Consider the following 63,411-nt stretch of genomic DNA (forward strand, 5'->3'; position numbering starts at 1 on the left):
TGCTTTTGGATAAAGTGTCAACTCCTTAACATATCTAATTTTGCTTCTACCCTCCAACCAGCTTATCTTTCATTCTTGTGTCCCCATCCTCCTCTCTCAGTCTAATTTTAGGCTGTTTGGTAATTACTGATTAATTTGTAAGTCTCCATTTTCAGGTTCAGCTAAGCCTGAGATCCTGTGGTTTTAGGCTACAGAATAAAGAAAGAATAACTTGAAATCAATGTGTTAATTCAATAGTCATCAAGTTCCTTGGGCTATACAGTAGGCACCTTTGCTGAGCACTTTCCAGGAGCCATTGGGTACTGGGACCATGAAGCTGAACAAGGTGCTCTCAAGCTCGTGGGAGATACAAATATATAACCAAAAAATTTCAATTCACTGTCCTAACTACAAAAGAGGTATACAAAATAAAGGTAAGCTCCACAGGTGGGAAGAAGGGATAAATTTTGCCTTGGTAAGTGGTGGTGTAGACAGAGAAAAAGGTTAGGGTGAGGCAGAGGAAGTTTTTTTTAATAGCAGGTAAATTGAATTGGTGTTTGTACAGAGTGCAGGATGGGCTCTATTGATTAGATTTTTAAAAGAATAATGTATTCTGATATAGGAAAAGGACAGACTCCACTATTAAAGTCGGTTGAGATTGCACGTGAATAACTAAGTTGACTTAATCATTACAGGTAACTTAGAACAAAACAACTGGGTTCTTCATGGTTAATGGAGAGGAATTGACTGGCAGGAGTACAGCTTATATTTCCTGAATGTCTTGTTAGACCATGTTTCTCAATTTTACTTCAATCACAGGTATGGATGAGAAATTGTTTACTTAGCAACAAGGATGGAAAAACAGGCATACACTCAAGAGATATTTAGATATTCACACATGTTTTCAACATTTATCAAGCCTTACAATGAAAGTTATAGTCTTCATTTTCAAAGAACTTTAGGAAGACATCAAAAGGAGTGTTCTGATCAAAGATAGATGAGCCAAGCATCATAGTGACATTGAATGTCAGAATCGGAAAAGGTCTTATACATTATCTATTCCATTGCTCTCAATTTACAAACTGAAATCCAGAAAGACAAAACAACATGCCAAAGTCTTCCTGCTAACTATGGAATCTCTAGACTTAAATACAGTACTTCAGAGTCTTAGATATTGAATAGGAAAAAAAGTTGCAAAGGAATATATTATCTTTCTACCATTTTGAGAGTTTTCAAAGCATTGTTGGAGGGTTAATCTCATGTGCCTTAATTTAATTTTGCCTAGATGTGTGGTCCTGCCTGATGGATTAGTCCTTGTCACGGAGGGCAACATTAGATTCTCACATGCCAAAGAAAAATCTGCTATTGGAAGTCAGAGGAGAGAGAGATTGCTTTGGGCCAATGTAGTTTAGGAATAAAGAATTGGGGTCCACTCTTCAATGACGAATGGAGGGAAAATAGGGTAACCATTTTTGGAGAGAAATGGTGGGAAAAGCAAAGGCAAAATAAAACAGGAGGAGTGAGTCCACAGCGTTGGAGTCGGGGAGAAACCTGGTTAGGATGCCTGGTTTAGAGGAGGGGGTGTAGAGGAGGGGGAAAAGCACCTCTTGGAATTCTCTTTCAGTTCTGTAATTCAGGGATCTTTTCTGTCTTGATTACCATTTTACCTTCCTTCTGGGAGGGAGCCAGAAAGAAAGAGGTATCCTTTAACTAATAACTATAACAAGTAATCCCCAAGAAGTGCTTCTTAGTGGAGGAAGGTGTTGAGGTAATCCAGCCTGCAATTAAACTGCCTCAGGCTGGGAGGAAGTACACTGTCACCAGAGAAATTCCAAGGGAGTTTTAGCCCTCACCTGCTGGAGCTGACTTCCTTCATGTGACTTGTTGCTACTGCTGCTGCTAAGTCGCTTCAGTCGTGTCCGACTCTGTGTGACCCCATAGACGGCAGCCCACCAGGCTCCCCCATCCCTGGGATTCTCAAGGCAAGAACACTGGAGTGGGCTGTCATTTCCTTCTCCAATGCGTGAAAGTGAAAAGGGAAAGGGAAGTCGCTCAGTTGTGTCCAACTCTTAGCGACCCCATGGACTGCAGCCTACCAGGCTCCTCTGCCCGTGGGATTTTCCAGGCAAGAGTACTGGAGTTATATATACATAATTGGAAGCCCCTTAGCTTGAGACAGACTCCTAGGAGATTGCAGACAGCAGCCCTTCCTGAACTCAGGTAAGAGAGCGCCCTCTCTCTACACAATTCACATGGTTCTAGAGATAAGTCCAGTTTTCCCAGTCATCTACCCAGGTGTGTCCAAGGCCATGTCCAAAGGAGTCCTTTTCATTAGGACAAAATATCTTGGAGGATAGAGAGTTGTCAGGTTTATCTTTGTACTCCAGTACCTAGTATGACATTCAAGATAGTGGGTACCTAATACATGCTGATCAATTTACCACACACCTACTATGTTCAAGGCAACCAACATCATTCTCTATTTGAATGATTTGATCCAAATCTTTTTGAAAAGAACTGATCACTCACTGCTGCTGCTGCTAAGTCACTTTAGTCGTTTCCGACTCTTTGCGACCCCATAGACGGCAGCCCACCAGGCTCCCCCGTCCCTGGGATTCTCCAGGCAAGAACACTGGAGTGGGTTGCCATTTCCTTCTCCAGTGCATGAAAGTGAAAAGTGAAAGTGAAGACGCTCAGTCATGTCCAACCCTCAGCGACCCCATGGACCACAGCCTACCAGGCTCCTCCGTCCATGGGATTTTTCAGGCAAGAGTACTGGAGTAGGGTGTGATCCACAAATCATGCATCATTTGTTTAAAAGTCTAAACAAGTTTCTGGGGTAAATGGAATTATCACCATTTTGGGGCTAAGAAAAGAAAACTTAAAGAGGTGTGTCAACTAGTCCAAGGTCACATAGATGGAGAGTAAGTAACTCCCAGATTTACCTGTGACATTTCCAGTGAAAGTCCAATATCCTGGACCTCCCTCAGTCTTGGGAAAACTGGGATAACCTACATTGATGGAGATTTGTAGAGCACACATTTGGACTGTTTTCTAACCCAGAGTTCTCTCTGATACTTTGGGGTTTAGTTTGCTTATCCCCTTTTCCTGTATGTGGCAGTATCCCAAGTGAACATGAAGTAAATTATACCAAGCCTATTGCTTGGCACATAGGAGAATATCAGCAAGCAATCATGATTATTATTGCTGTGCCAAGCCACACTGGAGCCTAAGGTAAAGGGTAAAGATGTACACGCCTATACATATGCTTTTATTATTTTGTGTATGTTATTTTTTCAAGATATTAAGGTAGTGGAAAATTCTTGAAAATTTGAAAAGTAATTGTATTACAACTCACATTATTTTTAAGCTTAAATATGTTATTTATGTTCCAAACACAATTTATTATAATTTTACTTTTCTGGTTTTAAGGGAAGAAACTCATCATTGATATTTTCATCATATATTTCTGGGAAAAATTAATCACTATCGGTACACAGAAACATAGACACAGATATAGATACATAGATAGGTATAGATGGATGATAAATATATATAAATGGCTCGATAGATCATATATAGATAGATATGAGTGCTTCCCTGTTTAGCTCAGCTGGTAAAGAATTTGTTTGCAATGCAGGAGACCCCGGTTCAATTCCTGGGTCGGGAAGATCCCCTGGAGATGGGGTAGGCTATACCCTCTCCAGGATTCTTGAGCTTCACTGGTGGCTCAGTCAGTAAAGAATCTGCCTGTGATGCAGGAGGCCTCGGTTTGATCCCTGGGTTGGAAAGATGCCCTGGAGGAGGGCATGGCAACCCACTGCAGTATTTTTGCCTGGAGAATCCCCATGGACAGAGGAGCCTGGTGAGCTACAGTCCATGGGGCTGCAAAGAGTCAGACATGCCTGAGAGACTAAGCACAGCAAAGACAGGTATCAGTACTCATCTTCCTTATTGTCCTGGATTCCACCATGGCTCGGCATGGCACTGTCAGATTCTGTCTTTATTTAAATTGTCAGTCTTTGCTCACCATGGATTTTTTGTTGTTGTTGTTAATTTTGCTACTGCATTAAAACATTCTTTATCTTGATTAAAGAGACTTTTGCCCCCTCAAGTTTTGTGCCTGAGATGAGTGCTTCACTCTCCTCTTCCTAATCTCAGCCCATTATTATTTTATCTTAACACTCAGCAAGTACTATAAAATGCCCTCTTATAGAGCAAGCTTTGCCCCAAGAAGAAATGAGTTCCTTCCCGCCTTTTTCCTCTTTCTCTTGGGAATGCTTTCTTGATCTTGAACCTGAATTACAAGGTTAGGAAAGCTTATACTCTTGGATGAGGCCCAGGTGTGCCTGACTACAGTCTTCCTGCAGAGGGCACAGTGGAGTCCAGCCACCCCCAGAGGGTGGAGAGGTGTTAGGTGGAATTAGGTTGATTGCCCAACAGAACTTGTCTTTCCCTGGCAGGATTATTATGAAATCATTGACTTTCTACCTGGCTTCTGGGCTGAAATAAGTCTACCGTCCCCAAACAATCAACTTGATCTCAGACAAATGTCAAGTAGAGCTAAGTTCCTCTGCCCTGGGGACGGCCATGAAAATCCAGACAGTTTCCCTCAAATGCTTTTGGTGGCTCAGGAACAGCTTCTGTGTGGTTGTTTTCCTCCAGCTCCTCTGTAGGTCTAAGGGGAGGAGAAGGGTGAGTTACACTGGCATTCTGGAAAGGAAAACTATATACGTCAAATCGCCAAAACATGTTTTGACATTATCCCTGAGATGTCGTCCTGTGTCTACTCACTGCAAGTGCCTGCTGCCCCAGGCTTTACCTGCTGGGCAATGACGATGGGGCTGGGAGGGGAACAAAATAAAGGAACCAGGACCTGTAGCACCAACCCACAGGCAGGCTCTGAACAGGCACCTGAAGGCGTCTCTTCTGGGAGGCTCACAGTCTTTCTTAGTAAGTTGAATGAATGGACCAGACCATCTGAAGTCAGAGGAAGCTATTAAGTTTCTTGAGGGGCATGGGGGATGGGAGAGAGAAGTCCTTAGTGGTGGCATTGGCTTATTAAGGGATGGGATGGGGAAATCGGTAAGTCATGCTCTTCCCTTTGAATTCTTAGCTCCTGTGGTCTCCAGATTCTGGCACAAGATGAGAGGTTCTGGTCTTCCCCTCTGCCTTCTTTCTGCTGTGTTTTATCTCTTCTGGACACCTTCTGCTGGGCTGAAAACACTGCATTTGGGAAGCTGTGTGATCACCACAAATCTTCAGGGAATTCGAAGTGGATTTTCAGAGATTCGGGACAGTGTGGTATGTGAGGGAGGCACCCCACCTTTCATCTTGTGACTGCTTCCCCACTTTTCTACTTATCTGTCCTCCATCAGGGTGGTCACAAAAAGAAGCAGGTTGGGGGCTCCTTACCAGGAGGATATGTTGCCAGGAAGTATCTATAGTTCATAATGTAAAAGTGTTTTTGGAGAGGGATTCTGCCCACTGGGCCATGGCACGGAGCGGATGGGAGATCTTGATGTCTAGGATCCTGGTGGGAGTCACTGACCTGTACTTTCTTACCTTGCCCTTTTCTGTTTAGCAAGCCAAAGATGAAATCATTGACGTCAGAATCTTGAGGAAGACTCAGTCTTTGCAAGGCACAAAGGTATGTGTTTGGTCCCTATGAATTCTGGGAGGAAATATGAACTGGGGGCATCTTCATCGACCTTGTCCCTGGACACCCTGCCCTCACCAATACACCAGTCTTCTTTGTAGCCTGCAGATCAGTGCTGCCTCCTCCATCATATACTGAGACTTTACCTGGACAGGGTATTCAAAAACTATCAACCCCCTGACCACCATATCTTCCGGAAGGTCAGCCGTCTTGCCAACTCTCTTCTCACCATCAAGAAGGACCTCCGGCTGTGTGTGAGTATGGGTCTTGGGTAAAAGGATCCACCTCAGCACATAACTTAGCAATCAGGCTCATCTTAGACCCATTTAATGGATGGAAAAACTGAGTTCGAGAGTTCTAAATTAATCTGTGTTGAGCTATGTGACTAGGTAATAAGAACTCAGTTATATTGACTTTTGGATACATGCTCTATGCAAAATGTCTAAAGAACTATAAAGTGCTGGCTCTTTGATGTCACCAACAATCATCACTATATGTGAATGAAATCATGGTTCTTCTGTGAGTTATCCTATGGTGTTTTAGGGCATCCTGAGCCCAGGCAGCTAATCAGCAGACCACCAGACTCAACCTCAAGATAGGACCTCAGAACCCAATTCGCTCTTCCCATGACGCTCTCTGGGAGGGAAATAGATTAGAACAGGGGTGCAGGCCAGAAGGGACACAGCGCTCACAAACTCCTTCAGTGCTGCCTGTTTCTGAACAGAAGCAACGAGCTCTATATTTGAGCGTAAAACGCTGGCTTCCTTTTCTAGCTGATGTACACTTTAGTGATCCCAAATAAAGAAGTATGAAAAGATTTCTACAGGTGGAAAGAACAGAACTCCTACCTACTTCATGTCAATGGCAGAAGATTGCAATCTTTAATAACATCTATCATTCTTTGGTATTCTTTTCAGCATGCCCATATGTCATGCCCTTGTGGGGAAGAAGCAAAGGAGAAATACAGCCAGATTCTGAGTCACTTCGAAGAGGTATATGCAATTTTGGCCTTGGTTGGGATGAGTGTGTTTTCAGAAATGATATCATAGATGGGTGGGATGGACATTCATACTCAAAGAAATCCTAGTGGCCCTCTGAGGGCACATGGACTATCCATCTGCTTTAATGGGTATCCCAGGGGATATCCATGCAGGCTTTAGAAGGGTGCTGTCTCTGGAAGACGCTCTGGGAATCAAGAAGGAATAGCTGTGATTTCATCAAGTCACCCCGGAGACATCTGGACCTTTCAGTTTCACAGATTAGAGGCATTAATTTTCCACATTCACACACACACGTGTGCATGCTAAGTTGCTTCAGTCGTGTCCGACTCTTTGCGACCCTGTGGACTGTAGCCCACCAGGCTCCTCTGTCCATGGGATTCTCCAGGCAAGAATACCTGAGTGGGTTGCCAAGCCCTTCTCTAGGCGGTCTTCCTGACCCAGGGATGGAACCCTCATCTCCTGCGTCTCTTGCATTGCAGGCAGAATCTTTACTACTGGGCCACGGGGGAAGCCTTCACACACATATACATCCCTTCAGAAACAGTCATTCACCATTTCACACATGACTTTGCCATGCTCTTTCTCACCTCAAAGCCTTCGCATCTCTGTCAGGAAGACTGGAGTTTGTTTGCTGCACACTCTACTCATCCTTTAGGACTCAGCCTAGGTATCACCTACTCATCCTTTAGGACTCAGCCTAAGTATCACCTACTCATCCTTTAAGACTCAGCCTAGGTATCACCTCCAGGAAGGCACTGGCTACTTCTCTGAGAGTTAAGTGCCTCCCTGTCGTCCTGAGGGGACCCCGGCAGTTATTCACCACACTGCATTTTAATTGCCTGCTTCTGCTTGTCTCCTTTACATGACTGTGAATTCCCTGTGGGTAGTGATGGTGCCATTTATCCCTGAATCCCTAGCCAGTCCAGTGCTTAGCACAGTAAATATTTGTTCAGTGGGAGGATGCACAGTAGGCAATCCCTAAACACACACACACACAGAAACACATATCTTTCTTTTAAAAGCAGCTTTACTCTCTGTGATTCAAGAGGCTGGGGTTGTAGTCCCAATTCTGCTGCTCTTCTGGGCCTTAGTTTCCCTATATAAGACTAGTGTGACTGCTGCTGCTGCTAAGTCGCTTCAGTCGTGTCTGACTCTTAGCGACCCCATAGACGGCAGCCCACCAGGCTCCGCTGTCCACGGCATTTTCCAGGCAAGAGTACTGGAGTGGGTTGCCATTGCCTTCTCCGCTAGTGTGACTAGACTCCGTGATTTTCCCTCTTGTGAGATCTTGGTTCCATAATGTCTTTCAAGCTCTTCATTTTGAAAATATGCTCCATTTATAATCCCTGACAGACCTACCAGTGAAAGGAGAGGATTGAACTTGGAGCCCATGTTGTCTCTATGAGTTACTCACCTCTTTACTTTGTGTCTTCCAGCTTCCGCCTCAGGCAGTGGTGGTGAAGGCTTTGGGGGAGCTAGATATTCTCTTGCAATGGATGGAAGAGGCAGACTAGGATGAAAGTGATGCTGCTGAGAGTATTCTGGGCTCAGCCCTCAGGACCCATGGAAGTACGACCCCGAACCACTGTCTCTTTGTTGTGTAATTTAGTGCTGGTGACCATGTCCATTATTTATTTATTATTTGTTTCCTTATTGTGGTTATTAGTGTTTCTACTCTTAATTAAAGAAACACAATGCCAGAGAATGTTCAAACTCCTGCACAATTGCACTCATCTCACATGTTAACAAAGTAATGCTCAAAATTCTCCAGTCTTCAACAGTACATGAACCAAGAACTTCCAGATGTTCAAGCTGGATTTAGTAAAGGCAGAGGAACCATAGATCAAATTGCCAACATCCTCTGGATCATCGAAAAAGCAAGAGAGTTTCAGAGAAGCATTTACTTCTGCTTTATTGACTACACCAAAGCCTTTGACCGTGTAGATCACAACAAACTGTGAAAAATTCTTAAAGAGATGGGAATACCAGACCATCTTACCTGCCTCCTGAGAAATCTGTATGCAGGCCAAGAAGCAACAGTTAGAACTGGACATGGAACAACAGACTGGTTCCAAATAGGAAAGAAGTATGTCAAGGTTGTATATTGTCATCCTGTTTATTTAACTTATTTGTAGAGTTTATCATGCGAAATGCCAGGCTGGCTGAACCACAAGCTGGAATCAAGACTGCCAGGAGAAATATCAATAACCTCAGATATGCAGATGACACCACCCTTATGGCAGAAAGTGAAGAAGAACTAAAGGGCCTCTTGATGAAAGTGCAAGAGGAGAGTGAAAACGTTGGCTTAAAACTCAACATTCAGAAAACTAAGATCATGGCATCTGGTGCCATCACTTAATGGCAAATAGATGGGGAAACAATGGAAACAGCAAGAGACTTTATTTTTGGGGCTCTGCAGATGGTGACTGCAGCCTTGAAATTAAAAGACAGTTACTTCTTGGAAGAAAAGCTATGACCAACCTAGACAGCATATTAAAAAGCAGAGACATTACTTTGCCAACAAAGTCTACATAGTCAAAACTATGGCTTTTCCAGTAGTCATGTATGGATGTGAGAGTTGGACTATAAAGAAAGCTGAGCACCGAAGAATTGATGCTTTTGAACTGTGGTGTTGGAGAAGACTTTTGAAAGTCCTTTGGACTGCAAGGAGATCCAACCAGTCTATCCTACAGGAAATCAGTCCTGAATATTCATTGGAAGGACTGATCCTGAAGCTGAAACTCCAGTACTTTGGCCACCTGATGGGAAGAACTGACTCATCTAAAAAGACCCTGATGCTGGGAAAGATTGAAGGCAGAAAGGAGAAGGGGATGGCAGAGAATGAGATGGTTGGATGGCATCACTGACTTGATGGGCATGAGTTTGAGCAAGCTCAGGGAATCGATGATGGACAGGGAAGCCTGGCATGCTGCAGTCCATGGGCTCGCAGAGAGTTGGACAGGACTGTTTAGTCAGAGTGACTAAACAGAACTGAACTCTTAATCTGGATCATGGTTTTATAAGATTTTAGTAAGATCTTTTCTACTGTTGGTTGTATTTATTAGTTAATGTATTTATTTATTTTTCTATTTAACTTATTTATTTTTTTATTTGAAAATGAGACTTTTTAAAAACAACTCACAGATTATATTTATAAGCTGACTAGAGCAGGTTTTTCATAGAGTGAACAAACTCTCTAAGTTCTAGAGGAGTGGCTAGAATTTTATTAAATTAAGGATATATTTACTGACCACCAGTGTTCTGTGAGATATTTAAAACTGAACTAATGGCTACTAAGTGTGGGTTGTGGAAGAAGGAATTTTGATGTAAGATTATAGGCTTGTGTTACAATTAGTGACCACCCCACTCAACTCCTAGACCCCAGACTTGTGTCTCTTCCAGCTATGGAAGCCTATGTGGCCAGGATATATTTTTACAAATAAAGTTTTCTTTGTATAATATCTGCTTGGAGTTTGAGAATGCATCCGGAGTGGAAACAATGGTTTCCACTGGGATTGAGCTTGATTGGGATGAGTTTCTAAAGGGATGAGCTTGAGTCTTATATGACCTAGGGACCTTGTACTCCTTTGGGGCAGGAAGTTGCCAGTAGGAACCTAGGCCTTCTCTCTGCTGCCAAACACACCTCCACCCCACCGCTGCCACACCCACCCCAGAGCTGTGGGTCTGCCAAATCACCCACAGCTCTGATTCCTCCACACGAAGGGGCTGTGTGGGGATGAGGGGCATCAGCCCTCCCTGCTTCTTTCTCCCTGGCACTGAGCAGTCTTCTCTGTGCTCCTGCTTTCTCCCTCATTTCAGGCTCTCATACTTTTGTGTCAGAGGTCTTACTTGCAACACAAATTACCATGAGCAGGAGGTTCTATTATAAGGGTTAAGAAGACATAGGTGCAAAGTGTCCTGCCTAGGGAGGTGCGTACGCCCTCTTTGAAGGCCTTTCCATTTTGGATTCTGGCCAGCGCCACAGTCTAGGTTATTCTTGGATCAAGTCTTTGTGTTTGGAACCAACTACTAAGTTGGTGTTCTCGGTCTAGGCCCCTTTCATGCTGAGCTTCCCTGGGCTAGAAGGAGCCAAAACTCTGGCCTGGGCTGCTTGCCTCCTCCCTGTCCAGCTCAATCTGAGCTGCATCTCAGCTTAGCAGTTTACCTTGCTCAGTTTCAGAAACAGCAGACTAAATGCTTCTATAGTGAGCTTTGCTGTCTCTGCTCCCAACCCTTATCCCAGGTCCTGATGAAACTTAAAGAACTTTACTTTTCCTCATTATTAAGTGACAACTACCCAGTGGAGAAAATTTGGAAAATACAAAGAAGTATAGAAAAGAAAATTAAAATCACTCATAATCTTATCACCCACAGATAACAAGTCTGAAATATTTAGGTATGTTTTTTCTACATCTTTTTTTTATTGGATTCAAGTCATGATTCACCTCTCATTACCTGAGTGGTTTGGGCTGTAAAACTTAACCTTCTTGGAATTTAATTTCTTCTTCTGGAAAACAACGTTTCAGGGTGATGGAAGAAATGGTTCTTTACATTCCTTTAAAACAGGGCATTTTCTGCTTTTATATTCCTCATTATGATCACCCTTCTCCTATCAGAATTTCTTGTTGCCCCTCCCCTGGTTTCCCTGACCAGTCTGACAAACAACTCAGCTTTGGCTCTCAAGGAATAGTTGAGAAGGAGAATTCACTGAACTCAGTGTAAAATGAGAACCAATACCTCCAAGAGAGGGCTTCCCTGGTGGCTCAGACAGTAAAGAGTCTGCTTGCAGTGTTGGAGACCCAGGTTCAATTCCTGAGTCAGGAAGATCCCCTGGAGGAGGAAATTGCAAACCACTCCAGTATTCTTGAGTGGAGAATCCCATGGATGGAGGAGCCTGGTGGGCTCCAAACAGCTGGACACAACTGAGTGACTAACACTACTACCTCCAAGAGATATGTGATGGCAAAGAGGAGGCTAGTTTTATCTGCCAAGTGTGAGTCTTTCAGATGGGCATGTCTCAGGTTGACCTACAGAGCTGAGGATGAAGTTCCTCCATTTGTTTCTTGAGAAGCGTTTCTGATTCTTCTGAAAGTCTGGGCCATGGGAAGCCTTGGTCTTTTGGAATTCCATGTTACCATGTGACCACTCCTTACCTGTCTATTCCTCTCCCCTGTAGGACCCATTTCCTCCTCTAAGTTATTTTTCTCGTCTCCGCTTGACCTATCACAGTACCAACAATGGGGAATACAGCAGTGGAGAGTCAAGTTAGTTTGGGGACATGAAGGTGGGCCTTTAAGGGACAGACTCTAAAGAATAGTTTGCAATTGTCACTTTCAATTCATTAAATTAAAATTAAACAATGAAAATCACTGCTGTCATTTATTAAGTACTTATGTGCCAGTCACTGTACTGGAAACTTCACATACATTATCTTATTTAATCCTTAAACCTGTGAGATACATTATTATTACCAGTTTGCAAGTGAAAACGTGTTCAAAGGTGATAAGCAATTTGTGTACGGGCAGAACAAAGAGTTGAACGCAGACACCCTGATACCATAGCCCTATATGGCTTCCCACTCTATAAGCCACTTCTTTCCCAAGAGTGGCATCTTGTGTTCAGAAGCTCAGTAGTGAAGAATAATAAGTTTGGGCTTCATAGAGATATGAGTGAAAATCCTGACTCAGAAACTCACTATCTTGGACAAGTGACATAGCTATCCTTAGTATTATCCTTAGTTTCTTTATCTGAAAAGTAGGATTATACTACTTACCATGCTGGGTTGATGCGAAGAATAAACAATAACTTGTACAAGCACATCTTAAGTATCAGGTACTGTTCTAAGTGTGTTACAAGTGTCCATTCATTTAATTCGCACAAGAGCATGATGAGATAGGTGCTGCTGTTATTCCCATTTTATGGATGAAGAAACTAAAGACCAGAAAGGTAAAATCTCTTGTTCAAGTTGTTCAAGTTCACAGCAAATATTTCTGAAGGTAAAATATGAAGACAGATGGCAGCCTAGTGAACCATGCATTTAACCACTTCGCTTTGCTAGCTGGTTGGAATGCCCAGTACTTTGAGAGCTCTTGGTCAGTAGAGGCTCTGGCTGTAGCAGTAGCTCTGCCTGGAGACGAAAGTGATGAGCCTTCCTTCCAAGCTATTAACTCCCTGGTGCCACTTACCTCTATAACATCTTTATTGAACTTCATTTTTCTAGTCATCTGAACCTTGTCTCCTCAATAAGCAGAATAAGTTCCTTTGGAAATGATAGGATTGACCTGTCCGCTCTGATTACTTTAAGATCTTAGACCTTGGATTAAGAACCTTAGAACCACTCTACTTTTCTGGGCCTCAGTTTCTGCTGAGAGAGTGCATATAAAGATGGACAATGGCTACACTCTGTATAAAAGTAGAACTCTGATCCATAGTCTGCAGCACCCAGCCCAGGAAACCAACCCATTATCTGCAGTAAGCAGCCCACGGAGCTGGTCTGCTATCTGTAAGTTAGATTGGTATGAAATCAGACCAGAGTCTCTAGCAACCAGCCCATGAAGGCAAACCATAACTCTTGTAGCCATTGGATTCAAATGGCCAGGACTTGATTAAAAACTGGCAACTTCCTCAATTTTTGTCCCTGTTTCTAACCAAGCATGAACCGGAAAAAGCCAAATAATGTGTCCTTAACCAATCACATAGGATGTTCTGCCTCTAGTTAGCCTACTGATGGCCCCTCGTGTCAACAACCTCCAGTTAAGGCATATCTGACAAGTTCCTTGTTTTCTCCTGTAACGATTTCCCACTTCTGCAGGCTTTTGTCGTTCAGTTGCTCAGTTGTGTCCAACTCTTAGAGTCTCTGCAGAAATGTGTCGTGGTGGCTGACTCTCTTTCTATAACAAGCTCTGAATAAATAGCTTTGCTTGATCTCTTTTGGTTGGTCTTCATTTACTCCACACTGCAAAATTAAATGAAAGAGTTAGGACAGATGATTCTGAATTCTAGAAACTGGATGTGCTAAATCTATCTCAGAAGATCCGATCTAGCTGCTGCTGCCTTTATGACTGGAAGGGGTTTGTATGGTTCCTGTGTCACCAGCTTTGGATTCAGAATTTGAGGTGAGCATATCAATTGGAAATAACCAGGTGATGTCAGTGAAACTGGACAAGGCTTCCCTCTGATGGAGGGGTGGGCTCAGAAGGCAGAGGATCTCCTAAAGCTACGAATGAGATCCAGCTGCAGGGTGGCTCAAAGAATAAAAAAGTCTGCTGAACCTTTCATTTCTACCATGCCCTAGGATTGCCCCAACTTCTTATTTTCAAGGACTCAGGTCTTCTCCAACATAGTCCAGTGTAACTTTGTCTACCTGTTTCTCTTCCATACAGATGGAGAATGAATGGACCATTTCCCTGCAGGACTCTTAAGTTCCTGCAGGACAGGACTGTGTTAAAAAAGCCTACTTTATTTCAGCACAGTATAAAATTACATTATTGATGAGGACTAAATTCAAAAGCAGGCGAATGGAATGTGTCTTTAAAAGTTAAAAAAAAAAAAAAGAAACTACTGTTCTATGTTTGAGGCCCTCAGCCAATTTTTTCATGAATTAACAGCTTTGGCTTTTGCTAGAAAATAGATAACCCACCCTGCAGATTGGGCCTTGTCAACAGGAGGCAGCAGAAAAACAACTGGTAAAAGAATGAACTAACAGAGCCACTCCTGATTCACTGCAAGACTGGGAGGAAAGCAGGTGACAGACACTCTGGTTCAGCCCAGCTGTCAGGAGCACAATGAGTCAGTTGCTTAACAGGAAGAAGGCAGGACTCAGAGGCCTGGAGGCAGGAAGCTGTGGATTACAACCAGAGTGCTAATACCTTTCAAAGTACATTCTTTGAACATTAGAGATAGGAGAGGACTTACAAATTACTTTACAGGGTAGCTGGGGTTCAGAGAGGAAAGTGACTTGCCTAAGGTTACACAGAGAGTTATGGCAGAGTTGACATTAAAGCTCAGGTCCCTGTACTTCCAGGACCACTACATCTCAATTTGGTTTAAGAAGAAATAAAAATAACCCAGATTGGAAATGAAGTCAGTCTTTATGCATAGATTACAGGCCCATCTAGGGAGAAATATCCAATGGACTTACAACAAGCTAGTAGAATAAAAAAGTTTTGTTTGATAGCAGGATACAAGGATACAAGATCAGTTGTATTCCCATATACCAGCAACAATCAACTGGAACTTGAAATTCTTAAAAAGTACTACTTACAATAGCATCAAAAAGTAGGAAATCCTTGAGGATAAATCAAGAACAAAATATGTAGAAGGGCACCAAACTTCCCGTGCCTGCAGAGAGCTGTGGTACAGACGGGCTGAGAGGAGAGTGGCTGCCAACAGAGGGCGCAGGGCGGACGCACGGCCCACGCAGTCGTGGTGGAAGATCCGCTTCCAACGGGTGGTGGCCCTCATCAAGGCCGGCAAGACTGACAAGGCTTCGGCCTTGGTCTCTGCCCCGGTGCCCACCCCGGACGCTGAGATCCTGCTGACCCTGGCTGGGGAGAAGCCCTTGGGAGGAGGGCCCCCTCATCATCCCTACAAGACGCGGGGGCTCTGTCCATGGGCATGGACTTGCCGCTCATGGGCCTGGTGTTCGCCTCCGTCCACATCTACAGATCCTTCTTTCTCATTCAGCTGGCCCGAGACAATTTTTTCCACTGTGGGGTCTTCTAGGAGTCCTACCTGTCCTTCCGGGTCCGCACTCGCATGGAGCTAGAGGAGGACGGAAGATCTAACTGGAGGAGAGGAACTGCGAGGGCATCAACGTGCTCATGCCCTGGTTTGGGGACATCCTCCACGATTCCAGCAAGGCTCACTGTCTATCACGACTTCTCCCTGGACAGGAGCCACTTCATTGTTCAACACCACCAACCTGCTGCCCCCTCACAACTTCTGGGAGTTCCTGGTGAGGACGTGCAGAGGGGCACCAACTTCCCGCAGACATACGTCACCCCAGAGGAGATAGTGGTCAAGGAGCACGTCAGCGACAGGAGGCCTCGGCCTTCTTCGCCTCCCACCTGTTTGTAGCGGGAAGGACACCTACCGCCGGTGGCGCCGGGTCACCCGGAAGCGGAAGTACAAACGAGGGGCCAACAACAGCAATGGCCACCCGCCATTTTGAGAGCTCCTGGGTCCGGAGACGCCAGGGTGAGGGTGGTGGGAAACCTGCCCAGGGCTCCAGGCTTGCCCCGACCCTCTCTCATTTTCTCTGGAGGCCGCTCCCTGGCTCTCCTTCCATTCACTTAGCTCATGCTTTGGACACCTTTCCCTAGATGGGACATGTGTCCCCTTTCTCTCCAGCCCTGCTCACCTCCCTGTACCACAGCTGTGACGTCTCAAGGCCACCATCTCTGCCGACTTCTCAGGCCTGGGGGGTGGGTGGGGCGCCCAAGATGGTTCTGTGACCCTCATGAGGTCAGGTGACTGGGGTCCTGAGTGGCAGCCAAAGGAGAAGGATTGGCTGGAAGGACCAGGCCTGGCCGGGTGTTGGGGTGAGGAGAGGGAGTGGGTTCAGGGATGTCTGCACAGCTGGCAGAGTCCTGAAAGGCACCTTGCCAAACACACTTCCTTGCCAGTGCTGACTCCCGGGCCTGAGCTGAGGATGGAGGAAATGTGCTCAGGAATGGCGCCCCCCACCCCCTCCTCCAGAGCCCAGGGATGGTGGCTGTCCTGGGGATCTCTCCAGGACTCATGTCAGTGCCTTCAGCCACCAGTGGGAGCCTGAGTTTGGAGGGGTGGGATGAGTCTGTCAAGCACAATCAACTTCCCAGTGGAACCAAAGAAGGAAGGAGTCGGGGCTGGAAGGGCAGGAGCTCAAGGAGGATCCCCTAAGCCACAGTCACAGAGGAACATCTTGGGGTGGAGCGGTTCTCTTTTCATCCTGTCTACTGGCAGCTGGGCGAGATGAGCAGTGAGAAGAGAGCGGTGTGTAGGTCCTGCTGAGGGGGTGGGGCTCCCTGCTTTCCAGCTCAGGGCTGTTTTGGAAGATACCTGGGGGAAGGAGAGGAACAGCCATCTGGTACTTGTGCACCCAGCCTCTTCTTTGTTCTAAAATTCCGTCCCCCTCTGCTTTGGGCAATGCAGCATTATTTTCCTTTTCCCTCTCACTTTTGCATATTTTTACTGGTCATTTCACATGTTAACCATTCTCAGTCCTGAGCCGTGAGGAGGAGGGCTCCCATTTCTCCTGTCAGACTTAAGTGCTCTCTGGAGATGAAACTTAAATGTTTTGTATATTTTCTCAATCAGATCTCTTTTCATAAGTGTTTGTAGAACCTTTGACTTCTGGAAAAAAAAAAAAAAAGATGTAAAAGAGCTCTATACTGAAAACTGTAAATCATTGCTGGCGAAATGAAAGATTATCTAAATAATGGAGGAATTTCCCTGATGGGCCACACACCCAGTGCAGGGTGCCTGGGATGGATCACTGGATCCCACATGCTGCAAGGAAGATTGAAGATTCCCTGTGCCACAACTAAGAGACCTGGCACAAGCAAATAAAGAAATATTTAAATATTTAAAAATAAGAAATAATGGAGAGATATACCATATTCTTAGGTCTTGATAATTATTAAGATGCTAATTCTCCCCAAATTGATCTATATATTCAATGCAATCAGTATAAAAATTTCAGTAGCCTTTTTTTAAGGTAGAAACTGACAAGTTCACTTTAAAATTCATATTAAAATACAACAAACTTAATCAAAATAACTGAAAAAGAACAAAATTGGAGGATTAATATTATTATATTTGAAGACATATAAAGCCGTGGCAGGGCTTCCCTGGTGGCTCAGAGGTTAAAGCGTCTGCCTGGAATGTGGGAGACCCAGGTTCGATCCCTGGGTCGGGAAGATCCCCTGGAGAAGGAAATGGCAACCCACTCCAGTACTCTTGCCTGGAGAATCCCATGGAGGGAGGAGCCTGGTAAGTTACAGTCCATGGGTTCGCAAAGAGTCAGACACTACTGAGCGACTTCACTTTAATTTTCAAAGCCATGGCAATCAAGAGAGTGTGGTTCTGGTATAAAAATAGATGAATAGAGTGTAGAATGAAAAGTTCCGAAAAAGACCTGCACATCTGATTTTCAACAACAGTGCAGAGGCAATTTAGTGGAGATAGAATGATCTTTCAAGAAATGGTGGTAAAATAATTGGATATTGTATAGAAAAAAATCAACTTGGACCTATATTTTACATATACAAGTTAACTCAAAATGGATCATCAATCTAAATGTACAATCTACAATTTTAAAACTTCTCAAAGAAGACCTGAGGGAAAAACCTTCATAATTTTGAGTTAGCCAAAAAGATTTCCTAAATACAAAACCAAAAGCAGAATCCATAAAAAACCAAATTGGAAGGTTAGACTTCATTAAAGTTAAACACTTCTGCCCTTTGAAAGATGCTTAAGAAAATGAAAAGATAGCCCATAGTCTGGGAGTAAATATTTGCAAATCCCTGTATATAATAAAGAATGTGTGACCAGAAAATATAGAGAATACTCAAAACTCAATTATAAGGAAGCAACCCAATTAAAAACTGAGCACAAAATTTGAACAGACACAAAAGAAGATAAATATATGTAGAAAAGAAGCACATGAAAAGATGCTTAACATTGTCTTTCATTAAGTAAATACAAATTAAAACCACAGTGAGATACCACAACATACTTATTAGAACGGTTAAAAAAAAATTGACCATATCAGGTGGTAGGGGAAGGTGTGGAGAAACTCAAACTTACATGGTCTGTTGGGAGTGTAAAATGATACAACCACGTTGAAAATAGTTTGGCAGTTTCTCAAAAAACTGAAGAAACAGCTGCCATATGACCCAGTTATTCCGTTCCTAGGTATTTATCCAAGAGAAAAGAAAACATATGTTCATGAAAAGACTTGCACATAAACATTTTATGAAAGGTTTATTTTTATTAGCCCCAAATTTGAAACAACTAAATGTCTACCAACAAGTGAATGGTTAAACTATAATGAATATGTTCATTATCTTGGTGATGATTTCCAGTTGTATACATATGCCAAAGCTTATCAAATTGTACATTTTAAATATGTGCAGTTTATTGCTTGCCAATTGTGTATCAGTAAAATTCTTCAAAAACAGTTCAATTCGAGGTAATTCCTCTTTCTAGGCCTCGTGGAGATTGTTGTTGTTGCTGTTTAGTCACTGAGTCCCCCATGGACTGTATGTAGCCCACCAGGCTCCTCTGTCCATAGAGTTTCCCAGGCAAGAATACTAGAGTGGGTTGCCATTTCCTTCTCCAGGGGATCGTCCCAGATCAGGGATTGAACATTGGCAGGAGGATTCATTACCACTGAAGTACCAGGGAAGCTTTTGTGCAGGTTAGGGGCATTTAAAGAGAGTGAGATTGTGAGGACAAGTCATTGCCAGCAATATAAGACTTAATGACAAGGAAAGACCTCCATGTAGAAAGATGAGGGGAGGCTTTCTGAAGGAGGGATCCTTGAGTTAGACTGTGAAGGATTAGCGGGGATGTCAACAAGTAGCCTAAAAAGACAAAGGACCTTGATGTCCTGCTCCCCCAGGGAAGTGGTTCCGCCTGTGCTAATATCAATATTCTGTCACACGTATAGCATATAGCAGTTCAAAACACTCTTATTTAATGTATGTTATTTACTTATTTATGTCCCATTTTCTATCAAAGTTATTGAGAGTGACTTATGAGAATACATGTAATACAACAAGATTTAAGGAAGCTAGATGAAACAGAACACAGATAATACAATGATGTTGAGCTAAGATTATTCTGCAAAGGACATGCCATGAGGTTCTGAGTCATAACTCGCTAGAAGGATCAAAATTCAGCTCTGAGCTTTACCGAGGCTGGAACAAAGCGGGAAACATGATTACTACAAAATTCTCTAAGCACTTTGCCTGGGTTATCTTTTTCGATCTTCATGGACATGCCTAGTAGGTGTATCTCTCCTGCCAGTGGCAAAAGATGGTGGTTTTTCTGAAGCTGTTGAGGAGCTGGTGAATACGTGGAAGAATCTTCCTGTTTGTCTGTTCTGCCTGAAGGAGAAAATTGCTACTGGCTTTTAGATGTGTGGCTTCCCTTGTAGCTCAGTTGGTAAAGAATCTGCCTGCAGTGCAGAAGACCTAGGTTTGATCCCTGGGTTGGGAAGATCCCCTGGAGAAGGAAATGGCAACTCACTCCAGTATCCTTGCCTGGAAAATCTCATGGACAGAGGAGCCTGGTGGGCTGCAGTCCATGGGATTGCAAAGAGTTGGGCATGACTGAATGATGAACACAATGAGAAGAATTCAAGAAAAGGTGCAAAAATCAGGAAATTAAAAAAAAAAAAAAACAAAACCCACCCACTCCACCCCACGCCCCAAGCTGAAGGTTTTGAAGAGGTAACAAGACAGGCAAAATTCCAGGGCCAAGATTTAGGAGAGGGAAATCCAGTGAAATGAGCTCAGCACTGGGGACTGCTTGGTGGTGGTTCAGTCACTCAGTTGTGTCCGACTCTTGTAACCCCATGGACTGTAGCCCGCCAGGCTCCTCTGTCCATGGGATTCTCCAGGCAACAATACTGGAGTGGGTTGCCATTTCCTTCTCCAAGGGATCTTCCTGATCCAGGAATAGAACCTGGGTCTCCTGCACTGCAGGCAGATTCTTTATTGACTGAGCTATGAGGGAAGCCCTTTCCTTGGTGAAGGTCATCTAAATTTAGAAAAGTTGATAAGGTACAGATGAACCTATTTGCAAAGTGGAAATAGAGATAGAGACATAGAGAACAAACATATGGAGACCAAGTGGGGAAATGGGTGGGATAAACTGGGAGGCTGGGATTGATACATAAACACTGCTATGTATAAAACAGGTAACTAAAGAGAACCTACCGTATAGCACAGAGCTCTACTCAGTGCTCTGTATACGTATAGCTGATTCACTTTGCTGAACAGCAGAAACTAACACAACATTGTAAAGCAACTAAACTCCGATTATAAAAAAAAGGTGACGGAAGATCGGGAGACAGATGTGCTCAATTTGCCACAAATTTACAGGATGGGGGGAACAGCAGTACATGCTCCTAGTCTGCTGATGAAGGAGGGCCCCTAGAACCTCCTGGCCAAGCTTCCAGCTGAGACCCCCAAGTGCTATCCTCTAGGGGTAACCCATGGTAATCCCTTAACAGGGACAGAAAATCAACTTTGAATCACCTCATTCTATGATTGGATTAAGTTAATGTGGAATTGCCAATCCCTTCCAGAAGCAAATATAAATACTCCTCAGAGGACACCAATATCCTAAACTTCAAATTATCTTTATAACATTTCAAATATGATGTCTGGAAACACAGAATAAGTAAAACCATAGGGACAGAAAAAACAGCTGTTTCTAGGGACTAAGGGGGAATGGAGTAGGGTGTGATGCCAATGGGTATGAGGTTTCTTTGTGGGGTAATGAAAAAGTTTAGAAATTAGATAATGGTGCCGGTTGCTTTATTACAATATTGGTGATTATAGTCCCTCTTCTGTACATTAAATCCCCAGGACTTAGTAATATTTTATAACTGGAAGTTTGTACCTCATAATCCCCTTCATCTACTCCTTCCATCCCTGTACTATCATTTCAAAACAACTTCACAGATTCCCTAAACAGACTGATAAAAACGGGGGATTGGCCATAGTATATTGTGGTGTACTGTTTCCATATTGGGTACTCTTATGAGCACTTAGCATTTTTCCTAAACAGAAGTTACTATAGTTACAGAGTAAAAAATGTTTGTAGCCATATCAGGCTCTTTTCAATAATAAAAAAGCATTGTGTGTCATGGTAATATATAAAAATAATATTAGTAATGTTTTAATAATAGTTAACTCTTTCTCTTGCTTCCTGATGGGTCAGGCTGACTTCTATGTGCTTTGCATGTATTTTTCTCATTTAATCCTCACAAATACCTATGAGATGATTTGTATTGTTATTCTTACTCTACTGATGAGGGAACTGAAGCATATAAGAATCAAGAAACTCACCCATGATTGCATAGCTACTAAGTCTCAGAGCCAAGGGTCCACAGGAAGTGTGCCTTCACGGTTGCATGCTTTCCAGTGCACAGCACTGCCTCTGGTACACCTGGCTTGGAGTCAGAGACCTGGGAGTCCAGACTAGGTAGTTCCATTTTCTAGCTCTGAGCTTAAGCAGATCACCATTTAGATTTCCTCTTTCCTTGGTGTCCTAGTTGTTAAAATGGAGATAATGATGTATGCTTTATTTCACAGGGCTTTTGTGAATATCAAATTGTGGAAGTATTTAGTAAAGTATTATGCCATATGCTGGCTTACTGGCCTAGCGTTGAGACCTAACCATTACCAGCCCCTCTCCCACCCCTAAGAAATGATGACCTCCAGGCCCATGATACTGAAGTTGCCCAAATCAACCACTCTTGAGGTATGTGGGCATCCTAGAGCCAAGAAAGTCTCTGAGTGTAAATTGGAAAAGTTGCTCCACTGAACTCTGTAATACTTTGGACTCAGAGACCTTATTAGGGGTGAATGTGACCTTGCAACATTTTTTGACTGGAGTGAATTGGCACCGAAAACCTGGTGAGGAAAGTCCCATTCTCACTGTCCCTGGGGTGGCACTTGGAGCTTGCTGTCATTGGCTCAGCCAGCCCTGATGGCAGGGATCGTTCATGGACAAAGCTATGAGATACATCCCTTTAGAACTTCTCAAAATACACTAGAGAGTGGAGCTCTGCAAGAGCCAGCTAGCTTTGTATCAGCACTGGGGACCACACACTTTGAGATTTTTAATTTCTAATTTTTCTTCCCAGGTTAATGAAATATGGACATTCAGATTCTGATATTCCAGGTTATTTTTATTCTTATTTTATTGTGGGAAGGCAGAATTCACTCAATCGGAATTACCTGATTAGATCCATTTGTTCCACTTTCTTGTGGAGCTCTCTCTCTGGTCTGGGAAGACAGGTGGTGACTTTTCAAGGCAGGGATTAGTCTACAGAGGGAGCTAGTGAATTTGTCCTTCATTTCATGAGTAGTGTATTTTCTGAGAGGACACTGTTTGGAAGTTAAAGTCAGAGTCTGAATGGAGAGAGCCCTACTCACTGTTGCTGGAAGCAGCTTCTACTCTTCACCACTTTGGATGATTCCCTGGATTTGACCCTTTACCTCTGGGCAAAGGAGATAAGGAACCAAAAACCAGTTTATTTCGGTTTAAGAGCCCAAGTCATTTTGCATTTCTAGTACCTTATGTAAGGCTTTTCAGGGACACGATCTCTACTTTCTCACGTTCTGGGACAAGTTTAGACCTGCTGGGCCTTAGCCTGCCTTTCTTTGCCAGTTTTAAAATCTATGTAGTGAGTATGTGTGGTGTGTGTTTCTGTTAGCTTGTTCAAAGCTTTTTACTGGCACCTTTGAATAGCAGAGTCCCTCTATCACCCCTGCCCAGGGCACAGGGCTCTCTCTCCCAGACAGGCTCTCAGACTTCCGTCCCTGCTCCATTCCAGAGGTGTGGCCCCTTCTGTGACTCCTGAATGACTGGGCCGCCAATTCCTGGATCCCAAAGTGGTCAGCCTCATGCCGTAACATGACCTCATCCCGCTGAATGCATAGTTTATATTGTGTGCAAGGGGAAAGCAGTACTTTCCAACAAAGAAGAATTTTGAGACTCTCTGTGACTTATAATGAGTTGTCTAAATAGCATGTAGAATAGCAGTTTTGCCTATAGCAGAATCTACATTCATTTTCTGAGTGCGGAAAGAGACTTGAAATGTGTTTAAATCCCTCTCCCCTCTAACATTCCTTCTATATTAGGTGAGGCTACATTATGCTGCAGCAGCAGACAATACCTTAGTCTTTCTCAGTGGCTTGTTATGACAAAACTTATTTCTCAGTTATAATACATGGCTGATACATATTCGCTTGGCCATCTGCTCATCATGGCTACTCAGGAACCCAGGTGGAGGAAACACTTCCATCCCATAACGCTGCCATCCCGACAGAAGAGAGGTAGGAGCAGGCATGGAGAACTGTGCCCTGTGCTTTAAATGCTTCCACCTGAAAAGACATTTGATTCTTTCACTTATATTTCACTGGTCAAAATAGTCCAATGGCCATGCCAAGCTTCCATGGGGCAGGGAAGTGCAATTTTCCTGTCTTCTGAGAAGAGGGGAACTGTAACTACAATGTCTCCCATACTTCCCAGTGGGCATCCCACCTAGGATCAGTTCAGTTCAGTTCAGTTGCTCAGTTGTGTCCGACTCTTTGCGACGCCATGGACTGCAGCATGCCAGGCCCCCCTGTCCATCACCAACTCCCGGAGTTTACTCAAGCTCATCTCCATTGAGTTGGTGATGACATCCAACCATCTCATCTTCTGTTGTCCCCTTCTCCGCCTGCCTTCAATCTTTCCCAGCATCAGGGTCTTTTCCAAGGAGTCAGTTCTTTGCATCAGGGGGCCAAAGTATTGGAGTTTCAGCTTCAGCATCAGTCCTTCCAATGAATATTCAGGACCGATTTCCTTTAGGATGGACTGGTTGGATCTCCTTGCAGTCCAAGGAGTCTTCTCAAGAGTCTTCTCCAACTCCACAGTTCAAAAGCATCAATTCTTAAGCTCTCAGCTTTCTCTCACATCCATACATGATTACTCAAAAAACCATAGCTTTGACTAGACAGACCTTTGTTGGCAAAGTTATGTCTCTGCTTTTTAATATGCTGTCTAGTTTGGTTATAACTTTTCTTCCAAGGAGTAAGTGTCTTTTACTCCTTTTACCTTTTTCCAATTCTCTATTCTTGTGATGGGATTAACCCACAAAAATGCAAACTCCATATCATTCTGAATACTTTTCCTATCAAGCATCTTACTCACTACGTGCTGATTTTTTTCAGTAACCTACTCTGCTGTGCTGGGCAGCATGAGGAAGAGAAGACATCTGTTCCTTTGTCCTCCCAAGGCCCTAGATTGAGGGATTTGGGGGTGGGTATACAGAGGGGGCAATGGCACCCCACTCCAGTACTCTTGCCTGGAAAATCTCATGGACGGAGGAGCCTGGTAGGCTGCAGTCCATGGGGCCACTAAGAGTCGGCCACAACTGAGCAGCTTCATTTTCCCTTTCACTTTCATGCATTGGAGAAGGAAATGGCAACCCACCCCAATGTTCTTGCCTGGAGAATCCCAGGGACGGGGGAGCCTGGTGTGCTGTTGTCTGTGGGGTCGCACAGAGTCGGACACGACTGAAGCGACTTAGCAGCAGCAGCAGCATACAGAGGGGTAGAGGGAGAGGAAGCCGAAGGGAAGGGAGGAGAGGGATAGGGACAAGGGAAGGCGAAAGACGAGATTCAGTGCCACAAAAGAAATTCAAATCCCTGTGGTGTTCAAGGCTGGCAAAAATTCCTTGCAGCTTTTAGAATAGCTTCAAGAAGGAGACCTTGAAAGACAGGTAAAATTTTAATGCAAATCTCTCTCTCTCAAATGGTAGGTGTGTGTTGATTTCTTTCTACATCAATTATGCAAAATCCTTTAAAGATAAAAATAAAACTCTATCCAGCCTGCAATTGTACTGCTTCAAAATAAATATCTTTAGCAGGATATGTGTGTGTGTGTGTGTGTGTGTGTGTATGCACACACATTTTATAGTATGTATATGCACATATGTAAACACATGTATACATATATATGCAACTTGTCTTTGACAGTCAATGGCATATCACTGCATCTTTTTATGTCCAAGCAATACTCTTGCCTGGAAAATCCCATGGACGGAGGAGCCTGGTGGGCTGCAGTCCGTGGGGTCGCTCAGAGTCGGACATGACTGAGCGACTTCACTTTCACTTTTCACTTTCATGCATTGGAGAAGGAAATGGCAACCCACTCCAGTGTTCTTGCCTGGAGGATTCCAGGGACAGGGCTGCCATCTATGGGGTCGCACAGAGTTGGTTAGTGTTTGGCACATGATAAGGACATCCCAGATTCCATAACAGTGGGGCAGAGGCAGAAAATGGAGGTGAGCAGCCCAGTTTGGCTGGAGCATGGTGAGCGGAGGTGTGGGAAGAGATAAAGTTGGAAAGGTGAGTAGCCAGATGTTTGAGAATGGGCACTTCCATGCCAGGAATTTCAGTGATTTTTTGTGGGCAATGGTGAAACTAGTGATTTATTCAAATTTTAAATATGTTTTTTAAAAAACTTACACTTGAATTAGACTTGTATAACCTTGGAAAACACAGATAAGCTCTAGAAAAGGAAAATACCCATTATCTCAGTACTCAAATGTAATCCTTGTTAACATTTTGGTATTATATTTCTAGATCATTTTCAACATGTACATATGCTTATTTTATTTTTTTTACAAAAATGGGACCATACTGCATATTTCATCTGTAACTTGGTTTTTAAGTCTGCTGCTGCTGCTGCTAAGTCGCTTCAGTCGTGTCCGACTCTGTGTGACCACTGAGATGGCAGCCCACCAGGCTCCCCCATCCCTGGGATTCTCCAGGCAAGAACACTGGAGTGGGTTGCCACTTCCTTCTCCAATGCATGAAAGTGAAAAGTGAAAGTGAAGTTGCTCAGTCGTGTCCGACTCTGTGTGACCACTGAGATGGCAGCCCACCAGGCTCCCCCATCCCTGGGATTCTCCAGGCAAGAACACTGGAGTGGGTTGCCACTTCCTTCTCCAATGCATGAAAGTGAAAAGTGAAAGTGAAGTTGCTCAGTCGTGTCCGACTCTTAGCGACCCCATGGACTGCAGCCCACCAGGCTCCTCCATCCATGGGATTTTCCAGGCAAGAGTACTGGAGTGGGGTGCCATTGCGTTTAAGTCTAAACTGTTATAAAAGAGTTTTTTTTTTTTTTTAACGGATGTAAAGACAAATTACATTTGGTGGTTGAATCGCATTCTATTACATGGACTTATGCATAGAATAGTATCAGTTGAGGAGTATAAAAATCAATTTAGGTTATCCTCCCCCTTAAATGTATTCCATTACCTGGTTTTGAAATTAAGAATTGGGTCAAGAACAAACTAAAATGTTGAAGGCTCTGTGCTAGGCACTGATGCATACAGAAATGGAAAAAAAGAGTAATGGGCTGGGAGAAATCAAAGATAATTTTTAAGGTTAAGGAGTAGTATGATCAGAGTTGTGCATTTAGAAGGATCTTATGAAGCAGTGGGCATTCTGCTTAAAGAGGGATGGGACTGGGAGAGAGTCTGTAAAACAGATGAAATAGGAATCATTCCCCCTTTGGCAGAACGGGGCAGGTGGCACAGAGAAAGTGTATTTAAGGCAGCAGTTTGGAAGCTCGAGGATGGGACCGAGTTTCTTATTCGCAGACCCAGGACTCTCTCCTGTGCTGGCCTAAGCACAGATTCTGTTTCCCTGGGATTCTACAAGCAGCTGAGTGGTTATAGTATCATTTCATGAGTTTTTACTCTCATACTAGGGGCACATGCAAAGCTGGCCCAGATATTTAATCAGACCATGGGACGCAAAGCAGTGTCTCACAGCCCAGTGATTGTTGCCTGAACAAATTGGTGAACATTTGGCAAAGACTTTATGTACTGGGCTTCCCTTGTGGCTCAGCGGGTAAAGAATCCACCTGCAATGTGGGATACCTGGGTCCAGTCCCTGGGTTGGGAATATCCCCTGGAGAAGGGAACGGCTACCCACTCCAGTATTATGGCCTGGAGAATTCCCTGGACTCTATAGTCCATGGGGTTGCAGAGTCAGACACGACTGAGCAACTTTGACTTTGACTTTCACTTTATGTCTACAGTCTGGGAGGCTACTGGGTCCTGTAAGCAGTTAGATTTGGGGATCAGTCATATGAAATGCACTTATTCAACAAACGCTTACTGAGCACCCGCCATGTGCCAGGTTCTGAGGGCCCTTCTGAGATGAAGGAAAGTCAGTGCTGGTGCCTAGGGAGTTCACAGCTTGGTGGACAAGACCACCAGGGCACAAGGAAGGATCACATAGATGCCATCAAAGATGAGCACAGGAGTGGAGTGATCGCTGCTGTCTAGGACTCTAAAAAGTTCCTTGTGAGTCTAGAGAATGAATTTGCATAGGAGGAAGGTAGGGGGGCTATTTCAGGAATATTGATGGTGATAAACTGCTGAATATGAAAGATATCTCATTTCAACCAAAGTCTTTTCCTTCTTTTCCTCCTTCTCCTCCTTTCTCTTTCTTTCTTTCTCTTTCCTTCTTTCCTTCCCCCTCCCCTCAGTCCCTCCCTCCTTACTTGCCTTCCTTCCTTACCCTACAAAATATATATCTGTTAGAAAAAGCAACTTTGGATATATGAGAGACACCGTGACACAGGGGAAATGGACCACAATTCTTAACCTGAATCTACTCAGGAGACTCTGGAACTATCATTTTTTCCAACCCTGTTGACTGCCATATGTGTATTTAAAACATTCATGCCCTTGAGACTCAAAGTTGGTGCTCTGCAGGCTGTGAGAAGGTACAGGAACCTGACTTCTGGGACGCAATTGCAGTTTTCAGAGTTGGATGTCTCTTATTACTCTCTTTCTTACGATTGGCTAAAGCCTTTGCTTGGAAAACTGAGACCCAAGTCCTTCGCCCAACCTCTCCCTTCCTGTTACAGCTCTTGGGCCTCAGTAGCACCTTAGGTTCCTTTACACATCCTGCAACTATATTTAAACTGCTATTGCCCGTGGATTTCCACGAATCATCAAGCAAAACAGCAATCAAGGATCCTTCCAGCAACTTCTAGAACCTTCTTCTCCTTGGTTCCCTATAGCAGTTATATGGCCATAGAATTAGCGGAGGTCACAGAGGTCTCCAAAGATGTCCTCCTTTATTTTTGCTGGCAAATTCCTACTCGGGCTTCAAGCCTCAGATCAAATGTCACCTCCACTAGGAAGTTTCTTAACCCTTCCAGCAACATCCAAGATACATCTTATTAAGGCCTCACCTAGATGTTTTCCTTGGCTCCATCCTTCTGTTACTGGTGTCAACACATTCCCATGACTTGGTGTTGCAATTTATCTGTTTGCAAGTGTATTCACTCTATTGACTCATTAGAACTGAGAACAATAAGTGAGTCTTAATTATTTTTTTAAACAGCTTTAATGAGATATATTTCACACACCACAGAGTTCACTGCTTAAAGTGTACAGTTCAATGGGTTTTAGTATACTCACAGAGTGCATCATTATAATTTAATTTTAGAACATTTTCTTTACCCCCCAAGGAAACTTTGTATTCATCTTCAGTCACTCCCAATTCCTTCCATCCACCTAATTCCCAACTCTAAGCCCTAGGGAGCCAGTACTCTATTTTCTGTCTCTATAACCTGTCTTTTCTGGACAGGTTATAACATTTATGTAAATGTTATCATAGTCATTCATTTTTGTATAGCCTTTTCTGACACTCAGTAGGTGCTTAGGAAGAGCTTATTCAGTAAGTGTGTGAATACATGCAAGATTAAGAAGTTGATGAAGGGTGGAACAGACGAAAGAATACTGACTGAGAGCCAGGAGACCTGTACTCCAGTTATGATTCGGTTATTTATTTATGTGATGTAGGGAAAATTATTTGACCTTTCTGGATCTCAGTTTTCTAATCTTCAAAGGACAGTTAACAATATCTGTCCTCCTTCTAACATTTTTGTTATAGTGAATAGCAAATGAGAGATTTCACTTAGAGGCATTTTGTACATCTGAGCATGCTGTAGAGCTGCAAGACTGATCTGTGTTAATAATAAATTATTAACTATACCAGTGATGGAGGACAAGATAGAATGGCAAAGTGCCAGTTTAGGGGGGCCAACCAATGGACACCCACCTCTCATCTCCACTCCTAGAATGACAGCAGCTGAAGCAGGGAGAAGAACCGACAAAAGCCCAGAAATCTCACATCTGTCAGTGCACGTGTTCCCAGCCAAATAGCGAGATAACAATCTATTTTAGAGTGAAGATTAAATCAGTTCACTGGAAGAAAAATGGTGATGTAACTTTCCTTTATCTCTGGTGCTCAGGAAACCCTACTTCATATTCTCATCACTTCTTTCCTGCAGGGCATTTCTGTCAATCACAACCGGGCGAGGGGGATATTCAGGTTTAGAGTGAGATCTTTACTGCCTCACCGGGGAGTGGAGAAGGGATCCTTCTCCATCTGGTTCAGCCCTTTCCTCTCTCTATAGGTTTAGGAGAATCTGTAGGGGATGTGGGGTGGGAGTAGAGTTAGGTGGAAAATTCAGACTGCAGACATGACATGACATACACGACAAGCATACGTGCATATGTGGCATGAGTGGCCTGAGAGTCATAGAATAAACACCCTCAATCCGATAAAGGGTATCTAGGGGGAAGTGGCCTTGTAAATCAAAGTTTATCCACAGAGGACCTCTTCTCCCACCCAGTATTATCGCGAAGGAAATTTTCCAAGTTTCCAGAGAGCAAGGGGATGAGAGATATTAGGAGAGCTTCTGGTCTTCGTCTTGCCTAGCATGGAGTTGGGATGAACATACACAGATCTGGACTAGGAGACCAGCCCCACTTTCTCCAGTTTCTCCAAGTCTGAGACTTGGAGCTTGCCTGGGATTGGGGGCGGGGGTGGTGGTGGCAGTGAGCCAGCGCGCCAGGCCTCGCCCTCTGCTCCCACCCGGGGCCTTCGGGCCCCGTCTGCCGAGTTGCCACCTTATTTTCCTTCCCCTCTCCTGACCGTCTCAACAGTCCACTGCTTCTCTGGCCACAGCCCTTCTTCCCCGAAGGGTACGCTTCTGACCCTTCTCTATGTCAGCTCTATGTCAGCTCTTTCCCCTGCAGACGCTGCTCTCCCCTAGTCCAGGATTTCTGGGCCTCAGTGCTCTGGGCATTTAAGGGGCTGTCACCTGGTTCTTTGTGGGGAGGGGCTGTTCCATGCACTGCAGGATGTGTGGCAGCGTCCCTTGGCCCATGCCACTACCCATCAGTAGCACCCCACTTCCCACCGCCCCCCCCATTCCCCGTTATAACAACCTACAATGTCTCGAGACATTGTTAACTATTCCCCTGGGTCAAAATTGCCCCGTGGAGAACCACTGCTCTAATTCCTTCTGCTTCACTTGTAGCTCCTGTTTGTTAAGCATTTACCATGTGGAAGATACCAGATACTTCCTGGGTTTTATGTAAACACTTCTCAAATTTTAACATACCTAAGAATCATCTTGGGAGTTTTTAAAGTGCACTTTCTGGTTCAGTAGTTTTGGGGGAAAGGTCTGAGATCTTGCATTTCTAAGGAACTCCTAGATACTGCTGTTCTGCTGGAGCACAGACCACACTTTGAGCAGCAAGGCTTTATGTCACTGTCCTTGGGGCCTGTGGGGATTCGGTTTTATAGGTGAGGCAGCTGAAACTCAGAGGGCTCCTGGGCTCATTATGTTTTGGACCCAGGTCTGCCTGCAGGCAAGGTGTGAACTCATAACCAGCGATCTCAGTTGACCTGGGGCCAAGGTCCTTGAGTTCTCTCCATGCCCTCCCTTCCCGGGGAATCATGCCCTCCTGGGGATAAGCTCAGCCAAGCCGGAGACTCAGGCACGTGTTTGCCTGGAATCTCTGTGTTACGTTACTCCTTCCTTAGACAGAAAGAGCTGCTCATAACCCCAGGTGGCTATTCGGGAGCCTGCCTCGCTGTCTCCATGACCTCATGCCTCTGTCCTGGCCTGCCTTGCTAACACCTCCTGCTTTCCTGCATAACCGTAGACAGTTGTCTAGGATTGCAGATGCCCTTGGGCTCACTTTTGCTCTCAGCTTCCAGCTTTAGCTGTCTAGACTCTCTAGTCCTGTTTGCCCTCCCCCTCATCTATTGTCTCAATATTCTTTAGTTTGTCTTCTCTGTCTCATCAAAGCCTCTTGGCATCTTCTTCTCATGGTAGTTAGAGATTATTAGTAGTGACCTAGATCCTGAAAGGAAAAGGGGGTTGTGATGTGGGCCCCTGCCTAGGCCTAGAGGACAAGACTCCAGCCTTCTGGGAGCAAAGGCCTCAAGCATGGTCTTTAATACGGCAGTGGCAGCTGGCCAGCCTGCTGGCTGGGGATTGCAGCACGTATTTGACTTACTGAAGAAAACAAACAGCACTGTGTCTGTGATAGAGAGAAGAGAGATTAAGGGTCCGCCAACTGGAGAGAGACTGGAAAGGGCTGCTCAGTGGTGAAGAATCCACCTGCCAAGCAGAAGACATGGGTTCAATCCCTGGGTGGGGAAGATCCCCTGGATGAGGAAATGGTTACCCACTCCAGTATTCTTGCCTGGAGAATCCCACGGACAAAGGAGCCTGGAGGGCTGCAGTCCATGGGGCTGCAAAGAATTGGACACAATTTAGTGATTAAACAGCAGCAGCAGCAGCTCCTCCTAGTGTCCCCTGTCCTTTTTTCTCCAAGGAGAACTAGAGGAAGTCATCCTGCCCCTCACATCACATTTCTATTCCCATGATTTTGCCTGGATCCAGGTTTAAAGAAACTCTTAGAATGTTCACGCAAGAAGGTAATTCAGAACAGGGCTCAGCAAGCCCTCTCTGCAAAGGGTCAGATATTAATAGTAAATACTGGTGACTTTGTGGGCCACATGGCTTCAGTCACAGCTACTCATCCCCGTAACACAGAAGCAGCAAACCACATATGAACAAATGGGTGTGACTGCGTCCCAGTAAAGATTTCTTTATGGACATTAAAATTTTAATTCACCCACATTCATGTGTCCCAAAATGCATGTTCTTTTAATTTTTTTTCAATCATTAAAAAATACAAGAACTGTCTTCAGTCACCAGGCTGAGCCATTCTCATCTTATTCTCGGCCAGTAGTTGGCCATTTCCTCATTCAGAGTCCAGTGTTTCTCAAACTGTGTTTCCCAGAGTCATGGTCTAATACTTGTGGGAAAGACTGGGTTAAGGAGTGTTAAGCCCACACCAGGCTTCTGGCTCCTACAGGGCACAAAGGTTTCCAAGAGGGGCAAGCACGTGCCAGCCTTCTCTAATTTACTGAGAGTGAAATCCTTAGTGCACAGAGAGTCTTGCAGATAAGCATCCCTCAGGACCAGGTTCTGGGGAACATGCATTGGAAACACCACTCCAGTCTGCCCCTCACCTACACCCTACACCTGAAGGCTGAGCGTCCTACTAGGAGGACACCCGGCCAGGTCTCTTGATGGCACTGATGCTCCCGTGGCGATGGGATAGAGCTTTTGTTTGCTCGCTTGCTTGTTTTAACTTTATGGATGTAGAAACTGAGGTTCGAGGTAGCTAGATGACCTGCCCCTGTCACGCTGCCAGTGGCAGAGCTGGAACTCAGACCCAGCGCTCACCGCACCCAGGGGCTGCTTCCCCCATGGCCCCACTGTCTAGAGTGAAGGTTGACTAGCAGTGACGTCATTCTCTGGGAAAGCATGACCGGTTTCCCTTTCTCCACCTCCCTCTGCCTCCCCCGCTCCTCCCCCACAGCCCCCATGTATATGAAGCTCCACAAAGCCTGGCTTGCCTGCACACCTTTACTTTGGAAACAACTTCCACAGCTGGAACAAGAGCCTTCCATCCACTGTTACACCCCTGGTTGGTGCATGGTGTGTGTGTGTGGACGCCTGCCCAACTTTCTTCCTCTACGACAGGAACCAGCCACCACCAACCAGCAAGCCCTCAAGCATCCCTTCCAGGGCCCAAGGTGAGTGATGGGAGATTCCCGAGTACTTGGCTTTGAAGCCTTAGACCGACTGCCGCCCGACTGAGCATAGGGGCTGGGGGGACACAGAGGCGAACTTTGTCAGCGTTTATGTAAAGGGTGAGATACGCCATGAGGAGGAGCTGCTCTCTTGGGTTTAACATCGGAAGAGTTTAGGCTGGAGGAGAGGAAGGCTAGGAGGATTATGAAGCCCACAGGTGAATTTGCAAGAGGCTGAAGAGCCGGTGGCATTGGAAAGAAGGGACCAGGAAGACTCTGAGGGAGAGGCTGGAGCTCAGAGCTGCATGACAGGACAACGCATGCTGGCCCCAGGCCTGCTCCTCTGGCTCGCGAGTTGGCAGGCACTGGGGAGACAGACCTTCTCCTGGCTTCCCGCCCAGCTGAGGGGTGGAAGACCAAGCGTCCTCAGGTGCGAGACCAGGGCCTGGAGTAAGCAAGGGCGGGACCGAGCTCTGAGGAAAGAAGCAAGAAGAGAAGCAAAGGGCCAAGGAGTCATGGAGAAGCAATCTCTGCATACAGTTATGACAGACAGACAAGGGGATTCCCTGCCTCTAGCTTGCGGCTCTTCACACAGTCATGCAGTGGAAGGCTTTAGAGGTGATTCATGTGAGTCCTCCTGATCCCTCCTCTTGTTCAGTCACCTGAAACATTACTTCCCAGCGTCAAGAGTGAGTCGGTCAGCTGAGGTGGCAGAGTGAGTGTGCGTACCAGCTCGCCCGTCCCTGTGGGCCAGGATTAAACCCGCAGCGCCTCTGGATGGTGATGGGAGTCAGAGGTGGCCTTCTCCGGGGGGAGGGAAGAAAGACCTGCCCATGTGTGTCCAGTGACTTGAGGGCAGAACTCAGATCGGCGAATGTGTTCTGCCGAGTCTGAGATCCTTGTGTGTGTTCTTTGGCACATTATAACTCCCCGTTTCTTCACTTTTCTTGGTCAAATTCTGACTGGTGGGTGGGCTGTTGGCTAGAGAGGACTGTAACGGAGCAGGGAAGGTGGGGCAGGGCGTGTGTGTGTGTGTGTGTGTGTGTGTGTGTGTGTGTGATGCAGAGGGGAGTGCTGAGGGAGGAGGTAGCAGGGATAGCCAGACCACTGGGAGTAAGACTGAGGGGCAGAAAGGCCCTCGGGGCCGAAAAACCGTTGCCTCGCCCAGGGCACCCTGGCAAGGCCACACGTTTGAACTGTTCTAACACCAGGAACGCACCCTGGTTTCAGGTTTTGCATCTGTGTGTCCCCAAGGCTGGCTGCGGCAGAGGCAAGGAGCCTTACTCCAGGGGGACCACGCCTGAGGCTGAGGGCCTTGCTCACAGGGCTGCCTCCTTACCCCAGCAGGATGCTCCCTCACAGGGGTGCCCCCTTCCCCCAGCAGGATCCTCCCTCACAGGAGTGCCCCCTTCCCCCAGCAGGATCCTCCCTTACAGGGGTGCTCCCTTCCCCCAGCAGGATCCTCCTGGACCTTCTTTGCTGCAGATGAACTCTTCTATGCACGTGGCTGCTCTTCCCTGCTTGAGTCTGATGCTGCTTCTCTGGAGCCCGGGGCCTTGGGTCCGGGGCCAAGAGTTCCAGTTTGGGCCCTGCCGGGTAGAAGGAGTAGTTCTCCAGAAACTGTGGCAGGCCTTCTGGGCCATGAAGGACATTGTGGTGAGTGAAGTGTTGTTCTGGACCCAGCCATGGAGGGAGGTGATTCTGGGCAAAGGAAAATATTTGATGATTATGGAGCCCTTTGCAGCTTGCTAATCATGTTCCTACCTAGGAGCTTAGTGAAGTCAGAGATATTGTGGGTCCACATTTCCTTCTGCACTCGATGAAACTGAGGCTCAGAAAGATGTGGCCAATCCATAGGAAAAGAAACACAGCCCATGAGGAATAAGAAGGAAGCCTGATTCATTTGCACTTCATCTCTGTCCCAGGGTTACATAAGCCTTCACCCACGGGAAGTCACGGGGAATCCTTTGAGACCCACCAGAGTTTTCACCTACTGCTTTGCCAGCTCCTCCTAGTTTGTTCCCACCTGCTGAGGCCTTGACTCAAGATTGAAAGAATGTTTAATTCTGAGTTGGGAAAGAACGGTTAATGCATCCTGTGACACGTACTCCTTAAAGGACAATCCAGACGCAAGGCAGAATGAAGGAGCTTGACAAGGCAGTCTGGGGAGAGAGGAGGGTGCTGGACTGGGACAGGACACCTCTGTGTGATCTTGACCTTGAAACCAATCCATACAGCAGCCTTCCCCCACTCCTATGCTATCAGTTTCCTTATTTGCACAATGAGGAGGTAGGACAAAGAATCAAGGATTCTTTGGCTGGAAACCCAAGAAGTGGCGGGCTGCAGGGGAAGCCTTGAGGTGCAGCCTCCCCGACTCTCCATGGAAGGTGGGGGTAACATCCTAGTGTAAGAATCCTAGTAGTTCTTAAAATGGGCATATTTCTTCATGCTTCAAGTGACCAAAGGAATCAAAGGACCAAGTCTTTTATCAAAGCTCTGAGAACGCCTAAGATTCCATCTGCCCCCGGGAGGCCAGGATTCATGATTTTCTGAAGCTGAAACCTTGTACCTCCCTGCCAGGAGCCAGCTCAGCATGGCCCTCCCTGGGTCCCCCCTGTGGCTTCTGAGGTCACGCAGACTAGATAGACTGAAGGGTCTGGGCAAGCAGCATGTACTTGCAAGGTTGGCTTCTATGTTGACCTCCAACCTGGAGACATCTGTCCTTTCTGTTCCCCAAGCAAGCTCAAGATAACATCATGAGTGTCCGGCTGCTGCGGAAAGAGGTTCTGCAGAACGTCTCGGTAATCAGACGTGGGGGAAGGGTGTTGTCTCCTCTGGGTGGCTGGTCTCCTGAGGGTGAGGCTGAGGGGTGCTCCAGGGGAGGCTGATAGAAGACTTCACTTCTGTCCCGGGCTGCGCCTGCACAGGTCAGGGCTGGGTGGTGAGCTGGAGGAGGAACACCTGGGCTGGTCTCCTCAGTACCCAGGGTATGTGAATACAGGACCTGAGGAGAGGGCGGGGACTGAGGCTTGTAAATATCTGTCTCCATTTAGCCAGTCTCCATCAATCTGGATTTCTCTTCTGCTCTCACTGGCCCAGAGCCGTCTGCCTGGGCCTCTTCCATGCCCCCACTTTCTTCTCACCCATCTAGGCAGTGAGTAAAAACCACCAAGCTCTGACCCCTGAGGGATGCCAAGCTCCCTTCTGTGGCGCCTCAGGGGCCCAGGGTGCAATTCCTGCCTTCATGGACACTAGTTTTCTCTCTCTTCATTTCTCCTTCTAAACCTTTTCCCTGCCAAAGCTCAGCTAACCAAGAGGTGGTGCTTTTCAAGGCCCATCACTGCCCAGAGCTATTAGAGAGGTCATGGGCTGGAGAAGAAAGAAATCTAACCACATGGGAGGCGGGAGTCCTGGGCGCCAGGCCTGGGCCTGCCACTCACTGGCTGTGGGACCCCGGATGAGCCCTTCCTTTCTAGGCCTGTGGGTCCTCTGGTCAAACAAAGATGTCCAAAGGGGCTCTGAAGCGTAAGACCCAACGCTTCAGAGCCCCATCTCCTGGAGGATCCCTGCCTCCACTTGTGCTTATCTTGCCCTGTGCACCACGTGGGTGGTTCATCAGGGTCAGAGTGGGCAGAGGCCTGGGCTTGGCAGTGACCCTGCCACCCCCTAGGAGACTGAGAGCTGCCACCTCATCCATGCCCTGCTGAGGTTCTACGTGAACACTGTCTTCAAAAACTACCATGACAAGGCTGTTGAATTCGGGATCCTGAAGCCATTCTCTACTCTGGCCAACAACTTCTTTGTCCTCGTGTCAAAACTGCAAGCCAGTGTGAGTAGAACAAAGTTGGGACAGAGGTCCACAGGAGATGCTGTGTTTTCAGAAGACTCCTCTTCCCTTATCTGGCCCTGGCTTTTATTCCGTGACAGGGAGCTGCAGGTGTCATGGAACGGGTCACAGGCTCTGGACACCAGCAGTGCTGGGTTAAGTCCAAGTCTAACAGACTGGGTGTCCATTTGCAAAGTGGTCAATCTCTCTCTCTCTCTCTTTTTTTTTTTTTTGTGCAAATAATCAATCTTATTTATTTAAAACACCTTTGAGAGAGAAATTGGGAGACCAAAACAAAACAAAAACAAAACCCCGAAAGTGGTCAATCGCTTTGGGCTTTGGTTTTCTTATCTATAAAGTGCTGATAATCACCTCTACCTGGCAAGACTACTGTGAGTATGAAAGGAGGCAGTCTCTGCTGCACGGTGGGAGGTCAGCATTGGCTGCCTTGGGGATGTGAGATTTGGAGCTGCCCTCTTAGGCCTTGGGAGTCTTTCTGGCATTACTAGGAAAGAGTGGGAGAAGGCACCTCTGCTCCTACCTGACACTTGGCACGATTTTCTTTCTCTGTTATCCAGCAGGAAAAGATGTTTTCCACCCGTAAGAGTGCACGCAGGCGATTTTTGCTGTTCTACCAAGCATTTAAACAGGTAATCAAGGCTGGGAACTGAGAGTTGCCCATCTGGAAGCAGACTACCCTGAACTGTCGCACGAGGGTGCCTTAGGGACCTGGTGTAGAATTCAATGTAGGGGACTCCATCCAGCTCGCCCTGAGCCACCTGACTTAGCAGGAGCATAGCTATACTGTAGCTGCGTTAGTTACCATACACTTTGCATAAACACTGCAAGTGACATGGCCAATTTTTCTGCCAGTTTTCAAGTTAAAATGCTATTCTATTTCCCTACAAGATGATTTCACTACCAAGGACATTCCAAAGTGAGAGCTTTATGGGTACCTGAGGTGGGCAATTGGTGAGTCAAAAGTGAGGGAGAAAGAAGGGAGAATCCCCAACCCCAACACAAGTCTGCAGTATTTTCCAGGATGCTCAAAAGGTCGAGTTTGTGAAAAAAGAATTATGTCGTCTTTTCCTAAACTAAGACAACAAAGAAAATTCCAGTTTCATCCCCAGCTCCCTCCCCAAGACAATCCAATTTCGATCATTTTTTGAGGAATAGATATTCCAGTTTATAAACAAATGGTGAAGAGCAATAACATACTAGGGAAAGGGACCACCCAGGTCTCAATTTCCTCATCTGCACAGTGGTCTCAGGTGGATGGAATCCACCCTGCACAGGGATTCTGATGCTTATTGTCAGGGACTCATGATGTTTTCCCCTTGCTCCTTATCTGCGGCCACTCACCAACCCATCTGTCCTTGCCTCCAAAGCAGACAGCGCACACAGAGAACTGATGGGTGGTGACTTTGTCAGAGGCCATCCTAAAGGGGTCACAGCCCGTGATCTACAGTCGCACCAGGTTCAGGGGTCAGAAGGAAACCTGTTCCTGTGGCTAACACGGCAGGTCTTCAACTTTCCTTTCCCTTTAGTTGGACAGAGAAGCAGCTGTGACCAAAGCCTTTGGAGAAATGGACATTCTCTTGAGCTGGATGGAGAAATTCTACCAGCTCTGAAGGCCTAGACCAGGATACCCTCCTTCTCCGTGTCATTTCAGACGAAGGTCCCTTCCCGTGATGTCCTCTGGGCACTTCACACTCTTGACCATGGGTCCTGTTCTTGGCCCCAGCTTACAACTTCATTCTTTAAGTGACCATAACAACAGTCATGGAAGGTTCCCTTGGATGCTGTGAATAATCTACAAAGCAGATTCCTATATTTATTACAACTCCATTTAATTCCCATCAGTGTTTTAACTGATGCCATATTTATTTGTCAGACTGAAACTTCTATTTCAGTGAAGTTTCAGTGAAACTGTCTTTTGGAGTTGCCCTCTTCACGTTTCTCTGTTTCCCCCCACAATCCTCGCCACTGTGTGGGGTTAGTGGATGGGAATGCTCAGGAAATGCTTAATAAATGGGATTTTTAAAACCTGTCTTTGAATTGCTGAGGAACAATGAGGGATGCTGGGATATGGAGTTGAGCCTCAGGGCATGGAAATCACATGGTCACGACATCTGCAGGAACAGAGCGCTGGGTGAGGTGAGAGCACTGGTTGGAATGTAAATGGTGAAAGACAGAGCACAGAGGGTGCCCAGCACAAAGCAGACTCCCCGTCAGCACCACCTCTCACCTCTCCCGTCAGCCCTTCCCACCCGCTCCCACCAGCCCCGTCCCTCAGGTGCTCTTTCTGATCCTGCTCATCCGCCTTTGTCGCCTGCCTTGGGGGCTGGAGTCAGGCTGACACTGTGGCTGGTGTCCTCATGCCTGGATGCACAGTCCCACCTGTGAGGGCACTCCCTGCTCATAAGGCAGGGACCTCGGGAGCCTCTGCTTTCTAGCATGGACCAGTGCCCCGTGAGGCTGACTTGTGTGTCTGGGAAAGGCCTTCTTAAAAGCAAGACTGGGCATTCTCTCGTCTCCAGCTCTGGTTGAACTTTGTAGTTGATTTCAATCCAAAGATACAATGTCTGCCTAACTCTACCCTCCTTCAGAACACTTAGGAGGATGAATAGGATGTGGGCAGTCTCTTCTTCCACGATGTCAGTGCTCTTGCAGAACAATGGGCCCGCCAGGAACCCCAGATCACTGTCCTTCCCCACCTGGCCATAAGCCACTTGGACTGGAACAGACTGTATTTCTGAAAGCAGAGAGTTGTAATGGCTTTGGATAGCTCAAATAGACCACGGCTAAGATAGTATTAGGCTATAGAAGAAGGATAAATAGATAACAAAAGCTATTCTATTTCTTAAAGAGAGAAAATGCTGGAGTCAGGGTACTTACGTGGATCAAGGGAGGAAGACCTAAAGAGGGTATCCATGTGTGTGACTAACAAGGATGGTTCTGAAAATTTACAACCCTTCATCACATCCAAATAAACTGCTGTCACCACAGGACTCCAGACAAACAGAAGATCACTAGTAAGTGCTAGCCCTAAGACTGGGGCAGAGAGGTTCCCAGGGGTGCTTCATACCAAGGTCCCTTCCTAGCTCAGGGCTGAAGCGTGTCTTCACAGGGCAGTCCAGGTACCTTCTGCTGGTGGGGAACTCAAGCTCGAGAAGGGCTTTCAAAGCAACAGCTATGCCTCCACTCCAGTCCAAGGCCATGTGGTCTACAGCCAGGGGAGTAAGGACCCTGTGATCAAAAAGACTCTGCAAGTCCATAGCCTGTCACATGGCTTGGAGAGGAGGCAGGTGGCAACAGGGCAAATGCCCTGCATTCCCAGAGGCCACCTGAAAACCACGGGGTTCAAAAGTGTGTAAGGAGAGCTGGAGGAGGGGAGACTGATCAGTGCTCGAGGCAAACAGGCAGGGACGAGACTTGAGGTGGGGAGGTAACAAGGGTTCTGAAACAGATGGAGTGGGTGTTGGGAGCCAGCAGACAGGCAAGACTCATTGACACCAAGGTCTGGGCTCAGGGGCACAGCTGGAGAGGTGAGTCAGGCAGGCAACGTTGACGTAGTCATCGGAATCAGTGTCCTCCACCTTGGCAGCAGGTTGGTGGCAGAAGCTTACATATTCACAGTCGATCTTCAGAGATGGGACATGGAGCCAGGGAATTTCAGGTACCTGGAAATGACCAAAGGATCATCCCTGGGTTTGGGTAGGGTGACTGTAGTATCCACAGTGGGCAATGGTGGGGTGGGGCTTGGGGTGTGCGTGGTTGCTGTCCTCCAGAAGGCAAAACACAGAGGTGGTTGAGCTCCATCAGGCGGCTCAGCCCTGGGGATTTTCAGGGTGGTGCCTCACGCTCTACATAACTGGAAAACACTTAGATCTAATACGGCAGGAAGTGTTTTAAATGGGGCTCAGACAAAAATCATGTGACTAAGCATGGGTCTGAAGGAGAACCAGCCACCAGAGGAGTTCCCCCTCTGGATTAGATGATGTGACTTGTGGAATAAATATGCATCTTCTCAGGGAATTATTCAGAAGGAGGATGAGTCATCCTCTGCACCTCCATAGGGCTTTCATTCCCTGGAGAGGCTGTGACGTGACGGGACAGTGCATTCCAGGAAGGAGTGGGCGATTGAAGGGGAGGAAGGTAGCAAGCTGTGTGGAGCTCCACTTCCCCGGAAAGAAACTTCAGGATCATCTGCCTTCGGGATGGATCAGTTCTCGGACGGCAGGGCTATGGCATGACCCCAGTGTGGCATAACTATTGTGACATCCACCCAGGAAGGCTGCAGCAGGGAGAGTCACATATTTTTAACACAACCACTGAGAACTAGAAGCTCAGCCCCCTGAACAGAGCAGGCACTGAGTAAGTGCTCACTGAAAGGAGCTGTTCCTTTCTGTACTTTACCAGAGAGGGAATGGGCAGCAGCTTGCTTCAAAAATGTATCTCCCACTGCCTGTTACGGTTCATCATTTGAGACTAATCTGACTTAACCATTTTTAAAAAGTTGCTCCCTGTGAAGGCTTAAACTACTCAGTCATTTATCAGAGGCACCTTGTTGTGAATTTGTTTTATCAAGATTTTTTTTAATCCCTGATAGCAGGAGTGTGAATTTCAAGCAGGAAGGAAGGGTAAAATTTAAGCAAGGTACAGGTACCTAGATAGCATATTAAAAGCAGAGTCATTACTTTGCCAACAAAGGTCCGTCTAGTCAAGGCTATGGTTTTTCCAGTGGTCATGTATGGATGTGAGAGTTGGACTGTGAAGAAAACTGAGCGTTGAAGAATTGATGCTTCTGAACTGTGGTTTTGGAGAAGACTCTTGAGAGTCTCTTGGACTGCAAGGAGCTCCAACCAGTCCATTCTAAAGGAGATCAGTCCTGGGTGTTCTTTGGAAAGACTGATGCCAAAGCTGAAACTCCAATACTTTGGCCACCTCATGCGAAGAGTTGACTCACTGGAAAAGACTGTGATGCTGGGAGGGATTGGGGGCAGGAGGAGAAGGGGACAACAGAGGATGAGATGGCTGGATGGCATCACCGACTCGATGGACATGAGTTTGGGTGAACTCCGGGAGTTGGCGATGGACAAGGAGGCCTGGCGTGCTGCAACTGATGGGGTCGCAAAGAGCTGGACACGACTGAGCGACTGAACTGAACTGAACTGACAGGCCCACATGAGGCCATGTGTGGTCACAGAACAGTTTCAGAGAAAAGGACTCAATGGATATGACTTTGAGCAAATTCCTGGAGATAGTAAAGGACAGGGAAGACTGGCATGCTGTAGTGCATAGGGTCACAAAGAGTCAGATGTGACTTAGCGAGTGAGCAACAAAGGGTAGAGTTGATGGGCACTACTGGGCCTACCTACGCTACTGAGAACCCCTCCAGCAGGGCTGAGCAAGGGCAAGCTCCAGAAGCTGGGCCTGATGGGGGCAGAGCTGTTGCCTGTTCCCAGGCATCACTCTCCCCTTTTAAGCAAGACCCACAGGGATACAGTTCTCAGCCTCCCCTGAAGGCAGGTGTGACCATGTGATTAAGCTGTGCCCAGTGGTTCTCTGATGCGTCAAACTTCAGGCTCCTGGTCTTAAAAAAGCAACTTTCTCCCTCCCATGTGCGGATGCATACATGGTGTTAGTGATTGAGCATCAACCATGGATGAGGAAAGACTCCAGGGGATGGTGGAGCAAAAGTTAGAAGGCATCTGCAGCCCTGGATGACCCCATGGCTCAGGCCACCTCCTCCTGGCTCCCTGTCTTCACTTTCAAGGAAAACAGGCTTCCATCTTGCAAGCCCTGGGGTTTAGCGTTTGCTGCATCAGCTTAGCCTACACCCTAATTAAATCAGGGACATTTGCCACACTTAGTTTTCCTGGTTCCGGAAGCAATAATGTTTCTGCTACTGTGGATGCTTTAGAGAATAAAATGTTCTCTTCTTAATTGGGGAAGACAAAGAAGGATGAATAGCTTAACATTTTTTCATACACCTGCCAATGCTCATCAATGGAAAGATGAGAGAGAGAAAAAAAAGATGAGTTCCCTACTCCACACCTAGATTTAAAGAGGAATCTTTCTCACTCAAAGTGTTGAATCTTATCTGTACAGTCCATGGAATTCTCTAGGCCAGAATACTGGAGTGGGTAGCCTTTCCCTTCTCCAGGGGATCTTCCCAGCCAGGGGATTGAACCCAGGTCTTCTGCATTGAAGGCAGATTCTTTACCAGCTGAACCACCAGGGAAGCCCATCTATGTCTCTGCTGCTGCTGCTGCTAAGTCACTTCAGTCGTGACTTCCCCGTCCCTGGGATTCTCCAGGCAAGAACACTGGAGTGGGTTGCCATTTCCTTCTCCAATGCATGAAAATAAAAAGTAAAAGTGAAGTCGCTCAGTCGTGTCCGACTCTCAGCGACCCCATGGACTGCAGCCTTCCAGGCCTCCGTCCCTGGGATTCTTCAGGCAAGAACACTGGAGTGGGCTGCCATTTCCTTCTCCAATGCATGAAAATAAAAAGTGAAAGTGAAGACGCTCAGTCATGTCTGACTGTTAGCGACCCCATGGACTGCAGCCTACCAGGCTCCTCCATCCATGAATTTTCCAGGCAAGAGTACTGGAGTGGGGTGCCATTGGCCAGGCTTAATTGCCTTCAGTAAACAATCTCCTCTTATCTTAGAGGGCTTACTATCAAGTACTTCCTCAGATGAAACCGGGTAACCCTCTTAAGAGCTACTGGAAACGGAATCTCTTACACAGCAAAGCCCTTCCCAGTCGACATCTAGCATCCTCTTCTTAAGCTCCCATTTATCCCATGAGGAATGCTTGGCCAGAAGCCAAGTAACTAAGTCTACCACAATTGTTGGGTAGCCGTCTACGTGCACCGTCCAAGGAGGAAACGGATACTCACTCTCGGACGCAGGGACCGGCAGCGGCTGGGAAAGCCCGCGCCCTCCCGAGAAGCCGAACCTCCGCAAACGGCGCGCGGGGCCACGCCCAGGTCTGGGGCCACCCTTTCGAGCCGCAGCTGCCAATCAGAGGCGGGGCGGGACTTACCTGCAGTGGGGCGGGGCTTACCCGCGGCGGGCGGGGCTTACCTGCGGCTGGGCGGAGGCTGCGGGCGCTCCGGGGACTGGGGGCGATGCGGCCCCTCCACCTGATGGGGAAGGGGAGGGCGGCATGAAGGCGGGGCCCAGGGCTCACCCCCGACCCCCAGCTCTGCGGGAAGCCCCCGGGCGGTGGACCCTGCCCGGCTGTGCGCGGCTGTCCTGGAGGCGCGGGTCTCCAGGCTCTCGCTGTGCGTCGCGCGGTTTCTGCGGCTCCAGCTCGTGCGCCGGCCCCGGCCCGGCCCCCACCTCCTCCACCCCGCTCCCACTCCCCCAACCCCCACCACCCTGCTCCCATCCCACCCCAGGTCAGAGCACCACAAGATCCCACAGATATTGCCAGATATTACATTATGCGGTGTCACGCATAATGAAGTTTATGCTCCATTCACAAAATCTAGCTCTTCTATCAATGACTAGGAAACCAAGAAGGTCTTTTTGACATAAAACATAAAGCAAAGGACAAATTCACTCAAATGAGCAATTCACTGCCTTTCTTTGAGCCTCCATTTCTTTATCTAGAAAATGAAGCCGCAGTTTCTGCGGCTCCAGCTCGCGCGCCAGCCCCGCCCCCGCCTCCACCTCGTCCCCCAGGACCCCCCACCCCACCCCCACCCCCACGCCTCCAGCCCCACGCCTCCAGCCCCGCCCCCCACCCCGCCTCGTTCCTCCCGCACCCCACCCTCCCCACCCCTCCAGCCCCATCCCGCCCCCAACCCCTCTCGTCCCCGCACCTCCCAGACCCGCCTCGCGCCCCCACAAGCCGACCTTCTCGCCGCTGCCTGCCTGCACGCCCAGCCTTGCCCTCCTCCCGCCTGCCAGCCGGCTCACCAGCCGCGTCCACGCTGCGGGGCCTCCGAGGGCAGGCGCTGTAGATATTGCTCGGGGTGCGCGGCCGCCGGGACACGCGCGGCCTCCGGGACAGGGCCCGCTGGGAGGCGTCCAGCGTGCGCATCCTCACGGCCAGTCGGCGGACCCGCCTGGAGAGAGCTTCTCGACCAAGCCGCAGGGACAGAAGGAGGAAGGAGGGTGTCAGAAGCCCGCACTCGCCCAGTCTTACAGAAAACTAAAGACGGCCCCCTCCCCGCCGTTTGGCAGCGTCTGACCTGAGGGTGCTCCGCTCGAAAGTGGCACAGGCTGGCCCTCCACTTCAGGGTTCGGGCCGCGCCCCTCACCGTCCCCATGTCCAGACCACCGAGTCCCATCCCAAGTCCCCTCAAACTCAGTCTGCTCATCCAAAGTCCTGAGTGTCCCTGGGGGATCAGAGGGAGCTGGATTCTCTGGGAGCTCCGTCACTGGGCCTGACCCACTCACCTTTCCGTCTTTGAATGATCCTTTTCGCCAGCAGCCCCAGAAGCGCCAGGAGTATGAGACCCAGGATGGTGGGGATCAGGACGAAGACACCTTGGTCTTCCATCCCAGATGCAGCGCCCGGGCCCTGGTTGGAGGCTCTGAGCAGGGGAGGAGCGGGGAGAGGAAGGAGAGGTAAGAAACGGAGGGGGACTTAAGGCAGCACCCCAAGGGCCAACTTTTGAAGGCAGTTCACAGGTTTGTCCCTTGGATAACAGAATTCTCAACCCACCCACCTCCCCCACCCCCACCCTTGTCACAAAAGGGCCTGTCTATGGAGTCAGGAAACCTGGATTAAATTTCAAGTTTAGCTTTTTCCTGGCTGTGTGATCTTGAATCAGTTTCCTAACTTCTCTGAGCCTCATTTCCCAGTAAATGGTTACAGTAAAACCTGTTTCACAGAACAGTTTGAGGATGAAATAAAATAGTGGCTATAAAGACCTTAATGTAGCTGACCCAAGCAGCAATCAACAAAGGTCAGTTCCACTTCCAGCTCTCTGCACCTCAGTTTCTTCACAAGATGATTGCAGATTTTAAATGAGTTAGTTTCTGATAACTATGGAAGAGAGGATGGTGCTCCCTTTGCTAGAAAGTCTTCCCTCCATTTTCTCTACATGTTGAAATCTTGCTTTCCTTATCCATTACATAAGTCCTCATTTTCTTCTCCAGTCGTGGTAAACTAGAATCAACTGTTTCCCTGTGTCACCACTTCCTCTGTTCATACCAGTTACAACACTTACCACAGTCAAGACTAGTATTCGTAAAATAACACCTAGATATCATGTTTTTAAACTTTTCTACATCTTCAGGACATAGCACAATGCCTGGCATGTAGTGGGGATTTAAAAACATGTTGGTTGAGTTAATTGAATTCTTCTCCACTAGTAGGCTGTTATGGTTTAATAGACTAGGAATCAGAAGCCCTGGTTCTGTTTGTAACCACTTTGCTCTCATGGGCTCAATTTCCTAATTGTAAGGCCCAAATGATGTCAGAAATGCCTTTCTTCGCTCACGTTTGCCTTTGCTTGTGTGTGTGCCTAATTGCTCAGTTGAGTCTGAGTCTTTGCAACCCTATGGACTCTTTGCAACCCTACGGACTGTAGCCTACCAGGCGCCTCTGTCCATGGGATTTTCTAGGCAAGAATACTGGAGCAGGTTCCCATTTTGTCCTCCAGGGGATCTTCCTGACTCAGGAATAGAACCTGCATCTCCTGTCTCCTACATTGGCTGGCCAATTCTTTAGCACTGAGCCACCTGGGAAGCCAGGTTAGTTTCTGGCTAAAACTAAACTAGCAAATAGCTTAGTTCTATTTGCTTTGGCAAAAAATTAATTCGCAGGTATTACATGAGTCTCAGTGAACTCCGGGAGTTGGTGATGGACAGGGAGGCCTGGCGTGCTGCGATTCATGGGGTCGCAAAGAGTTGGACACGACTGAGCGACTGATCTGATCTGATCTGACTGGTTTTCTTTGGAATCTGTTCTAATGCTGCCTCCTAGTGGTCGATAGCAGCACTTTCCTGGGCTGCACCCCCTCCATTAATTGAGAGCTGGCCAACAGAAATGTAGTCCGAGCCGGACAGGTAACTTAAAATTTCCTAGTAGCCACGTTGAAAGAGTAAAAGGAAACATGCAAAAGTAATTTTTAAATTACTGATGGTTTAGTAGCTAATTTTATATTCATTTAGTTCTTCCCCATCAAAACAGGAGCAGTCTCTCAGAGCCATCTATGATAGCATGATTCTATGCTAGTTTAAAACTCAATCCAATTGTTGGGTTGTGGCCAATTACCTGTGCCTATTACTTCTGGGTTACCTTGGTGGATTTCTGTTCTTTTGGGCTCTTATTGGATACCCCTTAGGAAATTTGTTTTAGATGAGTGTTCAGTCCTGTTCTATCTGTTCATAATAATTCTAGATGGGATCCTCTCACCTGGCCAGTTAAAAATACCTGCTCTGAGGCTGGCCATAGATTTAAGTTTTCTCTTAGGGTCATTTAAACTCAATCGGAGTGATGAGCTAAGTCTCAATAAAAAATTAAGTTCTCATCTATTAAAAGGAAAACTCCTACAATTATGGGGAGGATCTACATGGTTAACCAGAGAAGGCAATGGCACCTCACTCCAGTACTCTTGCCTGGAAAATCCCATGGATGGAGGAGCCTGGTAGGCTGCAGTCCATGGGGTCGATAAGAGTCGGACATGACTGAGCATCTTCACTTTCACTTTTCACTTTCATGCATTGGAGAAGGAAATGGCAACCCACTCCAGTGTTCTTGCCTGGAGAATCCCAGGGATGGGGGAGCCTCGTGGGCTTCTGTCTATGGGGTTACACAGAGTCGAACACGACTGAAGCGACTTAGCGGCAGCTGCAGCGTCAAAACAGATTTGCATAAATGTTGAATGACTGAAAGGTCGTCTTATCTCTACAAGATCTCCTGCTGGAGCACAGAAGTGTGTACTTGTTAATAGGACTAATGAGTTAATGTTATAGGCATAACATTAGTATAGCTATAATAAATATATCTATACTGTATTTCACAGTGACTTCTAGAGACAAAGCCAAGAAGTGTCTCTGTTGGCAGACATTTTAGGGAAATTTCGGTGGATCTCCTAGCTCTAGTCTCCTTTGACCAGTTTTACCCCGTCCGAATGGTGGAGGCATCTTACCTCTGCCTGTGAAGCCTGGTTTGGTGGTTGTAGCTGGCCGTCTGGAGCCTGAGAAGCCCCTTCTGGGCTGAGGTTTTTGAGGTTGTGATGGCTGGCAGGAAGATGGTGGGCTCAGCAGTTGCTACCGAAGATGCCCTGAAAACTCGGGGGCGGTGGGTGACTGAGGGGTTGGGGGAGGCCTGGTGTGCTCGAGGAGACTTGGTCCTTTGAGCTGGTGTGGTTACTGCAGGACAGAGCAGGACAAAGTGACCTTCCATATCCACACTCTGGTCTCCGGTAGCTTTGGGTCAACCATTTCTTTCCTGAACACATTCCTTCCTTTTAGGTAGACTACCTTTGTTCTTGCAATCCACATTGCCTGAAATGCCTTCTGAACAGGCCATCTATACCTAGTCCCTTCTGTCTATATTTGCTTCAAACTCCATTTCCTACAGGAAGTCTTCCCTGACTTCCCAGGCAGAAGAGCTTTCCCTCCTCTTAACCACGGAGAAAACCTTGACTGTAGTTCAGTTCCCACCCTGACTTGTATTATTTCTATGTGTTTGTCTATTCTCCCGCATTCCACACCTGTCAGTCACAACCTTGGGTATGTAATGAGCTCAGTGACATTATCCCCCTCTCAAGGGCCAGCAGAGTCCTCTAGGGTAACAATATTCAATTAATGTGTCTACCTCTCAGGGAACATGTGAGGATATGATAGAAACATTGTATGTCAAAATGCATTCAAGACAGAAAAGTGATAGAAATGTAAAAGTATCATTAGTATAATTAATCTTATTGTCGCAAAATACAGCTGTTAAATTACTGTATGCCATCAAATGGAAGATAGCCACATGGGGAGCAGAAGGCAGGAGGACTTCTGACTGGGAAATGTCTGCCCAGTCTTGGTTTCCTAAGTCATTCATAGAAGGGCTAGATTTTGTGAATGGAGCATAAACTTCATTATGCGTGGCCCCACCTGGTGGTGATGTGTAAGTACTGCAACTAGTGCAGTGGCTGAGGGATGGGCTTGACAGCCTTGGAATGCAGATCTCAAGGAGGTTCCCTCTTCCAAGACAGGGAAATACACACGTGAGACTCAGCTCTGCTCTGCCAACCACTGCATGAACTGAACACATATTCCCCTCGTCCACTTTCACAACAACATAGAATTTCTCCCACTTCCCCTGCCCTAGCTTCGGAGAACTGACCTTTGGACATGAATTTTAAAGAACTGGCATGTGCAGGCATCTGGAACCAAGGAGGCAAGTGCATTTGTAGAAATCTATTAAACCATGCTGGAGGCTCAGGCATCGGCTCTTCTTCCCAGGATGGCTCGTAAACTACCAAAGGCAAGAGAAGTCCATTGGTGGTCTCCAGCATCAGCCTGAGGCCCGGGGGAGGGACTGCTGGTGTGAGTTGAGGCTGACTCAGCCAGGGTAGATGGCAATAAAGGGATGAGGACACGGTGCCCATGAGAGGAGAGGAAAAGTAACTGAGCTGGGGTCTTCCCCGGAAAAAAAACCCTCTTTCACCCTGACGCAGTGGGCATTCTCTGCAAAATCAGAGTCCATCAGGAATCTAGATTATTGAGTGAGTACTGTGTATGTCTGAGGAAGTCAGCAGAGAAAGAAGGGAGAAAGGAGGGGTTCTGGAGCAATAAGGAAAGGATCATATAAAGTAACAAATTTGGCCATCAACTGTGGCTTGAAAAATGATTGTCTTTCCTGTATATTTATCCCTGATATTTCTCACGGGACCAATTATGGGGCTGCTTATGTCCTTTTGCTTCCAGTTTCCTCCAGTCTCAGAGCCTCTCCTCAATTTCACGCCCACCCCCCACTTGGCTTGTGACCCGGGGGAAAGGTGGGCACGTTACCACCCGGGGGCGCACCGATCCTGTTCCTTTCTCACGGCTTGGATAGAAAATTTGGTGGATCGTGAAGTTCACTGACTCTATGAGATTACAGCCCCATGGATCCCAGTTTCCGCTGGACTAGCTGGTACGGCAGCAGTGTTAGGGTGTGGGGACCGCTGCGGCCCCATGCTTGCCCCGCCTCCCCAAGGGGCAACGTTTCCTGGGTGTCCTCAGCCTCTAGCAAGTGGGGCACCTACCGCTGTGAACAGTCAGGGTGATCTGCTGGGTCTTGCCTCGGTCTGTGTTCCCGCCCACCCCACAGGCATAGATCCCGCTGTCATTCTTGGTCAGCTCTGTCATCACCACAAGGAACAGATTCCTGTCCGGACACTGCTCCAGCGTGACTCGGTGCTTGAATTCCTCCCTGACGTATTTGTTGCTGGACACCACGGTGGTGCATCTTCCAGACTCGTCAATGGTCCGGCACAGATATATCCTCACATGCGTTTCAGGAAGTGGACACTCGATGGTAATGGATCCTCCCAGCATTCCCTCCATCTTTACTTCTGGAAGGACCTTCGGGGCTCCGACTACTGCAGGGAGAGGGAGTTAGTGAGAGGAAGCCCCATCCCCAGCCACGTCCCCAACACAGCCCTGTTTCCAACCTGGGCCCCAGTGCAGCCTCATACTCATCCATGCATCCAGCTTCATCCCCGTGAGCAGCCCTGCGCCTCCCTCATGTCTAACCCTAGCTGCACCCACAGCCTCTTTCCATCCTCAACCCTGTTAACCTCCTTGGTCTGGCTGTATGTCCGTCCCTACTCTACACCCGAGGCTCAGTCTCTCCCCAGCCCAAGCCTTCATGTAGCTCTCCTCCTGAACCTCTATGGTCCCAGACACCAACCTCCTGAGAATCTAGTCACAATGTCATGTGCCATGACATGTGCCATGGTGAACTGCACCCCCAGCCAGCACGTGGCCCCCGAGTGACTTCAGTGTGCTGCCTGGAGGCGTGGTGAAATTTACTGCAACAGGTTTTCCTGTCTAGTTTTGTTTTGCTTGGATCCATCCAACCAAAACAACTCTTTCACCTCCAGTTTTTTTTTTTAATTCAATCATTAACAAGTATCTATTGAATCATGTTCATGTGATAAGCTAGCTGCCATCCCTCCCTCACAGAAAGAATCACTTATTCAGTGAAACAAATCTATGGCCACCACAGCAAAGTGTAATAAATCCCATGGCGTGAATACACAGGGCTCCTTGGAAGCAGCAAGCGGAGTGCCTGATCCAGGCTGCCACGGAGGGGAATTTGAGGAAGGCTTTCTGGGAGAAGGGCTGTGTAAGCTGTGGCCTGAAGGATTGGGTGTGGAGGGCTAAGAGAATGATGGTCATCCTCACCGAAGGAGGGAATACAGAGGGAAACAGGAGTGTGTTTGAATGTCTGCACACCTTGTTTGTGCCTTGGGGCTGGTGTGGAGCCGGGAGGAGTGAAGGGTGTGGCTCCTGAGTCCCTGACATCAATAAGCTTATGGTGGAGAGAAGGTGGGGCTAAGCTAGAGAAGAGGGTATGATTGTCAACTAAGTGGGTCCAATAAGGGTCCATATATTTCTGGGAAGATGATGCAGAGGACGGAGTGTGTGTGTTGGGGTGAGGCTGGGGGGACGGGTGGAGGAGAAACCCTTCTAGACAATGAGAATTGGCCCCATAAAGCCTAAGAGAGGAGAGAGGACACAGCATGTTCATGAGGAGGGGAGGGGTGTTCACAAGCTTCCTGAAATTCATCTGCAGAGCACAGATTTAGAATCGCTCCGAGGAGTCAGGGGAAGAAGTGGGGCTGCAGGCTTCTAGATGCGCTGAGGAGGACATTCTGGGGGGAGGGAAGGATGGGGATATCTGGAGAGAGGAGGAAACAACCATGAGAGCATGAGACAGGGTGGAGGAGGCTAGAGAAGGGCTAGCAGGGGAGCGTTCGCAGGAGTTCATTAGTATCTGGATGTGCAGCTGGTTAGCACAGCAGGGAGAAGCAGAGGGCACTACCAGACACGTGTGAGCTGATGTGAAAGCCCTCATGCGAATCACCCACCTCTGCTTTAAACACCCTGGAAACTGAGACGAGGGAGGCAGCCCTGTGACTGGAACATGCCAACGGAAGGGCGACCCATTCAAAGGGCAAAGACCCAACCAAGGGGCTGGGGGAATCCCCCGTAGGTCCAGAGGGACCACACACACCTGTGTGCAAAGCCTGGCAACTGAGAGTGAGCATTCAAACGTTTGCAGACCACCTCAGCCAGAAAAGGGCATGCTGGCTGCTTTCTCAAGGGTGAGGTGTTGTAAAATGGGCAGAGGCAAGACAGAGCAGAGATGGGTCATGACACATGCAGACGCCTCCAGTGGCCTCTCTCTATTCAGTGGGGTACTGCTGGTCACCCTCTGGCTTGCCCAGATCCTACGTTACGGACTGTATGTTTGTATTGCCCAAAAACTCATGTGTTGAAGCTCCCGTATTACAGAGTGGGGCCTTGGGAGGTAGGTAGGGTTAGATGATGACACCCCACTCCAGTACTGTTGCCTGGAAAATCCCATGGACGGAGGAGCCTGGTGGGCTGCAGTCCATGGGGTCGCTAAGAGTCGGACACGACTGAGCAACTTCACTTTCACTTTTCACTTTCATGCATTGGAGAAGGAAATGGCAACCCACTCCAGTGTTCTTGCCTGGAGAATCCCAGGGATGGGGGAGCCTTGGTGGGCTGCCGTCTCTGGGGTCACACAGAGTCGGACATGACTGAAGTGACTTAGCAGCAGTAGCAGCAGGAGCAGGGTTAGATGAGGTTATGAAGCTGCAGCCCTCAAAATGAGATCAGTGTCCTTATTCTATTTACACAGGAGACCACATGAGCACAGAGGGAGATAGTAGCCTTCTGCAAACCAGGAAGAGGGCCCTCGCAGAAAACCATATCTGCCAGCACCCTGATCTAGGACTTCTAGTTTCCTGAACTGTGAGAAATAAATGTCTATTGTGGAAGCCACATCTATGACACTTTGTTACAGCAACCAGCACTGACTGGGACATCCTTAGTGGGCAAACTTTGGATGGATGAAGCACAAGGAAAGCTGCTGGGTACACTGAGTTCTGGTCCCAGGGAAGCATTAATGGGCAAGGTGAAAATGACCAGATTCCACTCTCCTTGGAGTTCATAATAGCTTCTAACCACAAGCAGACTTCCCAAATAGAAAAAAAGATAGATACAACCTCCAGGTTTAGAACTTAGCACAGTATACGTAAGACTCCTGTGGGGGAACTTGTTAAGATGCAGATGACCTGGTCCTGCCCTTCAGCAAGGTGATTATATCTGCTTTGAACGGGTGAGTATATCTGCTTATGAATCTTCATTTTTAGGTAAGCAACCCAGGTGCCCTTGAATTTTTGCAATTTTGAGCCTTATGATTACATTTCCAAGTGATTCCAGGGAAGAAAGGGAGGAGTAGAAGTACATATAAAGGAATCAACCTGTTTAATATTGATGTTTTAGAGAAGCTGTGATGTATCATTAATCTCTGAATCGGTGATTTGATTTTCAGTGATGATGGTAGGGGAGAGGGATATATGTGGTATAAAAAGTCACTCTCAACATGTAATTGGATATAAATATATGTTTGAAATGGGCTTCCCTGGTAGCTCAGCTGGTAAAGAATCCAACTGCAATGCAGGAGACCCTGGTTCGATTCCTGGGTTGGGAAGATCCCCTGGAGAAGGTATAGGCTACCCACTCCAGTATTCTTGGACTTCCCTGGTGGCTCAGTTGGTAATGAATCCACCTGCAATGGGGAAGACCTGAGTTCCATCCCTGGTTTGGGAAAATCCCCTGGAGGAGGGCATGGCAACCCACTCAACCCACTCCAGTATTCTTGCCTGGAGAATCCCCACGGACAGAGGAGCCTGGCAGGCTACAGTTCATGGGGTTGCGAAGAGTCAGACATGACTGAGGGACTAAGTACAGCACAGCATATGTTTGGAACATAGGAAAAAAATCTTGTTTTCGTAATACAAAATAAGGTTTAGGCCCCAAGGCCTTGGCTGTGGCTGTGCTCTGGGAATAGACTGGATTCTGCAGGGTGGTGATTTTCTAGGCAGGAGAGGTGATGAGGACCCTATCAACTCCAGTCACAGCAGGATCTCTGGAAGAAGGAAGCTGACCTGCCTGAGAGCTTTATGTTTATCAGATGGAGCAGGGCTCTTAAAAAAAAAAAAAAAGATGAGAAACATCCCAAGCGGCTTCCTACTTCTGCACACACTGACTTGTGTGTGTCCAGGCCTGCTGTCTGCCTTGGTCCTGTTGCTGTGAATGGAGTATCTGTCTTCTCTCAAAAGCCAGTCCTTTGCCCTGGATCCTGAGTCCATCCCATCACGTCCTACAGAGCCTCTCTCCTGCAATCACCGCCTTTCTCTGCCTGCCTCGGTGGTTGCTCTCTTCCAGCATTAACATGGCTCACACACATGCCCTGATGATGCCCACACTGGACAACCCCTCGTTGACATTCCTGCTCCCCTTCAGCTGCAATCCAATTCCACGTCTCCTAATTCCTTTTCCACCCACATCTGTCAGAATTTTGTCTCCGATATTCCATGGATACTGCTCCAATCAAGGTCACTAAAACTTTCCTTGTTGCCACATTGGTCACTTCTTTGTCTTCTTTTTTCCCTCATCCTCTTAGCAGCATTTGGTGGGACAGAGCCTTCCTGCCCGGAAATGCTTTCCTGGCTTCCCTGACGTCACTCTCTCGATGGCTGTCCTTTGCCATCTCCTTACTTATCTGTTCGCTTGCTTCTCCTCCTCACTTACTTCTTTGCCTCCTTCCTTATGTATGGCTCCTTCTCCACCAGTTTTGGGCCACCCCAGGGCCTGGCACTGGGCCTGTCCTCCTCTCTGTCCCCCCGCGTCTCCCCGCAAGAGCCCATGGACTCCCATGCCTTTTAGTGCCAACTCTGTCTAGATCTCAGCACTGCGTGGATCTCCAGCCTTGTCTGTACCTCTGAGCTCCAGACTTGCCTTTTGGATCCCTCCACTTGGACTTCACTCAAACATTTAAGATATATTTCACACTTACAATGGTAAAAGGAAAAAAAAAAAAACAAAAACCCTCTTGATTCCTCCTCCAAAACCTGTTCCTGTACAAGCTCTTCCTATCTCCGAAGAAAGCGTCAACATCCATTCAAGTGCTGAAGCCCTAGAGTCATCCTCATATTAAAGAATTAAGGGTAAGTTTTAGATGTGTGTTTGTTGTCCTATGTCACAGCATCGAGCGTGTGCATTCTTACTATTATAGGTCAAGGTATAGGTAGGTTTGAAAACCGACCTCCTATCCTGCTGTCTTTTGTGGGCCTCCACGTGGGGCCCCAAGCGATGTGGCCTGTAGTTTGTGCCTCATGCACTGGGTTCTGGGACCAGGGCCACCCCCATATTTGCAGGACCTGGGGCAGGGATGCAAATAAGGCCTAAATATCACAGTCTTGGGCTTCCCTGGTGGCTCAGAGGTTAAAGCATCTGCCTCCAATGTAGGAGACCCGGGTTTGATCCCTGGGTCGGGAAGGTCCCCTGGAGAAGGAAATGGTAACCCACTCCAGTATTCTTGCCTGGAGAATCCCATGGACAGAGAAGTCTGGTAGGCTACAGTCCACGGGGTCGAAAAGAGTTGGACACGACTGAGCGACTTCACTTTCACTTTCATCATAGTCTGAATAGTTTAAAGTTAATCACCAAGCTAGTAAACTGTTGTTGTTGTTAAGTTGCTCAGTCGTGTCCGACTCTTTGCAACCCCATGGACTGTCGCCCGCCAGGCTCCTCTGTCCCTGGGGCTCTCCAACATCTTGACAAATTTATGCTCTCCTTGGATGTCCATTCTCACACATGCAGTGCAGGGGAAAATGGCCCCAAGTTTTCTGCGTCCAGCTTCTGGCCCCTCTCCCTTCAGTTCTCAACCCTAGCTCCTGCCCACTCCACAACAGTCCTGGCATATACTTGGTGAATGACCCAGCTTGCATGTATAAACCCCATCTCCTTCCCAAACATCCACCTGTAGCCACTTTTACAGGCCAAGACATAACTCTAGAATAGAAGACCCAGGGTAGCATTGCAGAGTCACCGAAGGTGGATTCAGAGTCATTTGGACAGGGAATTTGAGGCCTAGCAGAGGGGGTGTGGATGTGGGCTTGGGGTAAGCATGTCCTTTGGGGTCTTGAACTCCTCACCCCATGGGGACTGGCACCAGTGGAGAAGGACAAAGCCCAGAGCAAGGACCCTTCTGGCTAGAAGAGTCATAGTGCTCTGGACAGACTGCCGGACTACAATTCGGGTGCCCTTCACTTCTAGACATCTCCCACGTCCACCCAGTCCCTCTTCCCTCTCAGGCCTAAGTTTGGTTAACCGTCCGCTGTGCTCACCCATGTCCTACTACCTGTCACAGAGTCTATTTCATTAAAACTTCATTCCTTTGGGCTTTCAGGGACTTCCAACATTTGACTCAAACATTTGCCTTTCTTCAAAACTCCAGCCATCACAAAGAAAGCAAGTATGAATAAACAACTACTCTGACCCCCAAGAAACTTACTACCGAATCAATAATATATTAAGGTTCCAAAGAAGGGGCTCTGGAAAGTGTAGAGAAGGAGGTGGAGGTTGAGATGGGCTTGAAGGGCCGCATCAGTGGTGGAGGTGGGGGTAGGGCGCTCCTGGCAGAAGCAGCAGCAGGAGCAAGGCCGTGGTGGCAGGGAAGTCCAGTGCACGTTCAGGGAGCTCTGCTGGCTGGAGGTTAGGAAAGTCCTGGGGAGAACGATAAGCTCAGCGTGTAAAGGCGGAGGCCAAGGAAGGAGTTGGTATTTCAGGAGTTTGGTTCAATTTGCAGTAGGAGGCATGGAAGGTCATTGGGAAGGATGATGTTATGATCAGAGGCAAGAAGAAGTAAGGTGGATCTGGAGCCACAGGCTGTTGGCTTGCAGAAAGTAGGGAGGTAGTTAAAAGCTGCTCCTGTATTCCTTTTCTTTTCACTCCTCTGTTCTGTCTCTAGCAGAGGCTGCCATTTCTTCCTATCCTGGTAAGTGTGAATCTACAAACTACATGAATTGGCCATCAGTTGGGTCAAAGTCTGATTGGGGGTTAAAGGGGAGAGGTGGGTAAAAAGCTATTTTGGCATTTTGCAGCTGATATCATAGATAGTGAAGACAGAGTAGCTGATTTAGGTGGTGACCAGTGAGAAATCTGAGGTTAGGTGTCAGGCCAGTTGTATTTTTGATCTTGATGAGATGTGGAAGTGCGGGTGCCCAAGAGATGGCTGTAAATCAAGATATGAAGCTCTGGAAACGAATTAAAAGTGTTAGCCGCTCAGTTGTGTCCAACTCTTTGTGACCCCATGGACTGCAGCCCATCAGGCTCCTCTGTCCACGGGATTCTCCAAGCAAGAATACTGGAGTGGGCTGCCATTTCCTTCTCCAGGGGATCTTCCTGACCCAGGGATTGAACCCAGATCTCCCGCATTGCAGGCAGATTCTTTACCGTTTGAGCTACCTGGGGAAGCAGGCCTACCAAATGGACCAGGGAGTCTTCGATTGGAACTTTGAAAATTCAGGCGATAAAAGAACCAAAGAAAGAATGTAGAGGTAGAAGAGAGAACATTGGAGGCTTTTAAATCCCAGATTAACAGGCTGACACCTGGGAGAGGGGACGTCTTCGGCCTGTGAGTCGACACCTTAGGGCTCAGGAGGAGTGTCTGGAGAGAAGAGAGGGGTGCTAGCTGGGAGCTGGGACGGCCTCCACCCTTGTCCTGCCCCAGGTACTGGTTTACAACTAAATTCATCCAGACGCTTCAGAGCCAGAGATACCCAGCCACTCCCCTGCTGCTGCTGCTAAGTCGCTTCAGTCGTGTCCGACTCTGTGCGACCCCATAGATGGCAGCCCACCAGGCTCCCCCGTCCCTGGGATTCTCCAGGCAATGAGTCTGGAATGGGTTGCCATTTCCTTCTCCAATGCGTGAAAGTGAAAAGTGAAAGTGAAGTCGCTCATTCGTTTCCGACTCTTCGCGACCCCATGGACTGCAGCCCACCAGGCTCCTCCATCCATGGGATTTTCCAGGCAAGAGTACTGGAGTGGGGTGCTGTTGCCTTCTCTGAGCCACTCCCCTACCTGTGACCAATTCAGTCCTCATACGGCGTCCAAGGTGTTTCTCCAGAGCACTTACCTGGAAGGAAGTAAAGCGCCCAAAGCCACAGGTCCATGGCTCCTTCCAGAGCAAGGTCCCATCCAAGGGCCCCCCGAAGAGGGGGACAGAGGCCCGCTGCTCACCTCGGAGCTCTGTGCTGTCTGATGCTCAAAAGAGATTTCTGGGCCCCCACGAGGAGTGGGGCTTGGAAAAGAGGAAATGACAACCTATCTTGTTTGCTTACTAGTTTTAGACGGAAAAAGAAAATACCAGCAAACCACAGAGGAAGCCAGAAACTGAGAAATCATGCTATGTTGGGTGAGAATGGGTCCCCAGGGTTCAAAGTGCCTCGAGGCAGCTTCTATTAATAAAGACTGCTAGAAACTAACAGGCCTCATATTTCTATGCCTTGGAGGGTCCTCCTATGCTTTGTGGGGTTTATGTGAGCCAGAGTTATTTGCTTTATGCCTGTCTTCAGCATGAAAGAGCCTTCTTGCCAATTTTCTCCCTCTGAGGATGGCTGTAGGGACAGAAGCTTGGGCCTGAAATCAGAAGGTGCTGGTTGTAGCCCTTGAACACATTTGATAAATGCTTTGGGAGACCTGTCCCCCCTGGTGGCTCAGACGATAAAGTGTCTGCCTGCAGTGTGGGAGATCCGGGTTCGACCCCTGGGTTGGGAAGATCCCCTGGAGAAGGAAATGGCAGCCCACTCCAGTATTCTTGCCTAGAAAATTCCATGGACTTAGGAGCCTGGTAGGCTACAGTCCATGGGGTTGCAAAGAGTCGGACATGACTGAGCGACTTCACTTCACTTTAAGAGACCTGGTGGCTCAAAAGGTAAAGCATCTGCCCGCAATGTGGGAGACCTCGGTTCGATTCTTAGGTCGGGAAGATCCCCTGGAGAAGGAAATGGCAAGCCACTCCAGTACTCTTGCCTGGAAAAATCCCATGAATGGAGGAGCCTGGTAGACTACAGTCCACAGGGTTACAAAGAGTCAGACATGACTGAGCAACTTCACTTTCTAACACTTTTCTTGCTTTCTTTTGGGAGACCTACTATGGAGGAATATTAAATGTGGATTTTGAGCAACTCACTGCCTTCCTTTGAGCCTCCATTTCTTTATCTAGAAAATGAAGGTGGGGCTGGATGATCCCTGGCTTGCTCTCCTGCATACAGGTCACGCAGTGAGCCCGCCTAGCATCAGAGCTGCCTGGCAGAGCAGTCCCTCAGGACCCAGATGCTCTGAGGTTGTGTCCAGGGGTCCAGGTGCTCAGGCCGTTGGCTGTGAGGCATCCTGGGAGGAACTTCAGGCTCCAGTCAGAAGCCCGGGCTGTCAGAAGCTCCAGTCAGAAGGTCCTGGCTTGGTGCTTCCTAGCTCGGGCCTCGGTCCTCTTGTGGATGAAGTGGGGGTGGTGCCCACCTTCCCCTCTTCCATGGAGTCCCTGAGGCCCTGCAGAAACCATGGCCATGCGGGTGTCTATAGAGCCCCTCATGCGAGACCTGGAAGAGTTCTGGTCAGAGGGTTCCCTGGCTTCATCCCTGGAGGCTGTCCATAGCTCAGTTCCCAGGGTCCCCACCTCCAGGTGTGGCGACCTCCTGGGCCCCCAGGGGACTCAGATTGTCTCCACGCCTTTCTGGAAAGTTCCTCCTGACCCCCACTGGCCCCCACACCTCAGGTCTGTCACAGGCTCATCAGAACACAAACAACAGCATCCGCAGTGGAAGTGGAGTGTGAGACTTGTGACAGGTGCAAAGGAAGTGTGGGTGGCAGGGTTCTGCGCCCCCACATCCCCGAGCAGCTGCTCTTGTGATTTCCGCCAACCACCCTTGACCAAATTGTGGAGGGCAGCCGTGAGGCTCGGGTCCAGGCTGTCCTGTCAGCCTCTCTCCTTGGAGGCCTCCTCCCAACCACATGGCTGCCCACGGCTGGGCTCCGACATGTGCTGGGCTTGAGGCCTGGGATGCCTTGCAGGGAGAGAGAATAAGTGAATGAATGAAATGTGTGTGTGAGAGACTGTAGGTGTGACCCTGAGGGGTGTGATGGATGAGCATGAGTGGTGTGTGACTGGGATATGTGCCTGGGTGATAGCAAAGAGTGACACAGGAGTGTTTTATGTGTGATGTTAGTGTGTGTGTGTGTGTGTGTGTGTGTGATGTGTGACTGTATGTGTGGTTGTGAATGTGTGTAGTTGTGAGTGTGTGGTTGTGAGTGTGTGTTATGTTGTATGTGGTATGTGATTATGTGTGGTGTGTGGTTGTGAATGTGTGAGTGGGTGGTATGTGGTTGTGTGGGATATGCGATTGTGTGTGGTGTATGGTTGTGTGAGTATGGTATGTAGTTGTGTGTGGTTTGTGATTGTGTGTGATGCATGGTTGTGGCTGTGTGTGAGTGTGTGGTTGTGTGTATGTGTGGTTGTGAGTGTGAAAGTGAGCAGTGTGGGGTTGTGAATGTGTGAGTGTGTGGTTGTGTGTGGTATGTGATTGTGTGTGGTGTATGGTTATGAGTGTGACTGTGTAGCATGTGGTTGTGTGTGGTATGTGTGTATGTATGTGTATGTGAATGTGTGAGTGTGTGGTTGTGAGTGTGAAAGTGAGTAGTGTGTGGTTGTGAGTTTGTGGTTGTGAATGTGTGTGTGTGTGGTTGTGTGTGGTATGTGATTGTGTGGGGTGTGTGGTTGTGGCTCTGAGTGTGTGGTTGTGTGGTTGTATATGGTATGTGATTGTGTGTGGTGTGTGGTTGTGAGTGTATGGTTGTGAGTGTGAGTGTATAGTATATGGCTGTGTGGTATATGTGTGTGTATGTGTGGTTGTGAGTGTGAAAGTGAGTAGTGTGTGGTTGTGAGTGTGTGGTCATGAGCGTGTGAGTGCGTGGGTGCCTGGTTGTGAGTGTGAGTGTGAGTGTGACTGTGCCCTGCATGTGAGTGTGTGTCCATGAAGATGACAGCTCAGCTGGCCTGTGGCTGGGCCTGCCGGGCAGCATGGGGATGTGCGAGATGAGAGTGTCACCTCATGTGTGGCCCAAACAACGTCACACTGGGTTGTTAAAAGCAAGTCTTAGGGATCTGAGGATGGCTAGGGAGGAGGTGTGGAGAAGGCAATGGCACCCCACTCCAGTACTCTTGCCTGGAAAATCCCATGGGTGGAGGAGCCTGGTAGGCTGCAGTCCATGGGGTCGCTAAGAGTCGGACATGACTGAGCGACTTCACTTTCACGTTTCACTTTCATGCATTGGAGAAGGAAATGGCAACCCACTCCAGTGTTCTTGCCTGGAGAATCCCAGGGACGGGGGAGCCTGGTGGGCTTCTGTCTATGGGGTCGCACAGAGTCGGACACGACTGAAGCGACTTAGCAGCAGCAGCAGCAGCAGCTTCACACATTTAAACAAAGACTTTTGGCTCTAGTAAGGGTGGATTCATGGGGTTGCAGAGAGTTGAACATGACTGAGTGACTGAACTGAACTGAAGGGTGGATTGGCTGCTGGTTTCCTTATCTGCCTTAGGAGAGGTTTATAAGCTTCTAGAACTCCTCAAATTTTACAGCCTATCTTCCTTCCCTTCTGGCTTCAGCTTCCTGGCTAGATGGGGGCCGTTGGTCTCAGTCTTACGTCTTCTCTCTCAGTATGCCTGTCTACTTAGATATCTAGTGTTTCTGATATGATTTATTATTTTGCTGTACAGGCTCCATAGCAGAATTATTTCATAGAAGTGTGGGGACAGGGGAACTGTACCTGTTTCTCTGCCTTGGGGACCAGCTTCACAGACCACATCATGCAGGTCCTCTCTGCTGTTTAGGGGAGATGCCCTGTCCTGAGTTTTGGGAAAGACTTGGACAAATTTTATCTATCTATCTATCTATAAAATTATATAGCCACTATCTATAGCTAAGTTGTAAAGCTATATATATGTATATATATAGTGCTAATATTAATAAATATTAGCTGTATACACACACACATATATACATACATACATATATACATATATAGTTTTTGGCTTCCCTGGTAGCTCAGCTGGTAAAGAATCCAATGGCAACGCAGGAGACCCCGGTTCTATTCCTGGGTTAGGAAGATCCCCTGGAGAAGGGATAGGCTACCCACTCCAGTCTTTTTTGGTTTCCCTGGTGGCTTAGTGGGTAAAGAATCTGCCTGCAATGAGGGAAACCTGGGTTCAATCCCTGGGTTGGGAATATTCCCTGGAGGAGGGCATGACAACACACTCCAGTATTCTTGCCTGGAGAATCCCCGTGGACAGAGGAGCCTGGCGGGCTACAGTCCATGGGGTCACAAAGAGTCAGACACGACTGAGCGACTAAGCACAGAATGTGTATAGTTTTACAAACAGAAATCAACTGCTATAAACAGATTCTCAACCACTATTAGGAGAAGGTGATGGCACCCCACTCCAGTACTCTTGCCTGGAAAATCCCATGGACAGAGGTGCCTGGTAGGCTGCAGTCCATGGGGTCGCTAAGAGTTGGACACGACTGAGTGACTTCACTGTCACTTTCATGAATTGGAGAAGGAAATGGCAACCCACTCCAGTGTTCTTGCCTGGGGAATCCCAGGGACAGGGGAGCCTGGTGGGCTGCCGTCTATGGGGTCGCACAGAGTCGGACACAACTGAAGTGACTTAGCAGCAGCAGCAACCACTATTAGGACTTTGTAATGCATAATCATTATTATATAATGGATTTTTAAAAGAAAAAATTCAAGATGATTCAAGAACTTGAGGAAGATTCTCTTGCCGTCAGAAATACTGAAGTAGTTCTCTGAGTGGTTGCTGGACACTGTGGTTTTATGGTTTATCATCATCAATCCCACAGTTGATTGTTATCCCCCTGTATTGGGCTGTCTAGTGTGCCTCCAAAATTCATGTCCATCTGGAACCTCAGAATATGACCTTAAATATTTAAAAACAGGAATTTTACAGATGTAATTCACTAGAATGAGGTCAAACCAGATTACAGTGGGCTCTCAATCCAATAACTGATGTCCTTGTAGGAAGGTATGTGAAGACAGAGGAACACACAGGGAGAAGGCCAGGTGATGATGGAGGGAGAGAGTGGAGAGATGCCACTGCAAGCCAAGGAT

At 47.4% G+C, this 63,411-nt stretch overlaps 3 protein-coding genes and 1 pseudogene across 5 annotated transcripts; 3 read left to right on the forward strand and 1 right to left on the reverse strand.

The window, feature by feature from the left end:
* Positions 1 to 4,667: 4,667 nt before the first annotated feature.
* On the forward strand, positions 4,668 to 8,865 carry IL20 (interleukin 20). Its single transcript, XM_061382062.1, has 5 exons — positions 4,668 to 5,283; positions 5,564 to 5,629; positions 5,740 to 5,892; positions 6,556 to 6,630; positions 8,076 to 8,865. The coding sequence occupies exons 1-5, from the start codon at positions 4,942 to 4,944 to the stop codon at positions 8,151 to 8,153; spliced, it is 714 nt and encodes a 237-aa protein (XP_061238046.1). The 5' UTR covers positions 4,668 to 4,941; the 3' UTR covers positions 8,154 to 8,865.
* A 6,254-nt stretch (positions 8,866 to 15,119) lies between these two features.
* Positions 15,120 to 16,611, forward strand: LOC133227520 (integral membrane protein 2C-like; annotated as a pseudogene).
* Positions 16,612 to 33,246: 16,635 nt separating this feature from the next.
* IL24 (interleukin 24) lies at positions 33,247 to 38,948 on the forward strand. Its single transcript, XM_061383788.1, has 6 exons — positions 33,247 to 33,347; positions 34,766 to 35,000; positions 36,083 to 36,145; positions 37,015 to 37,173; positions 37,749 to 37,820; positions 38,718 to 38,948. Exons 1-6 carry the CDS (start codon positions 33,247 to 33,249, stop codon positions 38,799 to 38,801), a joined length of 714 nt encoding a protein of 237 aa, XP_061239772.1. The 3' UTR covers positions 38,802 to 38,948.
* An 83-nt stretch (positions 38,949 to 39,031) lies between these two features.
* On the reverse strand, positions 39,032 to 58,541 carry FCMR (Fc mu receptor). Of its 3 annotated transcripts, none has more exons than XM_061382070.1 (8): positions 58,361 to 58,541; positions 50,385 to 50,720; positions 49,481 to 49,612; positions 48,291 to 48,513; positions 45,589 to 45,725; positions 45,106 to 45,264; positions 44,266 to 44,324; positions 39,032 to 40,853 (listed from the first exon to the last, which is right to left on the reverse strand). In XM_061382070.1, the coding sequence occupies exons 1-8, from the start codon at positions 58,395 to 58,397 to the stop codon at positions 40,677 to 40,679; spliced, it is 1,260 nt and encodes a 419-aa protein (XP_061238054.1). In that variant the 5' UTR covers positions 58,398 to 58,541; the 3' UTR covers positions 39,032 to 40,676. The 3 variants fall into 3 exon arrangements, with proteins under 3 accessions (XP_061238054.1, XP_061238053.1, XP_061238055.1); XM_061382069.1 differs by lacking the exon at positions 58,361 to 58,541 and adding an exon at positions 50,793 to 51,058; XM_061382071.1 differs by lacking the exon at positions 58,361 to 58,541 and adding an exon at positions 50,817 to 51,057.
* Between the last annotated feature and the right edge of the window lie 4,870 nt (positions 58,542 to 63,411).

The sequence above is a fragment of the Bos javanicus genome, chromosome 16 (genome assembly GCF_032452875.1).
Source record: "Bos javanicus breed banteng chromosome 16, ARS-OSU_banteng_1.0, whole genome shotgun sequence".
In the NCBI taxonomy this organism is placed as follows: Eukaryota; Metazoa; Chordata; class Mammalia; order Artiodactyla; family Bovidae; genus Bos; species Bos javanicus.

Bases quoted from the DNA above. Each gene is read 5' to 3' on its own strand.
- IL24 (XM_061383788.1), top strand. From the start codon at position 33,247: ATGGTGTGTGTGTGTGGACGCCTGCCCAACTTTCTTCCTCTACGACAG. The intron at 33,348-34,765 runs GTGAGTGATGGG...TTCCCCCAGCAG, and splicing joins CATCCCTTCCAGGGCCCAAG to GATCCTCCCTTACAGGGGTG. The intron at 37,821-38,717 runs GTAATCAAGGCT...CTTTCCCTTTAG, and splicing joins TCTACCAAGCATTTAAACAG to TTGGACAGAGAAGCAGCTGT.
- FCMR (XM_061382069.1), bottom strand. From the start codon at position 50,838: ATGAAGCTGGATGCATGGATGAGTATGAGGCTGCACTGGGGCCCAG. The intron at 44,325-45,105 runs GTGAGCCGGCTG...CTTCCCCATCAG, and splicing joins CCGCAGCGTGGACGCGGCTG to GTGGAGGGGCCGCATCGCCC. The intron at 40,854-44,265 runs GTAAGCCCCGCC...GGTCATTTCCAG, and splicing joins CAGCCTCCGCCCAGCCGCAG to GTACCTGAAATTCCCTGGCT.
- IL20 (XM_061382062.1), top strand. From the start codon at position 4,942: ATGAATGGACCAGACCATCTGAAGTCAGAGGAAGCTATTAAGTTTCTT. The intron at 5,284-5,563 runs GTATGTGAGGGA...TTTTCTGTTTAG, and splicing joins CAGAGATTCGGGACAGTGTG to CAAGCCAAAGATGAAATCAT. The intron at 6,631-8,075 runs GTATATGCAATT...TGTGTCTTCCAG, and splicing joins TTCTGAGTCACTTCGAAGAG to CTTCCGCCTCAGGCAGTGGT.